This window comes from Narcine bancroftii, chromosome 3, assembly GCF_036971445.1.
Source record: "Narcine bancroftii isolate sNarBan1 chromosome 3, sNarBan1.hap1, whole genome shotgun sequence".
Lineage (NCBI taxonomy): Eukaryota > Metazoa > Chordata > Chondrichthyes > Torpediniformes > Narcinidae > Narcine > Narcine bancroftii.
The window spans coordinates 86,687,894-86,759,982 of record NC_091471.1 but is presented as its reverse complement, the minus strand read 5'-3'; positions in this window follow the sequence as shown (position 1 = coordinate 86,759,982).

Below are 72,089 nucleotides of genomic sequence, written 5' to 3'. Positions count from 1 at the left end.
TCTCAGTTTTCCACATTACCACTATACATTTCTTGCAGTCACTACTGCTATATTTATGTTTTTCTTGATATTTATCCAATTTCAATTTGATATCTTTTTCATATATATTCCCAAGTAAAAATATTCTTGGATCTTTTTGTATCTTTATCTTCATAATTTGTCCTAATAATACACTCACATTGTTCCAAAATCATTCAACTTTTTCACAGGACCATACTGAATGTAAAAAAAAATTCCTATTTCCTTGGTACATCAAAAACACGTATCCAGATAATTACAATTAAATCCATTTAATTTATGTGGAGTATAATATAATTGATGAAGAAAATTATCTTGAATGATTTGGTATCTAGTATTAACTATATTTGTAACACACTCTTGACACAATTTTGACCATATTTCTTCCTGAATTTGTATATTTAAATCTCACTCCCATTGTAATTTTGATTTATATAAATCCTTTTTTTTTCCTTTTAGTTTAAATGTATCTGTTATTATACCTTCAAACAGACTTTGTTCTGGGAGTCTCAGATCTGTTCATAATTTTTTAAAAATAAGATTTTAATTGATAATATGCAAAAATTGTATTATTTTGTACATTATATTTTTTAAAAGTTTTTAAAAATCCCAAAAAATAATCTTTTATCCTCTGTATACCTTTACTGTACCAATTATTAAATAAAGAGTTATTCAAAGTGAAAGGAATAAGTCGATTTTGTTTTAACAACATTTTAAGTAATTGATCATTTTAATTCATCTCTCCATATGAATCCCATTCGATAGTTTCAATGTATGTTTTAAAATTGGTACTTCCATTTTTCCTTTAAACAATTCACTATTCCATTTATACAAAATTTGTTCTGGGATAGTTTCTCCAATTTTATTTATTTCAATCTGAACCCAAGCTGTTTTCTCACCCACTTGATATCAGGAGGACAAAAATCTTAGTTGAGTTGCTTTATAATAATTTTTAAAATTTGGTAATCTTAGTCCTCCTGATCAAATTTCTATGGTAATTTTTTAAGACCAATTCTTGACATTTTACTATTCCAAATAAATTCTTGTATAGTTTTATTTAAACTCCAAAAAATATTTCTGGTACATGAAAGGGTAATGATTGAAATAAATATTGTATTCTTGGAAAAATATTCATCTTAATACAATTCACCCATCCTATTATTGATAAATATTTCCACCTTCTCAAATCTTCTTCTATCTTTTTAATAGTGCTGAATAATTTAACTTAAATAAATTATTTATATTTTTATCAATTTTTATTCCTAAATATTTAATTGCTTAATTTTGACACTTTAATTTTGTCAATCTTTTACATTGTGAATAGTCCATATCCACCATAGGCATCACCTCACTTTTATCCACATTAACTTTATAACCTGATACTAATCCATATTTTATTAATCTCATATTCAACTTATTCAATGGTATTTCTGGTCTTGTTAAATATACTATAACATCATCTGCAAACAAACTAATTTTATGCTCTTTATTACCTATCTCAAATACCTTAATTTCTTTATCAATTCGAATTATTTCTGCTAATGGCTCTAGTGCTAATGGAAATAAAATAAGGTGATAATGGACAACCTTGTCTAGGAGATCTTTCTAACACTAAAAGGTTTTGATATTTGTCTATTTGTAACTACTTTTGTTTTTGGCTGATCATACAATGCTTTTATCCAATTTATAAAAGTATTTGAATTCCTAAAAGCAGTAAGTGTTTACTTTAAAAGCAAAAGACCTGCCTATTACTAGATGGCAAGAAGTATTGCCAAAAGCCCTACACTCTATACGTTCTTTGTTGTGTACTGCCACTAACTTGACCCCACATGACCATATCTTTTCTTTCTCAAGGAAAGCCACAATGGCACAGTGCTGCCTAAATGGATGATGACACCGGGGCCTGTTCTCCTCTGGAAGCACTGCAAACCCCACAAAGCGGATCTGCTGGTGGATCAAGTGGAGTTGAGGCATGCGAACCCTCAGTACGCCTTCGTCACATTCCCAGATGCAAGAGAAGACTCGGTGGTCACCAGGGATGTTGCGCCGGCCGGATGTGTGAACAACGCGGAGGAAACACAGATGTCTACGGATCAATAAGGAGCGCAGCAGCAGTCACTAGAACAGTCATCCATCGAGTCATCCCAGAGGACTATACCACCCACCCTGGAAATCAGGACCCTGGGTATGCCCACCCTACAAAATATCATCATCCTAGACTTGATGGCAGGACCTAATCCCATACAAGAGGATCCCCAGCCCACATGGCCACATGACCAACCAGTACTTCCCACTCCCACACCTCTACCAAGAAAGGCCGAAAGGCAGACCGCACTCCCCACCCCTATACCACTACCGAGGAGGTCCAGAAGGCAACGGAAGCCACAAAAAATTTTGGATATGAACTTACAAACAAGGGAAGGAGGAAGGGGGGGAGGGGAAAAATAACAATGTTTTAAGGGGGGGTGAATGTGGTGATATGTAATTATCAGGGGTCATCCTGGTGACCTTGTACATAAAGCAGTCCAGAGCTACAGTATAGCCTTCCAGGTTCATCTTGCAGAGAGACAAGACCTCTTAGTGTACATATTAGTTTATTAAAGCTGTCTTATACTAGCACTGCTGTTGTGGTTATTGTCAGTACAGAGACTATATAAAGCACTAGTGAGACATCACTTAGAGCACTCCGTACAGTCTTTGGCGCCGTATTTGAGAAAAGATGTTCTGGTGCTGGAGAGGGTTCTGAATTTTTTTTCTTGGCAGCTCTTGGACTGCATACACTGGAGTACAGAAGGATGAGGGGATCTTCATAGAGATGTGGTGGTACACCGCCGGCCTACTGCAGGGGGCAACCTCTGTACCTGCAGGAGTGTAAGGGGACAGGACAACACTTGGCCGGCTGTCAATCAGTCGGCCTGAAGGGATCAAGACCCATCTGGTCAGGTGTCAGTCATCCTCCGGAATATAAGCCTGCACCAGCCTCCCGAAGCTCACTCAGAGTTACTGCAGCTACAGCTAGCCTGGCTCTGTGGAAGTACCTGATGGCAAGGGGCATCACGACCAGTCGCACGATGAGCTATAACCCGGGAGGCAATGGGCAAGTGGAACACAAAAACGGGGTGGTCTGGAAGGCAGTCCTCTTGGCTCTCAGGTCGAAAGTGTGGGCCATTGAGTACTGGCAGGACGCCCTGCCCAAGGTGCTCCATGCCATTCAGTCGCTGCTGTGCACGGCTACCAACGAGACCCCTCATGAACGCCTGTTCTCATTCCCCAGGAAGTTGGCGACTGGAATGTCCCTCCCAGCATGGCTCACGTCCCTGGGACCGGTGCTCCTGCATTAGCATTTATGGACACACAAGGCCGAAGCCCTGGTCAAGCAGGTCTTCCTCCTCCATGCAAACCACAACTACGCCTACGTTAGTTTCGGCAGTGGCAGGGAGGACACCGTCTCAACAAGGACCTGGCACCACTGTGGTGAATGTCTGCCAAGCTGCCTGTCTCTCCTCTGGCGAGCCTTGCTGTACTAACATTGGCTGTGCATTTTCTCTACTGTCAAGGACACTCCCCTTGGATATACTGTACATGCACCTATTGTCTTTCATTATTGTACCATGAGTTTCTGCTAATAAAAGCCATGATTATTGTTTGATCACATCGTCTTTGTCTACTTCATCAACTGGCACTTCAACCACGCCATCCTCCAGCCCAGGACGATGCTGAATGGGCATACATCCCCGTCCCCAGGCAGCTATGGGGCACACAGGACCTCCTTGACCACCAGAGGCCCGCTTCAGCCCTGGGAGATGAACCTGCCCCCCCCCACCCATCCAATATAACCCTCATACATAGACCTTGGCCCCCCCCCCCCGGCCACCCCTCCACACGTCACCACACCAGTCACACAGAACCCTGCTGCCAGCCCCCCCCCCCCCCACAACATCCCCTCTGACCAGTGACCAGGAGCCAGTCCTACGACCGTCACAGAGACCTCAGCGGCTGGTGGACCGTCTCAACCAGTAAATATTCTATGTGTATAGTGGGTACGATTCCTTGTTACTGCCCCCCCTAACCAGGACAATTTTAAAGAAGGGAGTGAATGTGGTGGTACACCACCGGCCTACTGCAGGGGGCAACCTCTGTACCTGCAAGAGTGTAAAGGGCTAGGACAACACCTGGCTGGCTGTCAATCAGTCGGCCTGAAGGGATCAAGCCCCACCCGGTTGGGTGTCAATCACTCTCTGGGATATAAGCCTGCGCCAGCCTCCCAAAGCTCACTCAGAGTTACTGCAGCTACAGCCAGCCTGGCTCTGTGGAAGTCTTTGTGGATTAAAGCCTGTTGTCAGTCTTTACCTTGTGTGTGCCTGATTCTGGCTAACAGCGCACCACAATAGGCATTTCGAATGTTGATAGGCCTAAATAGATGTGGCAAGGATGTTTCCCATGGTAGGGGATTCTAGGACAAGAGGGCATAACTTCAGGTTTAAAGGGTGACAATTTAAAACAGAAATTCGGAAAAAAATTCTTTGGTCAGAGGGTTGGGAGTTTCTGGAAGTTGTTGCCACAGGTGGCTGTGGAAGTATTAAAGCAAGATTGACAGGTATTTGATTAGTCAGGACATAATGCCGGGAGTGGGCTGAGTGGGTGGATGGATCATCTTATAATTAAAATGGCAGAGCAGGCTCAATGGGCCAATGGGTCTACCTCTGCTCCTATATTTTGTGATCTTGTGAATATTTATACCTCAAGTGACATTTGGAAATCATTACATTTATGACACGTTGTTGCTGCAAAATTTCCTATATTACATTAGTGATTTAATTTTAAAAAATGTATTTAATTAGTTCCATTATACCCAGAGAACACGAACAGTTTATGAATTCAAGTCAATTTTCTTGATCAATATATCTCTGTGGAATTCATACCAGTTTCAGCAATTACAGACCTTCAGTGTTACAGTGGAGATCTGCCAGGACAGATACAGAGTACACAAACATTAGAAAGATCATTGCAGGAAGAGGGAGGATCTCACATCAGCTCTTTTAATGAAAGGAGAATTTTTAAATCGCCATGGTTTAATACTGTGAGGATCTTTTTGAAAGACACCAAGCCAGTTGCAGTGGAATTTGCTGGGGGTGCTATGGCAGTACATGCCTGCATGTCAGCACTGCTTCATCAGCAATTCAAAGAGTAGTACACCACAGAAAATGGCTCCTCAGCGAACACATGCCTGACTACACTAATCCCATTTGCCTGCATGGATTTGTATTGTTCTCATTGTTATCTAGTGTCTTAGACGTAATGATTGAAACTGATTTCACCACCTCCTCTGGAAGTGAGTTCAAGATACCAACCATTAATTGTTCAAAAACCTACCCTTTTGATTCCCCTTAAAACTACTTCCTCTCACCTTTACCTCTTGTTTTTGACTATCTAACTCATCTAGTTCTCTTCTAATCTTATACCCTTATATAAAGTCACCCTTCAGCCTCCTCCTCCGCTCCAGTGAGAACAAACCTAGCCTATCCAATCTTTACACCCAAATTCATTGTGAACCTTCTCCCAGCGCATCACCTTACTCTATCAAGAACTAGCTTCTATATTTTATCATATTTCCTTATGGCGTGGAGAGAGGCCATTTTACCCATCAAGTCTATGCTGGCTCTTAGAGCAATCCCGTCAATCTCATTACTTAATTTGCATTCTCTTACACATGACCATTAACACCCTTCACCTCCCAAGATATTTACAGTATCAAGGCTTAAAAGTCTGAGAGGTACTCCATGAGGTTGAGAGGCAAAATGTCAACCCGTGTTTCAGTAGTACTTAGGGCTCAAGTAAGGAGGCACCTAGAAAGGGCACAAAACATTGCACGAAAAGTGTACCTCCTTCAACTGAGATCAAATACCGGTGCTTGATTAGGGAGGGAATCCTAGCAGTCGTAGGGTAGATGTCAAATATAGTGGGCCTCAGGGCAATAAAGATGGAGGCAGTGGGCAAGGTTGTGGTCTGGTTGGGAGTCAGACATTTGGGTTATTGATCATACTCTAAGTTACTTTAAGTTAAGGGCCAGGACTAAGCCCTGACGATGGTTCAGTGACCTGGATCGGAGCAAAGGATACTTTCAGTGACAAGAGCTGGGTCGAGCTGGTAATCCAAGCTGAGACCTGAGATCAGGATGGTAATGAGGATGGATTAGGTTTTTTGAATTGTTTTGAAGTGGTGGTCACAATTGGAGTTTGGGATCAGACTAGTGATCGATGTGTGACAACATTCACAGAAAAATTAACAGTAAAAGAAAGAATTTCAAGAATAGAGATGGCCCGATTAGGACGAAAAAATAGGGAGAATATTGAGAAACAAAGAAGACAACTTTGTAAAAATTACAATGCCTGTGTTATAAATCCCACAGTAGTAGATCACGCAAGAAAAAAAAAATCAAAGGATATTTCTCCTTTGCACTACAGTATTTACAATGCACACTATCAAAGAATCGAGAAATCAACGGTGAACTACTTCAAGGATAATTGCAGCCCCACCTAGTAAAGTATTACATGTGTAAGTGCTCATTGCATTATAAAATTAGAAAGATATCCTTGTTATCTAGTAGAGGCCTTATCTTTAAAATACATGTTGTGAAATGATGTGGCAACTTTCAAAGTATACAACTTTTATCGGCCAAGAAAAACATTGTTGCCAGGTGCAAGCGCAAAGCAGCCAAGTATTCAATGTAGTGACACTTGTTAGAGAGTGTACACTCCAGACCAAAGAAGCAGCTTAAATATTCACCTGATTGTTGTCACGTATATTTCACAAACATGTTGCTGATTAATCCGAGGAAATATATTTTTAAGGTTGGAAGCTAAATTTTTATTGAATTGTCATTATTTTACGTGTCGTGATAGAGTATGGAAATCATTCTCTAAAAATGACTGAGCGGGTACGGTATGCTCTGGGAGAATGGAACATTAAACGAGCACTGACCTGTGTGAGGTTTGATTATTATTATTCGAGCAATGGGAGTTGGTGAGTCAATATGAGAGACCCCATCTGCGCATATACAGCCATTCCTTTACAGTCCGGAGGGGAGAAGCCACTGAACTTAAATAAGTTAAACTGGACGAACCAATTACACAAACCTGTGACTGAAAATTATTTATTACATAACAAACATCTTTATCCGTAAACAAGAAAAAAAAGGGAGGGAGAGGTGGGCACGTTGACTCACCAACACCCATTGCTCGAATAATAATCATCAAACTTCGCACAGGTAAGTGCTCATTTAATGTTCCATTCTCCCAGAGCATACAGTACCTGCTCAGTCATTTTCAGAGAATGATCGTTTAATGCTCCATAAATTTTCACAATGTACATTGGTTTGCCAACGTGAGAATTTGTAGCTCAGTGGCTTAACCCCTTCGGGTGGTCAGACAGACCATAATCAGTTCAATGGGCCCCCCATCTGCAGCCTTTGTCAATCTGCTGCATGTAGGATGGAAGCCATGAAACTCTGCCCCTCTGAATTTAATGGCTTATTGTAAAACCTATTAAAGGTTCTCTCATTACTCCATCCCGCCTGGCAGAGGATATCTCATATAAGAATCTTGTCCCTATTGGCAATCGAGGTTGCCGCTGCTCTAGTTGACCCAAACTGAGAAATATCCACTCCAACCACTCTCATGACCTCCTGCAGCCATCTGGCCAATGTCTGGAACGTAGCATGCTGATGCGGTTTTTTATAACATAAAGTGGTATTTCTCATTTAGTCTAATATGTTTTATATATAAAACATATCTTTTTAAACAATCCAACACACATAACCATTCGTCTTCTCCGTATGTTTATAATGAAAATTTTGTCTCAATTCTCCCTTGCCTGTTATGCTTCAAAATGTCTGTAATTTGAATGCTTACACTGTCCTCCTCCCAACGGATATAGTCCATATGAATGCAATACAATGTTTGTACCCTTTGGGCCAATGTCAAGGCCATTAGCATTATCAGCTTATGGGACAGGCTGCACAAGTCCAAACTGGAAGTTGGTGACAATAGCCTTAGATAGATCAAAACAATCTTTACATCCCAAATTTCTTTAAATCTGGGTACTGGAGGATGCAAGTGAAACACTTTCATGAATCTTTTGATCAGAGGGTGGTACATTTTCTCATGCTTAGAGTCCTGGAGCATCAAGAATGCAGCCAGTACTGTGATGTTATTTCTTAAATTATATGTTATTTTTTCCAATGGAATATATTTATTCATTTCTATGTACCATTGCTGTATTCTCAAGTTGTCTTCTAATTTCCAGGTTGACATAATACATTTTTTTGCTACAGCTAAGGCTATCATAATAAATCTTTTTTGTGCTCCATCCAAATCGAGTCCAAGTTCTTTACTTCTTATATTCCTTAGAAGAAAGATCTCTAGGCTTTTTTGTATGTTTCTTTTTGTGATTTTATTTAATATCTGATTTAGATCTTCCCAAAACTTTTCCACTTTCTCACATTCCCAAATTGCATGTACTGTTGTTCACATTTCCTTACAGCGAAAACATCTATTTGATACTTTTGGGGCATGGTGATTCTGGCTAACAGCGCACCACAATAGCCTGTGCACATGGAACACAACAGAGAAGTCCTACCGCGGACCTCCACCACCTAAAATGACTGAATGAGAAGAAGACGAAATGAACTGACCCAGTGTGTAAAAGTAGATGACACAATTTTCTTGTTTATTTTCATTGTGTGATGACATTGTTTAATGGGTTTAATGTATTGAATATGTTGAACGTTTAGTGGGTGGGGAGGGGTGGGGGAAGGACGGAGGGAAGGGGGGGGTAAAGGGTAGAAAATGACACTGTATATTCAAGAGGGAAAGATTTATGTGTATTTTGGTCAATATGGTTCATAGTGTGAAAAATAAAAAAATTTTTTTAAAAGAATGCAGCCAGTACGCTCTTTGTTGTATTCACCGTGCACCAGTGCCAAGTCTCAATGGCTAACTTGTTACAGGAAGGAGATTTGAGGCCTCCCCTATTATTGAGGTAGGCCACTGCTGAAGTGTTATCCACCTCAGCAGTACATGAATGTCAGCTTCCCTAGGACAGAAAGACATCAGTGCTAAAAAGCCTGCCAGCATTTCCAAATAATTGATACGTGATTTTGAGGCCTCCCTGACCTCTCTGTCCATTCATCTGACTCCAGCAGAGACCTTTAGAATCGTGGATCCCCAACCTTCACCACTAGTGTCTGACCTGATTCTCCAGGCCCACCTTTCTGAGCCTGATCCTTGTGTAAGCCAGCGAGATATTGTCAATCCACCATACCATGTTGGATCTGGCCTCACTTGTTAGCCTCATGGGCCTGTCAAAATGTCCCCTAGCTGTCTTAAGAGCTGATATTTTGTCCCTTTCCAGGAACCTATAATTTAGCGGACCATATTGTACTGCTGGGAAATCTGCCACCAATTTCCCAATCAACCTGGCCACTTTTCTTATGGAGGGATAATACTCTGTCATGAGCCCTCTGCAGGCTATCCTAATCTCTGCCACTTTATCCTCTGCCAGGGTAACTTTCATGTCTTCTGTATCAATAATGAAACCAAGAAATTTTAACCTCTTAGTAGGCACCAGCACTGATTTCTTGGGATATATAAGAAATCGCACATGGCTTAATAATCTTGAGGTGGCTGCTACTGCCCTTTTTGTTTCCTCGAACGATCTACCCACAATAAGGGTATATCTACCATGTACCCCTCGTTCCTGAGCCTTGCAAACACCAGCTTCAATAACTTGATAAATGCCCTGGGCACCGAGCTCAGCCCATTCGGCAAAGCCTTATACTGCCATAACTCTCCCTTCCAGGTAAATTTCAAGAATTTCCTTTACTATGGCAGATCGCAACGGAATAGTATCGAGGCCATGTAATAGCCTTTAGGTAACATTGGTATCTCAGAATATGTTATCCATTTTAAAATGCCTGTACAAGACATATTTGTTAAGATCCAATAGATCCAGTATTACTCTAGTGCCGCCACTTCTTTTGGATCACGTGAAGATGTTTGATACAAACTCATCTTTTTCATGGCTATAACGTTCAACAATGTTTTTCTTTTTTAACACCATGATCTTGGTATGTATAACCTCCATCAGTTGCGGTCTGCATATATATGTATATAGACCTTTCCTCCTTATCAGAGGGGTTTTTTGTGAATCAATATCAATTTTATACCCCTTTACTGTCTGCCGAAAAGAAACATCACTGGTAATATTACACCATCTATCACAGAATAGCATTAATCGACCGTCAACTGTTAAAGCCTTGTAATTATCAAGTGCACTCAATTGTAATTGCATAGCATTCACTTCCTTGACCCGCCTTGTCTGCAGGCTGGTGCATTCTGGGCCTCTCACCGCGAAGCATTTTGAGAGGGAAAATTCTGCTGCTGCAGACCTGCTGGCTGTTGCCGCTTGGAGCAGGAAACCACCTCAGATAACCCGCTTAAATTCCCCCACATACCTGTGATAGGGGTGAAACATAACAGGTTCTCTTGACCATGCCAGGCCCTGTCTTCTGCTGCTCATTCAAATCTTTCACCTGTTTGCTGAGATCATCACCAAATAGAAATTTCGTTATAGCGTTAGATGGTCTGCACAAACGAGCATATCTTACATTTAGGTCGGGCTTAATCAACTCCTTCCTGAAGACATTCATTTCATAGTTTGCATTGGATAACAGCACCAGAGCATCTTGTTGGGTCTCCGATAAATCGTGTGAGAACATTTGTGCAAATGCAGTGATACCTTTAACCAGTGACCCCTGTAGTCTTTGCAATTTCATGTCTTTTGCCCTTGTGGGAACATTCAAATTGTCCCATATCATGGGGTTTAATTTAGGCACCTCCAACAGAGGGCAGTTAACAGGGCAGGGGTACTTCTTGATGGATTCTTCTAGTACCGCCTCCTGAAAAGCATTCGATACCATATATGTTATTGACCCCACAATATCATCCTCTAGTGGCTGGCCAATACCCTTTGGTACTGCAAACTCTGTGGCAATGGTCGGTATATGGCTCTCATCCTGACTGGCAGTGTATGGGGATTTGGGTGACTTGGTCTCCATTGCCGGCCCTTCATTATCGTCACATGCATAATCATAAATGTCCTCCCCTTGCTTTGATGGTGTAGGAAACTATCTCACCAAGGCCATCACCAGTTCCTCCAATTTGTCCAGACGACTTATAATTTTGTTGCTGATCGAAGGCTCTGCTCTCTGGCAGGTCTTTCTCTCAGACCCCGATCAAGCAGGAGCCTGTCATACAGAGACTATGCCCTTCCTCGGGCTTTTTCTGTGGCTGGCAGTTATTCTTGGCCATTGAGCAGGCAACTTCGCTATGCGACATGTTAAGCTTAAATCAATCGTACCTGCTCTTGTGCGGGGTACTCCCCTTCACTGCCGCTCGATGCACTGAGGTCCAATTCCCTCATGCAGCTCACCTCATGCAGCGGCTTTTTGAGACCCTGACTTCCACAACACCAGGCAAGTGCAGCCAGACTTGGACCCCACCTTCAGCAAAGGTAGATCTCTGTCGCCTGATCCCATCCCCAGCGGAGGTAAATCAGCATCGCTGCTCTTGTTTTCAGACTCCAACTTCAATGAAGCTAGGTCAGTGCAGCCAGCCTTGGGCCCCACCTTCTATAAGGTAGGCCACTGCTGCCTGATCCCACCCTCAACGGAGGTAGGTCGGCCTTGCTCCTCCTCAGTTGGGACACGGCAACCGGCAGGCCTGCTAGATTTTTGGCACTAACGAAGCACTATGGGGACTCTTCTTGGAGGCCTTCCTCCTTGGGCCTTTGCCACCCTGCCTCTGCCCCAGCCCCTCATCAGGACCCAGGAATCTCCTGCCGGTTGTCCGGACCTTTTCCGGTACACCTCCGCCTCCAAAGGGCTACATCGGGGCCTCCCCTCATTGGGACCCAGGAACCTCTCTCCAGTAGTCCCAGAATTTTTACCACTCACCTCCTTCTCTGGAGGGCTCATTCGGGGGTTTAATTCCATTTTTGTGGAACGCTCTCCTGCGATCTCCCTCAGGGCTCTGCTCCTGCAGGCCTTACTGTTTTAGTGCTTTTTTTGGGCTCACTCTACTGCGATCTTCCACTGATTCAGTGCTTTTTTTGCTCCCGTGCTAAAAACGCTTGCTGCTCCTCGCAAGTCAATGGATGTAATGGCTGTGCATGTACGGAAGGGATCTCACGGTGGTGAACCAACTTACATTGCAAAGAATAATGCATCATAGATCTCACAGTATTGTGCAGGATGGACATGGGTGCATAGCAAATAATGTTAATGGGCAGGCAACAGATGTTTGATGCCACTGTTGTGTTCATAAAAGTTTAAGAAACAGAATTAAGCTTTGAGTGCGTGGCTATGTTTCATTGGTGTAAAGTGGAAGTTAAAGGACATATCTGTACGTGAGCCTCTGATGGAGACCTGAGTTATGCAAGGCTTTTCACTCATCATGGATGATTTTGTTAATTTGTTTTATTTGGAGAGAGGGTGATCCCTGGGGCATTGTGACCAAGACAGATAGGTCTTGCATTCTCCTAATTATCCACCCACAAGACAAGGGCGTATCTAGAATAGTGGTTTGGGACCTGCTACAGAAAGATCCCAAACAGAGATTGGTTGTGATTTAGGTTCTACTTTATTTTCATGCTAACGTGCATATTCTGCTTGTAGTGAAGTGATCAGCGATTCTAACTGTTGTAAGTCACATCTTTGGAGATGCATATAAAATAAACATTTCCTTGGCATGACTGCAGCTCATTCACCTCAGGAACCTCATCAGTTACAGATCTCCCTTTTAAATGCCCTTCTGCAGTATGTGAAATACCACGCTCTGAATTGATTGCTGCAGCTGTCAGACAGAATGACATGATGTCTTATTTCTCTGTTTGCAAAACCCAGTCAGAAGGCCATTGCCAGATGTATTTGTTGGGTTTCCAAAATGAGGTCAAAACATGTCATAGAAGCGAGGAACACAAATGCCAGACAGCAAACAGTGCAGGATAAAGGGAACAGTGAGTTTAGATATGGACGATAGCAAATATTCTCTGACTTTCCACTGGTTATAGACAATATGGACCCTGATCACAATGTGACCAAACCTTCTCTACAAGGGGCTTAACCTGTGCATGTGGTAGGGGCTGTAGTGTAGGGGCTGTAGTGTATGGTTATGTGCCATATTCTTCAACAAGAAAGCAGGAGTGTGTGTGTGTGTGTGTGTGTGTGTGTGTGTGTGTGTGTGTGTGTGTGTGTGTGTGTGTGTGTGTGTGTGTGTGTGTGTGTGTGTGTGTGTGTGTGTGTGTGTGTGTGTGTGTGTTGGAATGGCGGCAAAAATGTAAATGAGTGTTTGGTTAATTGAATCTGAGTAATAAGATATGATTTACTGGGAATTGTTGTAGAGGAATGTATAAAAATAGTGGGAGATAGTTGCCAGGTAGGCTATTTTCTGCTTATGAGCAGGTTATTTTCTGTAATAACCAGTGAAGTTATTACATTTTTTCTGCGTTGGAAGCATAAGATTCTGCTGTGTTCTTTAATGCCTCAGTGATAAAACGTCATAACTTCACGTGAGACACAGAATTTGGAAGTAGTTGATAGGAATGTGGGAAGAATAAAATGAGAATAGTTTAGGATGAGTGAAAATGATGGTCAGCGTGGGCCAAAGAACCTGTTTCCATGCTGGAAATGTTATGACTCTAGTCTGTTGACTTCATTTGAAAGTGGAGGATTTGGATGGTGCTGTTTATAATTCAGGATATCCCCAAATACATCAGATTGACTGGAATATTTCTGAAGTATAGATACTTTGAAACTTTGGAAGCAAAGATGGTGGCCTGTGCCCAAGAGAGTGTGCCTGAGCTGACAGCAGCCTCAAGAATTGCAGTCTTTGGGGGGCAGCAGACCGGCACAGAGTACCAGAAACAGGGAGAAGTTCCCCACCCCACCCCTCCCCAACTCCCCTAGTTGTTAAGGAGAAGCATAGGTGATGACCATGCAGTGACCTGTGAGTGACCAGTGGCTGAAGGATCCACACAAGCTGTTGCCCAACTTGCGGACAAAGGACTCACGCATGCTGCGGGCTGTTGGAGACTGACTCATCGGAACCAGGATTCGAGATGGTGCTGAGGGCAAGAGAATTTCTGAAGGACCTTGGGTGCTGAAAGCTTTCTGATCATATCAGAGGTATGGATCTGAAGCTTGGGTTACTGATGGCTTGAATTGGAGTCTGTGGCTGCAGAGTGATGGTGGAGAATCCATGGACTCTTGTCGTCTCTGAAGGGACTCTCTTTTGCTTCCCTTTGTCTGCCTTATGGCAGATTAAATGAAATTTCATATAATATATTTTCTGTTTTACTATATGACAGTAAAAGAATCTTGAATTGCAACTTCCACACAATTGCTTCATTCAACAATATGAAGGGTGATGATGAATAGAGTCTGATATGGGGATACATTTTGAAGGTTAAATGTTGGGTACAATTCTTCATAATAGTTCCATGCACTTTTTAATTCTGGCCAAGTGAGGCGAAATAACTCAGTTCAACACCTTATTGAATCAATGGTCTGTTAAAACAATAGCACACCACTTCAGCACTAAGCCAATTTTTGTACTCAAGCCTCTTAAGTGAGACTTGAATCCAAAATCTCTGATTTGGAGGTGATAGTGCCATCATCTGAGCCAAGGTTAATGCAAAGAAGCTTTTGTATTGATCTTTGAGCTGCAGGTAACTCTTATGGTCCTTGGGGCTTTCACTGGTTTTGATGCAAAAGCATAACTGGCTAATTGAAATGTCACTTGAGAGGGACAGATATTCTTGGAGATTGGTTGTTTGGTGAAGTAAAGTTGCAAATGGACTTAGGGGAGAGATTTCTATCTCTCCTAATTGCACTTTGAAGTGAACTGGGATACACTGGTAGTGTCTTGTGCTGATGGCTGGCTTTGCCTCCTGGCTCTGCCCCCATGTGCTCACTTATAACCCTGGATTCCCGCCTAAACCCAGAACCCTTCTGAAGACTACTATGAGACCCTACCCCTAGTTATAAGCTAATAAATGTGTTTGTTCTACCTCCAGTCGTGAGAGCTTTTATTCATGCTACAATTTTATTAGCTTATTCCCTAACAATGGAAGTGCTACTCAATCCAGGTATGCAGCTGATAGACCCTCTGTCCCCCGACGGAGCTGAGGAGTTCACATACTGGCTAGACTGCTTCCAGGCCTACATGAAAGCGACCAGAAATGTCTTCCACACCAATGAGTTCAGGAGGTTCGCGCTCTTTTTGAGGGTAGGAACAAAAGTGTATACAGTCATCAGGGACTGCTCTACATATGATGCTGCTATCGAGGTGTTGAAGGATCAGTACCTGAAGTCACAAAGCGAAGTCCTAGCGAGGCATTGACTCACTCTACATCGGCAGTTGCCAGGAGTAGCCATCGATGACTACCTGCTGGATCTGTGAACACTTGCCAAGAAGTGCAGGTACAAAGCGGCTATGGGCTGTGTTCGTGAGGAAGGACAGATCCGGGACACTCTAGTCGTGAGGGTCCGTTTGAGGTCCATGAGTCAGGAAAGAAAGACCTGGCTGTCCACGTGAACTGGCCAAATCGCTGGAACAGGCCAAGCTCGAGAATGACGGCCTCGAAGCCAGCTAGCTTGCTCATCCAGGTGACCCCTTCCATTGACCGGCTGCTTCCGCTACCTCTGCCCTAATGGCTACCACTTCCCGGGCTAGGGATCGCTCCCATGCTAGGGTGTGCTTTCTCTGTGCAAGTGCCAGCATTCCTGATCTAGTTGCCTGGCAAAAGACTTCGTGTGTTCCAGCTATGGCAAAAAAGAGCATTGGATGAGGATTTGTCATGCAAGGGGAAGCCTTGGGAAGTCTGTGGCCTGCATCGCTTTGAGGAGATGCCTGGGGTTTTTCTCATATTAGGCCCAGTGGATCCCTCAATATGCTGATAAGGTTCACCCTCTCTTAAAAGCAACTAACTTCCCCCTCTCGGCTGAAGCCCAAATGACTTTTAACTACTTCTTTTATTGCGAAAGCCGCCATGCATGCGGTGGACAAGAATGTACCTTTCCAAGTGGAAAGCGACGCTTCAGATGGAGCTCTGGCCACTATCCTCAACCAGGCAGGTAGGCCAGTTGCATTCTTCTCTAGGACTTTACAAGGCCATGAGCTCCGGAATCCCTCTGTGGAAAAGGAGGCGCGGGCCATTGTAGAAACTGTGAGGGACTGGAGACACTACCTGGCAGGTAGGAAATCATTGATCAGCGCTCCTGATTGATCAGCGCTCGGTCGCATTCATGTTCAATAATGTCAAGAGGGGAAAAATCAAGAATGACAAGATTGCTAGGTGGAGGATTGAACTCTCCACCTACAATTATGACATTGCTTATCAGCCAGAAGCCCTTAATGACCCTCCAGATGCCTTATCCAGAGGAAGCTGTTCCTCTGCACACACCAGCAACTGTGGTTTCTGCCTAATGAGCTCTGCCATCCAGGGATTACCCACATGGCTCATTTTTTCAAGGCGCACATCTGCCCTATTCCATTGAAGATGTCAGGGAAATGATCAGGTCTTGCCAGGTCTGCGCGGAGTACAAGCCGAACTTCTACCACCTTGCAAAAGCTCACCTGATCAAGTTATCCAGGCCCTTCAAATGGCTCAATGTCGATTTTAAGGGACCTCTCCTCTCCACGAACAGGAACACTTTCTTCCTCTATCATTGATGAGTACTCCCGCTTCCCTTTTACCATTCCATGTCCAGACACGTCCACTTTGTCAGTCATAAAGGCCATGGATTCCATTTTTGTCCTGTTTGGGTAACCTGGCTATATTCATAGCGACTGGTGCTCATCCTTTATGAGTACCTGCTGGTGAGGGGCATCGCATCCAACAGGACTACTAGCTAAAATCCCCGGGCAGGTTGAAATGGAGAATGCCATGGTCTGGAAGGCTGTCAAACTGGACCTGAAGACAAAAGGCCTTCCAGACTCACACTGGCAGGAAGTCCATTTGGTTGCTAACAACAATACTCCTCACGAGCTCCTATTCAATTTTGAAAGAAGGTCAGCATCAGGAACTACACCCCCAACTTGGCTCATCACTCCTGGTCCAGTCCTTCTCAGGAAGCATGTGAGGAGAAACAAGACTGAGCCCCTGGTGGAAAGGGTGAAACTGCTCCACGCCAATCCCACATATGCCTATGTGGAGTACCTGGATGGCAGAGAGGACACCATTTCCTTCAGGGATCTGGCACTGGCTGGAGCAGAGGGTCCATTGCCTCAGGTGCCCTGTGAGCCACAGAGCTCATTCTCACTCCACCCAGTCAGGGCCTCAGGGGTCTGGTTCAGGAGGAAAGTGCACCCCCTCCACCACTGAGCCAGAAACCCAGCCCACCTCTCCTCCCTCACAAGGGGACCAGGAGACCCAAGGAGTCCAAGGCCCCCCAGTGCTGAGGCTCTCCACCAGGATCTCCAGCCCATTGTTTGCTTAAATTTGTAAATTTGTAAATAACTGTTTATTTTTCAAACATTTTTTTCTGAACGCATGTTCTCAACCTTCATTCACAGACCCTAAATTCTACAGGAAGGGGTGAATGCAGTGAACTGGGATTCACTGGTAGGATGTTGTGCTGATGGCTGGCTCCACCCCCATCTGGTCACATATAACCCTGGTTTCCCGCCTGAACCCAGAACCCTTCCGAAGACCACTGTGGAACCCTACCCATAGTTATAAGCTAATAAAAGCATTTGTGTTCCTTCCAGTTGTGAGAACTTTTATTCGCGCTATATTAAGCATTCAAGAAACATGTTCAGTGATAGGTGAGTTTGAGGGAGCCTAATTTTGAGAACAAGAGTCATAAAACAACCAGTGTGCTCCTTAGTGCTGCGTCCAAGTGATTTACTTCCTTATCCATTCAGTGGGAACTTCTAGTGATTGCTGCTTTGGCCTCTATGCACTGGAAGTTGTGTGCAAAACTGGACTGGATTGACCCAGGATTTCCAATTTGAAAAAGTAGTGGGCCTCAGAACTGATCCAGACAGGTTCCGTGAGTTAATACAGCATGTGTTAATAAATATGTGGTACACATCATTAAACTATCAGTGGATACAAAAGCAGGTCATACTGGCAGGAAAAATAGAAGAAGAAACATTTAGTGTAAACGGTAAGAGATTACAGTGCTCTAAGTTATAGAGGGATCCAGGCCCTATACATGATCTGAAAGTCTAGTATGCAGGGACTGCAAGAAATTAGGAAAGCTAACAGAGTGGCTGCATTAGTAAAAACACAATGCTGGAGAAACTCAGCAGGTCAAAGTGTCCTTTATATTCTTCTTTGGCTTGGCTTCGCGGACGAAGATTTATGGAGGGGGTAAAAGTCCACATCAGCTGCAGGCTCGTTTGTGGCTGACAAGTCCGATGCGGGACAGGCAGACACGGTTGCAGCGGCTGCAGGGGAAAATTGGTTGGTTGGGGTTGGGTGTTGGGTTTTTCCTCCTTTGCCTTTTGTCAGTGAGGTGGGCTCTGCGGTCTTCTTCAAAGGAGGTTGCTGCCCGCCAAACTGTGAGGCGCCAAGATGCACGGTTTGAGGCGATGTCAGCCCACTGGCGGTGGTCAATGTGGCAGGCACCAAGAGATTTCTTTAGGCAGTCCTTGTACCTTTTCTTTGGTGCACCTCTGTCACGGTGGCCAGTGGAGAGCTCGCCATATAACACGATCTTGGGAAGGCGATGGTCCTCCATTCTGGAGACATGACCCACCCAGCGCAGCTGGATCTCCAGCAGCGTGGACTCGATGCTGTCGACCTCTGCCATCTCGAGTACTTCGACGTTAGGGATGAAAGTGCTCCAATGGATGTTGAGGATGGAGCGGAGACAACGCTGGTGGAAGCGTTCTAGGAGCCGTAGGTGATGCCGGTAGAGGACCCATGATTCGGAGCCGAACAGGAGTGTGGGTATGACAACGGTCCTTTATATAGCAAAGATAAAAATACATAACCGACATTTCAGGCTTGAGCCTTTCATCAAGATTTGGAAAAATGTCGGCAGGCTCCTTTATGTAACAAATATTAAAATACATAACCATAGCATATGTAGCAGATATATTTGTGAGTAATTATTTACTGGAACTCCTTTTGACTAATGGCAATGGAAGGCAGAATTAGATGAATATTTGATAACCAAAGGCTGTGAAAGGGGCAGATGGGAAAGCAAAGCTGGGGCCCATATCTTATTGAATATTGAGGAATGCATGTGAGTGCAATTCCTGCTCCTAATCTATTTGTTCACTTGCAGTCTTGTTGGTGTACAACCCCTTGAGCTAGCTCTGTGATTTAGTAAGATAATGGCTGGTCCACTTATTGGTCTCAACTATATTTTTCTCCTGATTCCATCAACTTTATGTCTTTCTTTATCTTGAAAATAACTAAGAATGCATAGCTGTCTGGAATAAAGGATTTCAAATATTTACAATACTCTAGACTCTCCCAAAAAAGGAAAACATCCTCTTAGAATCAATCTTGAAAAGTTCCCTCAGGATCCTTCATGTTTCCACAAGATTCTTTCTCATTTTTCTAAACCCAATAGAGTATTGGCCCAATCTATCCAAATGCTAATCATCTGAAGAATCAATCTAATGAACTGTCTTTATCTTGCCTTCAAGGCAAATATAGTTTTCCTTACTTATGGAGACCAAAATGGTACATGATATCCTTTGAACCCTGGTGTAGCAAGATTTCTCTGTTCTTGTAGTCCTTCCTTCTTGAAATAAAGGACAACAGTTTTTTTTTTTGCTTCAATAAACAAATTGCTAGAGGAATTCAAATGGGTCAGGCAGAAAATGTGGAGGGAAATAGATAGACACCATTTCAGTAAGGCCTGCTTTGGAATAAAGAGATGAGAGGGAGGGCTGAGGCAGGAGCTATAAGCATATACAATTATCGGATACACAATTATTTGAATAACCAGAAACTGATTAGGGATAGTCAACATGGCTTTGTGCTTGGTAGGTCATGTATAACCAATCTTATATAGTTTTCTTGAGGAGGTTACCAGAAAAGTTGACGAAGGAAAGAGTGTGGATGTTGTCTACGTGGACTTCAGTAAAGCCTTTGACAAGGTCCCACATGGGTGGTTAGTCAGGAAGGTTCAGATGATAGGTATTCATGGTGGAGTAATGAACTGGATTCGATAATGGCTGGGTGGGTGAAACCACAGAGTAGTGGTGGATGATTGCTTCTCAGACTGAAGGCCTGTGTCTAGTGGTGTGCCTAAGCAATCAGTGCTGGGACCATTGTTGTTTGTCATCTATATCAATGATCTGGATCATAATGTGGCAAATTGGATCAGCAAGTTTGCAGATGACACTAAGATTGGAGGTGTTGTGGACAGTGAAGAAGGTTTTCAAAGCTTGCAGAGGGATTGGACCAGATGGAAAAATGGGCTGAAAAATGGAATTTAATGCAGACAAGTGTGAGGTGTTGCATTTTGGAAAGATAAACCAAGAAAGGACATACTCGGTAGGGCACTGAAGGGTGTGGTAGAACAGAGGGATCTGAGAATACAGATACCTAATTCCCTGAAAGTGGCATCACAGGTGGATAGGGTTATGAAGAGAGCTTTTGGCATATTGGCCTTCATAAATCAAAAGTATTGAGTATAGGAGTTGGGATGTTATGTTCAAGTTATATAAGACATTGGTGAGGTGAAATCTGAAGTATTGTGTGTAGTTTTGGGTCACCTAACTACAGGAAAGTTATCAATAAGATAGAAAGAGTGCAGAGAAGATTTACTAGGATGTTGCCCAGTCTTCAGGAACTGAGTTACAGGGAAAGGTTAAGCAGGTTAGGATTTTATTTCCTGGAGCATAGAAGAATGAGGGGAGATTTGGTGGAAGTATTTAAAATTAAGAGGGAGATAGACAGAGTAAATGTAGGTAGGCTTTTTCTACTGAGAGTAAGTGAGATACAAACTAGAGGACAAGGGTTAAGGGGGAAAGGTGAAAAGTTTTGGGGGAACTTCACACAGAGAGTGATGGAGGTGTGGAATGAGCTTCCAGCTGAAGTGGTGAAAGCAGGCTCAATTTTAAAATTTAAGAGGAATTTTGACAGGTACACGGATGGAAGAGGTATAGAGGGCTATGAACTGGGGGCAGGTCAGTGGGACTAGGTAAAAAAAAATGGTTCGGCACAGACTAGAAGGGCCTGTTTCTGTGCCGTAATGTTCTATGATTCTATGGTTTATAGGTGGATCCAGCTGTGGAGGTGTTGAAGGGCAGATGGTCTCGACTGCCCCAATTCATTTGCTTTACTATTTCCTGCTGCTTCTGCATGGTTTCAGACTTCCTTGTATAAAGACATGTGAATCTCTATGAAGACCAGTGTGCATATAAATCTCAAAATTAAATATTATTTTGTTTTTATATTTTTTCTCCCAATGTTGTGCACACTTTGGGCAGATACAGTTTGGTCATTTCAAAGACCGTTTATCAATGCGTAATTACATTTCAAGAATTGTTGTAAAGTTCACTTTAACAAGATTGTAACATTTTTCAGAACAATTACATTCAATTTTGTTACAATAGCAGGTTCGTGGACAGAGTTTCACTCAGATGCCACATTTGCTGCAAGTTCTATTGCAGGGGTGTCAAACTCAAATTCAGAGGGCCAAAATTAAAAACTTGGATTAAGTCATGGGCCAAACTAAATATTTATTGAAAATTTTCAACAACATCTGCATGTCTTCTCTTCTTTCAACATATGTAATATTAAACTTTTTCTTATTAAAATAAATGTTTAATAATAGTTTTGGTTAAACTCTTTCCAGAAGAAGCATTAACAAACGAGAAATAAAATATTCAATCAATAATATTTCTCTATAGCCTTTAAGCTTCTTTTAAATGTATTTTTTTCACAAGCCAACAAGTCAAAAAAATAACAACTTGCTTCAATGACAAATAATGATGAACATATAGTCTGCCTCCCACCTGTCTTGAAAGGTCCTGTTTTCTGTCTTTCGTTTGGCCATTTTTCGTAAGGGGTTTATTACATGTGAGTTGGGCGACAGGTCGCAGATGCTAATGAAAGTAAAGAGAGGTGGGGGCGATTAGCGGGCTGACGGACCGGCACCAACACATTTGCAAAGCATTCTGGGATTTGTAATATTAGCTGTGCATGCGCTATACTGGTGTGGCGGCCAGCGGGCCAGCTCTAATACATATTTGATATGATCTTGCTGGCCAAATATAATTATATCACAAGCCAAATTTGGCCCACGGGCCTGAGTTTGACATGTGTGGTCTATTGAATAATCAAATCTAAGCTCGTGTCTACTTATTCATATTCAACCTGAGAGATTCCACTATCAAACTTCAGCTGCTGGTGATGAGACTGCAATAAAACCAGGACTGTAATCAAAATTGAAATTCCAAGCTTTATTTCATTATTGGCATTATTATGCAAATGTCATTACCTCAGCATCTTTGGCTTGGCTTCGCGGACGAAGATTTATGGAGGGGTAAATGTCCACGTCAGCTGCAGGCTCAATTGTGGCTGACAAGTCCGATGCGGGACAGGCAGACACGGTTGCAGCGGTTGCAGGGGAAAATTGGTTGGTTGGGGTTGGGTGTTTGGTTTTTCCTCCTTTGCCTTTTGTCAGTGAGGTGGGCTCTGCGGTGTTCTTCAAAGGAGGTTGCTGCCCACCGAACTGTGAGGCGCCAAGATGCACGGTTTGAGGCGAGATCAGCCCACTGGCAGTGGTCATTGTGGCAGGCACCAAGAGATTTCTTTAGGCAGTCCTTGTACCTCTTCTTTGGTGCACCTCTGTCACGGTGGCCAGTGGAGAGCTCGCCATATAACACGATCTTGGGAAGGCGATGGTCCTCCGTTCTGGAGACGTGACCCACCCAGCGCAGCTGGATCTTCAGCAGCGTGGACTCGATGCTGTCGGCCTTTGCCAACTCGAGTACTTCGATGTTAGGGATGAAGTCGCTCCAATGAATTTTGAGGATGGAGCGGAGACAACGCTGGTGGAAGCGTTCTAGGAGCCGTAGGTGATGCCGGTAGAGGACCCATGATTCGGAGCCGAACAGGAGTGTGGGTATGACATCGGCTCTGTATACGCTAATCTTTGTGAGGTTTTTCAGTTCCGTGAACTACTCTTTGCAGACGATGCCGCTTTAGTTGCCCATTCAGAGCCAGCTCTTCAGCGCTTGACGTCCTGTTTTGCAGAAACTGCCAAAATGTTTGGCCTGGAAGTCAGCCTGAAGAAAACAGAGGTCCTCCATCAGCCAGCTCCCCACCATGACTACCAGCCCCCCCACATCTCCATCGGGCACACAAAACTCAAAACGGTCAACCAGTTTACCTATCTCAGCTGCACCATTTCATCAGATGCAAGGATCGACAACGAGATAGACAACAGACTCTCCAAGGCAAATAGCGCCTTTGGAAGACTACACAAAAGAGTCTGGAAAAACAACCAACTGAAATCCTCAGCATAAGGTAAGTTAAATTATGCTGTTGATGCAATAACATTGACACAAACCATGAGCAAACATCACATGCTGAGATTGAAATACTCTATACTCCAATTATTTAGTGCCGGAAATGTGTCAAATAAATATAGCAGTTAAAATACCACTAATAAAATATGGCCTTGAATTTATAAACATGGAACTGTTCTGACATCATCTTTAATTTCATTGGAAAGGCCACTAAAGTATTTTATTAGTTGGCAGTAAAACATTGTAAATGACTTTTCAGTTGGTGAAAATGATAAAATTAAAAAAAATTATGATTAAGCTTCACTTTGTTTTATGTTTTCAGATGTCTTTGGAATAAAAAGTTACAAATGCAAGATTAATTTCATATGTTTCACCTACAACTGGACTATGGGATGCAGGCAGTTTAGAATGAAGGAGTGCACCACAGTTTTTCAATGCATTTCAGAGAGAGAGTTCTAGAGTATGGTCATTAGTAAGAACATTTCTTTAATTAAAAATTAATTGCCTTGGCCATTAAATTAGGATAAGGTCACTGATACCTGAAATAAATTAATATTATTTCAGCAGGCTTTTAATTAGAATTTATTAACAGGTTAATAGTTTATAATAAAAATACATAATCACAGAGATGTAGAGCAAATGTGCCTGTTGTACATTTTCAAATTTGTACAACTTGAAGCTTTACCATTTTTTAAATAATCAGCTTTTATTTCTGGAAATAAAGTCCCAAGCTTCGTTTCATTATGTAAAGATCATTAGTCTAAGGAATGTTAAAAAATGCTACTAACTTTGTTCAAGTCAAAATCTCAATGGCTGGAACATTGATTTCAACATTAAGCCCCAGAACTTTTTGCACCTTATTTGAAGGGAGTGTCAGGAAATTGCATAAAATGAGGCAACGTCAGTTAGTATCTTTGGACCTCACTGAACAGTGATCACACAACATAATTATCCAATCAATGAGGTTTAAGGATTGCTATTTAGACTAAGAAATAATTGAAGGAGAAATAGAATCAAAATAGAGACAGAAAGAGAGATGAAAAACTTTGGTTTATAGATGGATATTAATGGATTAAGTGAATGGGCAAAGAGTTGGCAAATGGAGAACCATGCAAGAAAATGTGAAATTGATTTGGAAGGAAGAATACAAGAATTATATTATTTAAAGAGAAAATTGTTATAAAAAGCTGTAGTACAAAGGAATTTTGGGTCCCAGTGCATGACACAAAAAATTATTACCAAACACAGGAGGTAATATGAATGGATAATGGAAAGTGTGTCATTATTTCAAGTAGGCTAGAGTACAAGATAGGGAAGTCTACGTGTAACTGTAGAAATCCTGAGAGACACTACATCAAGGGTACTACAGTTCCTTATCCCTTTAGCCGTATTCCAAAAACCAAAAACCTTTGAAATCCGAACAATTTTTTGTTGCATGTACAGTATATTTTCAGTTGTTCTAGACCGAGCGAGGACAGAACACAGCTCGGTCGGGTGAGTGGGGAGAGAACAGCAGCGCGACTTGGGAGGGCGAGCGGGGAGAGAGTGAGGAGAGAATGCAGCCTGAAGAGCGTGGAGGCCCAGTGAGGGCAAGGAGAGTCAGAGCCTGCTGAGCCATCGGGGCCAGAGGGTGAAGGGACCCAGGTGCTGAGTTCCATGACCTAGGAGGAAGGAGGAGATAAGCGAGCCAGCGCCGAGGGGAAGATAGAGCCAGAGAGAGAGAAGCTGAGGGGATGCTGGGGAGCAGCCAAGCCCGAGCAGTGGCAAGAACCGGGCCAGAGGGAGGAGCAGGTGATGGGAAGCAGCCCAACGGCAGTTGAACTGGGCTGGAAGGAGGCAGGCAAGGGCGCAGCAGAGTCCGGCGGGGTGAGGCTCTTTTTGTTTTAATGCAGGATTAATGGCTGTCTTTGTTACCTATAATCCCCCACACAGCTGGAACTGCTCTGTGTTTCCCAGAGCAGTTCTGGCTGCATGGGGGTTATGGGTAACAAAGATGGCCATTGCTCAATGAGCTGGCTTCAATGTGGTGTATCTCCATAAAAAGGGCTTTTGTTTTGTGTGAATCTGTACCGCTGCCATTTTAATTCCATAATCAGGAATAATCTGAATACTGAGAAGTGTCCTGTCCCAAGAATTTTGGGTAAAAGCATAAGCACTTGTTCTTCAAATATGGTCCCCTGATTTAAGAAAATATATTATTTCATTGGAAATGGTTCATAGAAGTTTCACTAAAAATGATCCAGGATATAGAGGGGATATCTTATGAGGAAGGATTAAATAGGTTAGGACCCTACTCATTGAAGTTTAAAAGAATAAGAGGTGATTTTAATGGAACACTTCTTGTGAGAGTTCAAAACCACAGGGTATGGTATCAGAATAAGGGAGAACACATTTGAAACCTAAATGAGAAAGAATGTTTTCCTTCAAAGGATTGTGAATATTTTGAACTCATTGTCACAGAGAACTGTGGACAGGAGTCCTCATGGATATATAAAGCTGAGATAGATTTCTAATAATATTGGATCAGCCATGAATTGCAGAACAGAGCTGAATGGCCTACTCCAACCTCTACTTTCTACTGTAGTCGGGTGATAATTCAGATCAGATACTATTTATTGTCATATAATAACACAGAAATATAATATTACATGAAATTGCCTTCAATTAGCCACATAATTCCAAATTCCCTTGTGTAACTTGCATCAACTTCAGGACTGTGACATGAAATCCAAAGGTGCTGTTGCCCTATTTGTAGCATTTTCAAAGGATAAATCCTGACAATGAATTCCACATGGTGCTCTGTGGCACACCATCAGGCTGTAGTAATTGCTCAACACCTGAGCTAAAAAATTCATTCAAATGACTTAAGATGGAGCAGACCTAATGCAGGAGTAGCCCCTCCAGCCCCTTCATTTGAATGAAGAAGAATTTAAATGGAGGATAAAAGTTTTAATTTATCTATTTTTTTTATAATTTATATTTAAGTATTCTTAATGACTTTTACATCTTTAAGTGCGTGTAACTATTACTTTTTTTGTATTTTTGCTGGTCACTATCTACTTCTTGTTGAAAAGGCCTTGATTTTAAAGTTGTCATACTTGTTTTAATATTCCTCTCTTGACTTTAACCCTACCTATCTCTCACCTTCTCCTACTCCAGGTCCTTCAAAGATGTCTGTGCTTTTCCAATTCTGGCACAGTAGCCATCCCTTAATTTAGAAAATAGAACATAGAACATTACAGCACAGTACAGACCCTTCAGCCCACAATGTTGTGCTATTTATATTGACCAAAAAAGAGAAAAAAAAGAAATCCTGCCTACCTCATAATCCTCTATATTTCTTTCATCTATGTGTCTGTCTAAGAGTCTCATAAATGCCTGTCTTTGACAGTCAGATATAAGATTATCTCTCATTTAAATTCATGAGAAAACTGACCTAGAACATAATCTCTTTTCTGATGGCAAACCTGCCATCCCAGGAACAAGTCTAGTAAATTGATATTGCATGATCTCTAAGACATCTTCTTTAATTGAGCATCTGCCTATTTCTAACTGTTAAGCTATTACATTTGTGGCTTCTAAGTTTCTTGTTGTGGAATCCTTGCTAGGGCATTTAAATCCATCCCCAAAATACAAATGTGAGTTCAGTTTGAAATTAATTGATGATGGATTGATTTCTAAAGGTCAGGGAACTTGACAATAAAGAAGAGCAAAGAATCAATGTGTGCAAGGGGACACATAGAATACTTCAGGATAGGTCAGCAAGAGTCCTTTCTTCTCATTTGCTGGGAAAGTTGTTCATGTAATCATCTCATAGAATATCTTGATCACCATACAACATAATGATGGTAATGAAAATGATTCACAGGCAGTACAGAAATACAGACCTGATCTCCCCTGCTGACTGTGTGGGGACTGTACATTCCTTTTACAACCACATAGGGCTTTTCCAGGTATTACAGTTCTCTTGCACATCCCAAAAGTAGGTGGGTAGATTAATTAACCTCTATAAATTGCTCTTTGTATGCAAGTGAGTGTTAGAATCTGGAAATCATTGTAAGGGGAATGAAATGAGAGTAGAATTAATGTATAATTAGTGTAAATGATGCTTGATGGTGGAGAGGTTTGGGTAACCTGAAGTGCTATATGACTTTTGACTCTGAGCTCATTGGAATAATGATGCTATCAGAATTTATATCTCAGATCCATTCTAATATGGCACTACAAATTTAAAAACTTTTATTTATTTGATATTGGTTAAATTACTATTGTGAATATAGAAAGGCATGTTGATCTTGAAAATGTTTAATTATAATGTAAGGAACAGTCATGAACAATTCATATTTATGGAACAGCCTGCCACCTAGTGTAATGCACGCAGACCTCTCTGTGATTGCAAAGTGAAAATAAACAGATCTTATAACTCAACAGGAAATTTGGCCTGGAGAAAAGAGCAAATGGAGACAAAATAACCATAACTCATTTAATGGATGGTCTATACTTTTCACAGTAAACCAGGAAAGCCTGCAGATGCTGTGATTGTAGTAAAACTCAGAGACTTTGGAGGAACTCAGCTTGTCTCACAGCGGCCATAGGAGGCAAACATAACATATAACATAACATAACAATTACAGCACGGAAACAGGCCATTAGGCCCTTCTAGTCCGCACCAAGCCAAACACCCCTTTCTAGTCCCACCTCCCTGCAAAATGCCCATAACCCTCCATCTTCTTCTCATCCATATACCTGTCCAACCTTTTCTTAAATAATACAATTGACTCCACCGCCACTATTTCTCCCGGAAGCTCATTCCACATGGCTACCACTCTCTGAGTAAAGAAGTTCCCCCTCATGTTACCTCTAAACCTCTGCCCCTTAATTCTTAACTCATGTCCTCTTGTTTTAATCTTTCCTTCTCTTAACGGAAATAGTCTATCCACATCCACTCTGTCTATCCCTTTCATAATCTTAAATACTTCTATTAAATCCCCTCTCAACCTTCTACGCTCCAAAGAATAAAGACCTAATCTGTCCAATCTCTCCCTATACTCTTGATGCTTAAACCCAGGTAACATTCTGGTAAACCTTCTCTGCACTCTCTCCACTCTGTTTATATCCTTCCTATAATTAGGTGACCAGAACTGCACACAGAACTCCAAATTAGGCCACACCAACGTCTTATACAATCTCAACATCACCTCCCAACTCCTATATTCCAAGCAATAATTGATAAAGGCCAGCATACTAAAAGCCTTCTTCACCACCCTATTCACGTGAGTTTCTACCTTCAGGGAACGATGTACCGTTACTCCTAAATCTTTCTGCTCTTCTGTATTCATCAATGCTCTCCCATTTACCACGTATGTCCTATTCTGATTCTTCTTACCAAAATCGCCTTACTGAAGTCCATACAGACAACATCCACTGCGCTACCCTCATCCACATTCCTAGTCACCTCTTCAAAAAATTCATTCAGATTGGTCAAACATGACCTTCCTCCCACAAATCCATGTTGAGTGCTCCTGTTCAGACCCTGTCTATCCAGATGTTTATAAGTACTATCTCTAAGAATTTTCTCCATTAATTTACCTACCACAGACGTCAAACTTACAGGCCGATAGTTGCCAGGCTTCCTCCTTGAACCCTTTTTAAATAACGGAACCACATGCGCAATGCGCCAATCATCCGGCACTATCCCCATATCTAATGACATTTGGAAAATTACCGCCAAAGCCTCTGCTATTTCCTCCTTCACTTCTCTCAATGTCCTGGGGAAGATCCCGTCTGGTCCCGGAGACTTATCCACCTTTATATTCTTCAAAAGCACTAAAACTACACCTTTTGTAATCTCTATATTCCCCATATTTACCCAATTTGCTTTGTTTATCTCACATCTCCCAATATCTTTCTCCTTAGTGAATACCGAAGAAAAGAAACTGTTCAATATCTCCCCAATTTCTCTAGGCTCCACACACAGTTTTCCGCTCTGATTTTCTAAGGGACCAATTTTGTCTCTAGCTTTCCTTTTACCATTAACATATTTGTAGAACTCTTTTGGATTAGTTTTCACCCTGCTTGCCATAGTTTCCTCGTACCTTCTTTTAGCTTTCCTAATTCCTCTCTTAAGATTCCTCTTACATTCAATGTATCTTTCAAACATCTCCTTAACTCCATGCTTCTTATATCTAATGTACGCCTCCCTTTTTCTTCGAACCAAGTTTCCAATATTCCTTGAAAACCACGGCTCTCTCAAACCTTTTGCCCCTCCTTTTAACCTAACAGGAACATAAAGCTTTTGCACTCTCAAAATCTAATCTTTAAAAGACTTCCATCTCTCTACTACATCCTGCCCATAAAACAAATTTTTCCAATGCACACCCTGCAAGTCCTTTCGCATCTCCTCAAATCTAGCTTTTCCCCAATCAAAAACCTCAACCCTTGGCCCTGACTTCTCTCTTTCCATAATGACATTGAAGCTGATGGCATTATGATCACTGGACCCGAAGTGCTCGCCAACACTAACCTCCGTCACTTGACCCATCCCATTTGCCAACAGTAGATCTAACACTGCTCCTTCTCTGGTCGGCACCTCTACATATTGTTGTAAAAAACTATCTTGCACACATTTCACAAACTCTAACCCATCCAGTCCTTTCACAGAATGTGTTTCCCAATCTATATGTGGAAAATTAAAATCTCCCATAATTACAACCCTGTGCTTATCACAAATATCTACTATCTCCCTACAGATTTGCTCCTCTAGGTCTCGGTCCCCTCCGGGTGGTCTATAATACACCCCTACAAGTATAACCTCTCCTTTCCTACTCTTTAGATCCACCCAAATAGCCTCCGTGGATGTGCCCTCTAATCTATCCTTCCTAGGCACCGCTGTAATATCTTTCCTGACAAGCAATGCAACCCCACCTCCTCTTGCCCCTCCGACTCTATCACACCTAAAACAACGAAACCCAGGGATATTCAGTTGCCAATCACATCCCTCCTGCAACCATGTCTCACTAATCGCTACCACATCATACTTCCAAGTATCAATCCACACCTTCAGCTCATCCACCTTTTTTACAATACTCCTGGCATTAAAATATATGAATTTCAGAGATTTCCCAATTTTTAATCCTTGTTTTCCCTCATCTTTAATAACAACATTATTTACTTTTCCTGCCAATTGCCCTTCATCTTCTTCCAGAGCATTTCCCTTCTCTATCATCTGCCCATCCATATTCAAATACTTACTACAAACTTTCTTTGTTTGCATTCTAACCTTCTCCTTACTGCTCTGTACTATTTTGTTCCCTCCCCCCAACCATTCTAGTTTAAAGGATCCTGAGTAGCCCTAGCAAATACCTCTGCCAGGATTCTGGTCCCCCTGGGATTTAAGTGTAACCCGTCCTTAATGTACAGGTCACATCTCCCCCAAAAAAGGTCCCAGTTATCCAGAAACTTAAAACCCTGCCCCTTACTCCACCCCTTCAGCCACGTGTTAATCCTCCACCTCATTCTATTTCTATTCACACTGTCACGTGGCACAGGGAGTAATCCAGAGATTACCCCCTTTGCGGTCCTTCTTTTTAACTCCCTACCTAACTGCCTGTACTCACTTTTTAGGACCTCTTCTCTATTTCTCCCTATGTCATTGGTACCTACATATATTACTGATGTTTCGAGCTTGAGCCCTTCCTCAAGGTGAGACCTTGACAAAGTTATCAGGCTTGAAACATCAGTATATACAGTATCTTTACTTCCAATGGACGCTGCAAATTCCTCTGGCATTTCTGTGTATTTACTATGTTCTTTTCACATTCAGTATTGCTTCTTAATTTTTAAGCAATAAGCTGAAAGAAAGATCTTCAACTCTCAAATTATTTTTAAATTTTCTGAGCAAGTTATTGGCATGCCAATCTCTGGAAGATGTTGGAAGGTTTATAGGAACGTAGAAGCATAGAAATAGGCCTTTCATCCACTTGGATCTGCTCCGTAATTCACTCAATCAGGCTGATCACCCACTTCATATCCCTAAACCCCTTTAGCATTAATATATTTATTTTCCACTTTCCTGAATATATTTAACAGCATGGTGTAGAGGAATCTGTAATTTCATTACTCTGTAAGCCAAGAAATATTTCATTAACTCGGTTCTAAATGGTTCTAAATCATGTTGTGGTGAGGATCTGCTAGGAGTTTGCAAGATTCTGCCGTGTTTTGATGGTGTCATCATTAGATGCCGCAGAAGTCCAGAGAGAGTATTGCATTGCATGGTTCCCAGTGGGATCAGATTCACCCTAAGGCAGCCACTGACAACTTGCTTTAAAGCAAACTTTAAGTGTCTGTATTTAAAGGTACACTCTGCACTACAGAGAGAGCAGTAATACACACAGAGGCTGACATGGGAGAGTACAACTGGAAACATTTTAGTGGAAAGAACTGAGATCCTAGTTTCACTTGAAGTACATGTAAGTCCTCATCAGATAGTTAAGTGGGTCATGAGTAACATCAGCCAAAGTTACTGTAGGAAGAGCTTGGTTGGAGACAACTCCAGCAACTGCATCCAGATGTGAGATTTGAGAATCTTATTCGTTTGAATAATGCAGAAGTTACTTTTATCTTATTGCAAGCTATGTCAGAGAGAGAGGGAAGACTCATTCATCCAGAACAGGTGATCCTGCAGTGGAGGATAGAAATATTATTATGTTTTACCTGAACTCTATTGGCTGACTATCGGTTAACACTATAGGTGATCTACTATGAGATCCTACAATGGAGAGAGTAACATTTTCTGTAAGATAATCCTTGAGAAGCACCTCTCCATAAGCGAACCCTCATCGCCCATGCAGCCCTTCTGTCGCTGTTGTGTCAGGCTCCAGGCCAGTAAGCTTTTCTTCCTTCCTCTAGCATCATTTGCCTTCTTCTATTGGCTGGGTTGTGCAGTATGCAGTACACAAATGATGAAGTAATTTACTTTCTGGAAGTAACTGCACCTTACTCCTAGACTGATCCAAGCACTAAATCCCAATTTTACAAGAATTATTCACTTCCTTCTGCAATTTAATGATTCGGCAACTCAACTCTTATGGGAGAGTAAAAACACAAAGCTGGAGAAAATCAGCAGTGTCCTTTATATAGCAACGATAAAAATACATCACTGACACTTGGATTATTGGTGAGATATATCTCTGACATAATAAGATAAAAGTACTAAGACCATCCAAAAATTGGAGGAAAACACCAGATATTTTGTCTTGCCACTCTCCAGCCAGATGGCATTAACATTGACTTTTCTGGTTTCTGCTATCTTGCTCTCCTTTCCCCCTCCCTTCCCTTCCCCCTGTCAGGTCTCTACCCCCTTCCCTCTCTATGCAGCTAGCCATCCATCTTTGCCTTGCTTGCTGCTGTGCCCTCCCTCCCTTCTCCACCTATTATAGCATGGCCCCATTATAATGTAATCGTTGAGGTCCATAAAATGTCATCGCAAGAAAAGCATGGTCGCAGGGGTCGCACTAAATCAGGGTTCAAAAAAATCAGCATTTTCAAGAATATTGGTAATAATCATTTGCAGTTTATTTCTTTAAAAAGTGATTGAGTGTTCCTTGCTTGAACGTAGCAGGCCGCTGGCTGCAAGCAATATGTAGAATGCTTCTGAGTTGGAAGATTTTTATGTGGTCCACCTCCTGGGTTTCCAGCCAATGGAAACTGCCCATGAGGTGTTCAATGGCTTCAGACACTTTTGGCGGTGGGGGTGCAGGCTCTTCATTATCATCTTCTTGTAGTTTGAGAACTGGTACACTTACCTCCGCTGGTGCTATAGTTACGTTACGGATGATCTCGGCATCTGTCAGGTGCTTATATGTTGGGCATTCATCGTTGGCAGAGTGCCACTAGTGTAGCTCTTCTTTGCTCCATTCAGACAGCTTCTCTGCCTCATACACATCTTCCTCTGTGAAACTGTACAAATTTGGCTTGTCATCATCATCTTCCATATTCTCAAACTATGTTTAATTATTGGGTTATCAGTTAGTTTAAATAAAAAAGAAGGTAAAGAAGACCCTAGAATTGCCAACATGGAAGTATTCTTAACAAAATTAAGTTTCATTTCTACTCATGTATGGCGACCAACTTGATTATCAAATTGTAACAAAAGGATCAAGTTATGTATATTAACTACCCAGTAATAAAATCTAAAATTAGGAAATGCCAAACCACCGTTCCTTTTAGCTTTTTTTTCAAACTTTATTTAAAGGTAAAAAAACATAACATACAATCCAATAATCAAAAATTGATTTTACAAAATAAATCCCAAACCCTCCCTCCCACCCCTTCAGGCAACTCCCTTAAGGGGAGCCAAAAATATAAATAATATATTTAATAATTTTTTTTTATAAATGTTGAAAACGATTCAAAGTATATCTAAATGCATATATTTCCAATACGGAGACCATTTACTAACAAAAAGGGAATAATTATCATGTAAATTATAAGTAATTTTTTCCATAACAATACAAGCTTTCAATTCATCATACCAACAAGTATATTAATCTCTGTATTATCTTTCCAAGTACTCGCAACACATTTATGCGCTACTGATAACACCAAACGTACAAAAGCAATTTGAATTTTATCCAAACCTAATCCCCTCAATGAAATCAAATTATCTAACAAAAAAATTGTTGGATCTAATGGTAATTAAAATTATACAATTTTTCCAAAACTACTTTAATTCCTTGCCAAAATGTTTGAACTTTAACACAAGTCCAAACAGCATGTAGAAAAGTTCCAATACATTAATCACATCTAAAACATAACTCTGAATTACTAAACCCATATTTTTTCAATTTCTCCAGAGTCAAATATAATTGATGTAAAAAATTATAATTAACTATTCCATATCTTACATTTGTCAATTTTATTACATTGTCCTGACACATATCCGTCCAATCATCTTCAGGAAAAATAAACACTAAATCACTTTCCCATTTAAGTTTAGATTTTTCCCAGTCCGGTTTATCCATATTATCTTGTAACAAATTATACATAACTGAACTATAACCCTTCTTTGGTACAGAGGAAATCAAAGACTCAAATCTCAACAAAGTGGGTAAATTCATCTCTCTATCATAATTAATCCTTACCAAAGCTCTAAGTTGGTAATACACAAACAAAGAATTTACAGATATCTCAAATCTTTCTCTCAATTGATTAAAAGAAAGAAATTGTCCCTCTTCAAAACAATCCTGTATTGACTTTATACCCTTAAAATCCCAACTCTTTAAATAATTATTAAACATTGAAAAAGGAATAAGCTGATTATTATACAATGGAGTTAAATTTGATCATTTATCTTTTGATCCCAAAACCCTATTTTTTAAAATCCAGATCTTTAACAAATGTTTCAATACCAGCATATTATATCTCTGTACAAATTCAAATTCCAACGAAATATAAATTCATTTACCTTAACCTCAGAAATACATATCATTTCCACCTTAGCCCAGATAGGAGGATAATCTAAATCCATCAACCTGCTAATAAACTTCAACTGGGCAGCTTCATAATAATTTTGAAAATGTGGTAACTGAAGTCCACCTAATGCATATTTCCATGTAAGTTTATACAACGCCACTCGAGTTAATTTACCTTTCCATAAAAACTCCCACACTACCTTATTTAAATCCTGAAAAAAACCTTTTGAAAGTAAATAAGGTATTGACTGAAATAAATATTGAATTCGAGGAAAAATATTCATTTTAATACAATTGACCATTCCAATCAAAATTAGTGGAAGATCTTTCCACTTAATCAAACCTGCTTCATCCATTTTAATATAGGCACATAATTTAACTGATATAAGGACTGATAATTAATGTCTACAAACACACCTAAATATTTAATTTTATTTGTCCACTTTAATTTTATAATAATTTTAAATTCTGAATAATCTCCTATCCCAACTGGTAAAATTTCACTTTTATCCCAATTAACTTTATATCCTGACAATTCTCCAAATTTCGACAAACACTCTTGTAACTGCTTCAACAACCGTTCTGGTTCTGTCAAATATATCAATACATCATCTGCAAATAAATTAATCTTATATTCTTCATTCATTGCCTTCATCCCTCTAATTTCATCATTTTGCCTAATAGTCTGAGCTAATGGTTCAATAGCCAATGCAAATAAGGCAGGTGACAATGGGCAGCCCTGCCAAGTTGAACGAGTCAACCTAAATGGTAAAGAAATCTGACCATTTGTCACCACCCTAGCAGTCGTGTTTGTATATAAAGCTTTAACCCAACCAATAAAAAAGGGCCAAATTTAAATTTTTCTAACACCTTAAATAAAAAAATTCCATTCAACCCTATCAAAAGCCTTTTCTGCATCTAGTGCAACCACCATAGGATGGTTAGGCTGCTTTCGGTATGCATTGACCAAAGTAATTAATCGAAGAATATTATCAGATGCGTTTCTATTCTTAATAAATCCTGTTTGATCCGTATGTATCAACTTAGGTAAGTACTTAGCAAGTGTATTAGCTAGTGCCTTAGCTATAATTTTATAATCTACATTTAATAAAGAAATAGGTCTATATGAATGGATATCTATCTTTTTTTGGAATAACAGTTATTAAAGCATTTGAACAAGATTCCAACAACTTCTGTTCTTCAGTATCTTGTTTTAACACATCTCCAAATACACTAGATAAATCATCATATAAAATTTATAAAATTCCACAGGAAATCCATCGTCCCCTGGGGACTTTCCATTTGGCATTTCCTGTATAGCTTCCTTAATTTCACCTTTTAGCTTTTTGAAGTTGAATTTTATTTAAGTGAGGGTGTTTTTCTTGCTAATTATTAGAAGGTATAAGCAAATCAATTTAATCAAAAAACGATTTAGAAATGAAAATTGGTATAGATTGGAAAAGATACAAAAATTTAGGTTAAATGTTCATTTTAGTAGAATTAATACGGCCAATCATGGAAATAGATAAAGATGACCATCTTGATAGAATAAGTTAACATGATTAAATAAAGTAGAAAAAATTCCTTAAAATATGTTTATAATTCCTATTAATTGTAATAGCAAGATAAATAAATTGATCCTTATCATTATAAAACCTTGGTATAGGACCATTTAGAACTAAAAGTTCATTCTTATGCAGATTTAACTGATATCCTGAAAATTAGCTAAATTGAGATAGCAAAGATAAAATGCTTGGTAAAGAAACATCTAAATTAGGTACAAAAAGGAAAAGATTGTCTGCATATAAGGAAACCTTATGTTCAATGCCCTTGAAAATCCCTGCAAAATCTATACATTCACGAAGGGCTAATGGTTCTAATACCAAATCAAAAAGTAATGGACTTAAAGGACAGCATTGACAAGTACCCCAATGAAGATTCAAAGGTTTTGATTGATGTAGATTAGTAAGAATTGAAGCAGTAGGACATAAATACAATAATTTAACACATTTAATAAAATTGTCCAAAATTAAAATTTTCCAGGGTTGAGAAAGATAACCCTATTTCACCTGATCAAAAGCTTTCTCTGCATCTAAAGAAAGAACACATTCAGAGACAGGAATGGGGGATAAATATAAAATATTCAATAAGCAGTGTACATTAAAATAAGAATAATGATTTTTAATAACGACAGTTTGATCTTCAGTAATGATTGATGGTAAAATATTCTCCAATCTATGGGCCAATACTTTAGCCAAAATCATCATATCAACATTAAATAAAGAAATAAGTCTATCATTCAAGTGGATCAATCTCCTTTTTCAGAACAAGAAAAATGCACTTCTATTAAAAGATGATGGAAGATTCTCTTGTATAAATGAGTCATTAAGCACAGAGCTTAGTTGGGGAATGAGCAATTTAGAAAAAAAGATTTAAAAAATTCCACAGGGTGCCCATTAGGTCCTGGATATTTACCAGGATCTGATGTAAAGAAGGAATTGCAAAAAGTATTTCCTCTTGGGACATAGGTGCCACCAGACTTGTACATTTATTTTGAGAGAGCATAGGAAAATTTATACAGTTTACAAAGTCCATCATTAAGCCATTATCATTATTAGATTCAGAAGTATATAGTCTGGAATAAAATTCTTTAAAGGTATCATTAATTTTAGAATGATCTGTAGTGTCCATACCATCATCTATCCGAATCTTAGTAATTTGTCTCTTAGCAGCCATTCCTTTCAATTGGTTAGCCAAAAGCCTGTTGGCTTCCAAGGATGTTGCCTGGCCTGCTGAGTTCATCCAACTTTCAAAAGTTGTTCCACTTTTCTGCAGACTTCTTGTTTACCTCTGTCAACACAGAGTGATGGGAGAAATTGGTTCTCTTCAGACTACCAGTGAATTTTGACTGGATGTTACTGTTCAGAGGCAGCCTTTGTGGAAAGAGTTACTCTCATAACTACAAAATGCATTAACTTGCTGAATTATGTATAATTTATCATTGTTATATTTAAATAACCTCAACAACCAAAGCGGACTCTGAAAGTTCTGATAATAAAGTTTATCGTGAACAATAAATGTTTTCTGTGGCACCTTATGCAATTTACTTAAGAGTGTCACAGACTTTTATTTACATTCATCGTTAATTAAACTTTACTCTCCGAGAACTAACCTTTGAGTCTTGACTCATTTGTAACACCATTACAATCCGTTAAGATAGGAAAAGCAAGGATGCATCCATGTAGGGCAGGATTCCAAGGATGATGGTAAAGTGTTGGAAGAGATTCCACTATTGTAAATGCATGAATAATGTTCCAACAGGTGGGATTGAATCAATCCTTGAGTGATTTATATGGAGCTGAGGACTGAAGATGGATGTTGGAGGTGAATAGAATCTTTAGATAGAAACTTCAGTAGATTTTTTCCTCTTTGATTTTTCCATAGGGTTTGATACCCAGTCATACATCTCCAATGACCTTTTACATTTCTATCTCCCTCTGTTGATCTGAGATTTATTCTGATTTCTTCACTTTTTTTTACTTTGTCAACTCCTTTTCATAAATCCGATCCCATCTTTTTTGATAAGCATCCTATCAATTACATTAGGGTAAAAGTAAATTTCTTGCCAATTCATCTTATTGGCCCATAACAGCCTTCCTTTGAGGCCAGGCCTGTTTTCCCTGGAATTTAAAGAAGTGAGAGAGGCTTCATTCTTAGGATAACTGCTGGACATTGTTTTCCTGGAGTCTAGAACCAGAGATCATAGCAGACGGCCATTTAGTACTGAGATGAAGAGAAATTTGTGAATTTGAATTGTGTACCTCAGAGAACTCTCGATGTATTTTTTTATATATAGTATATTCAAGACAGAAATGGATTTCTGGAGGGAAATGGAGCTGATGCAGAAGATTGGCTTTCTTGAAGAAAGAGCAGACAGAATTGTGTGGATCTTCCTAATATTTCCTGTATTCATATTGCACTTCCTTTCTGCATGTATATTGCTTTTATTCAGCAGGCCCATGCAACCAGTGCAGCTCTTTACAGTTTTGGTTCTACTGTCCTTGGAAGGCTGAACTACCACTTCTTCTGCCAATTAACATGGAACTTGGATAGTAATCTTGAAATTGCTGCCCGTGATACTCTGTTGCGAAATTTCCTGCCAAGCCGCTGTTATCTCCTTTGTGGTCAAGGCATTTCTTTCCCAGAGTCAACACACCCATGTTTTTTCAATTAAATCTAAATTGCATATAAAACAGATTTACTTTAACTTACTTCTGTTTTTTACCAAACAATATCCAGTGTTCTGATTGTCTGTGTTTGTTTATATTACCAGAGAAATATATATTTCCTGCGTGTTATATGGCGAGCTCTCCACTGGCCACCGTGACAGAGGTGCACCAAAGAAGAGGTACAAGGATTGCCTAAATAAATCTCTTGGTGCCTGCCACATTGACCACTGCCAGTGGGCTGATATCGCCTCAAACTGTGCATCTTGGCGCCTCACAATTCGGCGGGCAGCAACCTCCTTTGAAGAGGACCGCAGAGCCCACCTCAGTGACAAAAGACAAAGGAGGAAAAACCCAACACCCAACCAACCAATTTTCCCTTGCAACCGCTGCAACCGTGTCTGCCTGTCCCGCATCGGACTTGTCAGCCACAAACGAGCCTGCAGCTGACGTGGACATTACACCTCCATAAATCTTCGTCCACGAAGCCAAGCCAAAGAAAGAAGAAAGAAAAGGTCCCACAGTTTACAACATGACCAAAGAAGCCAGAAATGTGACTTAATTGCTTTATAATTTTGAGTTTTAATTAACTTCATTCTAATTTATCTTTTCATGAAGCAGATACATTGAATTTCACAGAAATTGCTAATACTAGACATTGTTCTGCAACAAATATAGACTGAGTCATCATTAAATTTTTCAAAATTCTGCCTGTTTAATAGATTTTTTAAAAATAATGAAGTATTTTCTCTTAAATATTTAATTTCATTTTCTTATTCTTATAATTGTTTAGGCTACTTTATGCAAATGTTTTAATAAAGATACCTTATAAGACATTTTTTTTAGCAGAAAGCAAGCTCAAATAAGCTGGCGTATGTAAATTAAAAAAAATACAGATCAGATATTGTAATAGATTTTAAGGGAAAAATAAAGAGGCGTATGAAGCATGAACTTTTAATTTTGAAATTTGTACTTGCTGACTTTTTATGGGTCAACATAAGGCTCTGGCCAATGGCGATTTCCTGGAGAACTTGGTGATGGCTTAGAACAGTGGTTTTCAAACCTTTTTCTTTCCACTCACATACCACCTTAAGCAATCCCTATGCGGGGGGCGTGGCAAGATGGCGTAAGGAACAGACGTGCCTTCCAGTCCTCTCCTGACTCTTTGTTATTCTTTTGTCTATAAGTGCCCGTTAAAACTTTTTAAAAGTTTAGAAATAGTTAGAGGTGTTGAATCAGTTTCTAATGGTACAACTGCTGAAAAGAAGTTAAAAAAAATGTCAACAGATCGTTAAGAAACTGCATTTCCCGAGGTTATCTGAGCCTCCCTGTTTACAAGAAGCCAGGACTCAGCGTGGAATGGATCCAGGAAGAGAGGTACAAGATTCGGCAACGGAGCTCTGCTCTTTATCGGCAGGGCTCTTTAAAGATGGCGCCTGGCAGCCCTTGGAACAAAGGGCTTGCCAGGTGCGTACGCGTGAATCAATGCCCGCTGTGAGCACTGTCATTGAATCTTTGACAGCTAGTACAGCTGGGACGCTGCCAGCTGAAGACCCGACTCTGAAAAGACGCTTACCGATTGATGTAGCGGTGGCGCTGTGAAATGCACCACCAGTAATGAAGACTTCAACAGACATCGATGTAATGAAGGCATTTGATATAATATGGGTTAAGGATAACCCTGGCCATCAGCCTCCAGATACTGCTGAGGAGGTTGTGGCAGGGGTTTCCACACGCAGTCATACTGTAAGAAAAGCAGTTAAACTAAAGGAAGGAATAGAAGACCCTTTGGCTATACAGAAACAGCAAGATCCTACTGTGCTTGAATCTATTCCAGTAGATATGCTTATTAAGAATCTTGAATCTAAGTTATCCTCTACAATAAAAGAAATAGGTAAGGCTTTAGTTCAAGTTAATACAAAGCTTAATACTTTGGTGGACATTAATACTCAACAGATGGTTGATTATGGAGCTTTTAAGCTTGAAACGAGCGAAAGACTTGATGGTTGTGACCAAAGCATAGTCGAGGTACGAGACTAAATACAAGATGTAAGTAAAACAATTGAAATTTCACAAATTCAGAATAAAAATTTGGCGAAAAAGGTTGATTATTTGGAGAATCAATCTAGACGGAATAATATAAAAATTGTTGGTTTGCCAGAAGATATGGAAAGATCAGATCCAAGAAAATTCTTCACTGAATGGATTCCACAAGTGTTAGGACAAGATAAGTTTCCAGAAGGCTTAATATTAGAACATGCCCATAGAGTTTTGAGAAGAAAGCCTTTTCCAGGACAAAATCCAAGACCTGTTTTGGTTCGTTGTTTAAATTATTATGATAGAGAGACAATTTTGCGTGTGGCTATAAGAAATGCACAACAAAGAAGATCTCCCTTGATGGTTCAGAACAATCGTGTTTTTTTTAATCTGGATTTGAGTCAAGAAGTTATGTCTCAACGACGTGAATTTAATCCTGTGAAAGAAGTGTTGTGGAAAAAAGGATATAAAGCAACATTTAGATACCCTGCAGTATTGAAGATTTTTCAAGATGGCTATCAACCAAAATTTTTTGATAATGCTAAGGAAGCTATGGACTTTGCTCAATTATTGCCAATTACACAATTTCAGGAAAGACGTAGTCCACCACGGTCTCCAAGGAGAGTGGAGACGCAAGATGGGAACCGAATTCCAAGAAGAAATGGAAACATTGGTGGTTGGAGTGATAAAGTTGATTTTTTTTAAAAGATTTTTCTGAGAAGATTTCAGATAATGATGATAGTTTAATGTGAAATGGGAGTTGGGAGAGGGACCTGGGTGGGCATCATTTTCCAGAAGTCATCAGCTACGTGTGAGTTATCTCACACCCAATATTTTGTGGAAGTTACCGCATTGAGCGGTTGAGACAGGAGGAGGTGGGTGCAACCTCCTACCTGTTCTTTTATTTTAATCAATTTTTGGATTAAGGAGTGAAGTTTTTTTTTATTATTATCTTTAATTTTTTTTTCTCTTTTTTTTGTAGTTTTAGGAGGGGATAAGGGAAGGGGGTGTTTTTCTTTTTTTTCTTTTTTTCTCTTTTCTTTTTTTTCTCCTTCTCTTTTTCTATGTGTTATTGTAAGTAATGTCTAAACTTAAGTTGGCCTCTCTTAATGTTCAGGGTTTAAATAATCCTATTAAGTGTAAGAAAATACTTGCTTACTTAAAAAATTTAAAAGTTGTTGTGGCTTTTTTGCAGGAAACTCATTTAACAGATAAGGAACATTTGAAACTTAAACGTGAATGGGTTGGACAAGTTTTCTATTCTTCATTTAATTCAAAGGCGAAAGGAGTGACAATTCTGGTGCATATGAATTTACCATTTCTGTTACAGAATGAAGAGAAAAATGGAGGAAGATTATTAAATCTGAAATGTACAATTCTTAATGAGGCTTGGACTCTGCTTGATGTTTATGCTCCAAATGTTGAAGATACAGCTTTTATTGTAGATGTGTCTTTATTACTTGGACAAACAAATTCTAATGTGATGATTGGGGGAGATTTAAATGTGGTATTGGAGCCTTTATTGGACAAGTATCCAAGAGTAATTAAGAAATCTAAGATGGCAGTTCAAGTGACTAATATGATGAAAGATTTGAATTTAGTTGATATCTGGCAAAGACTTAATCCTACAGAGAAAGATTTTTCTTTTTATTCTTCACATCATAATTCCTTTTCAAGAATTGATTATTTCTTAATTTCAACACATTTGCAGGATAAGGTTATATCTGTGGATTATAAGGCAAGGTTGGTCTCAGATCATTCATTATTATAATTAGAATATCAGAGTTCACAAGATGTTCAGAGAACCCCAAGATGGAGATTTAACGCTATGTTATTACAAAAACCAGAATTTATTAGTTATTTAAAAAAAACAAATTGAGGATTTTATTAGTAATAATGTTAACTCTGTTTCTAGTCATTTTGTTTTATGGGACGCAATGAAAGCTTTTTTACGAGGTCAAATTATTAGCTATGCATCTAAAGTAAAGAAAGAGAGAATTAGAGAGATTGAAGATTTAGAGAAAAAGATAACTGTTAGTGAAAAAGAATTTCAAAAAAATGCTACTGAAATGCAAAAGAACCAGTTAACTAATTTAAAATTAAAGTATAATGAATTACAAACATATTGATTTGAATGTTTAATGAATCGAACTAAACATAAGTTTTATGAATGGGGCAAGAAAGCTCATAAAGTTTTATCATGGCAGTTAAAAAAAGAACAATTATCTAGGATTATACCAGTAATTAGAAAAAAATCAGGTATTACTTTTAGACAAAAAGAAATTAATGAGGAATTTTGTAATTTTTATAAAAAATTATATACGTCTGAGGGTAAAGATGTAAGTGAAGATGCAATAGATTCTTTTTTGAAAAATACTAATTTGCCACAGTTGAATCAAGAAGATAGACAAGAGTTGGATAAATCTTTTACAGAGAATAAAATTGAAATGGCTATAAGAGATATGCCAAATGGAAAGGCACCCGGTGAAGATGGGTTCTCTATAGAATTTTATAAAATTTTTTATGTTGATATATCTTCTATTTATAAGAATGTAATACAGCAAATTTACAAACCTTTTCAATTATCTGAATCTTGTTCTAATGCAATAATTACGGTTATACCAATATCCGTTATTACAGGTTTCTTCTTATCGACCAATATCGTTGTTAAATGTAGATTATAAAATTGTAGCTAAAGTTATGGCTAATAGATTGGCTCAATATTTACCTAAAATAATACATAAAGATCAAACAGGATTTATAAAAATCAGATATGCATCTGATAATATTTTGCGACTAATTACTTTGATAAATAAATTTAAATCTCAAATGAATTATCCAATAGTGGTCTCATTAGATGCAGAAAAGGCTTTTGATAGAGTGGAATGGACGTTTTTATTTAAAGTACTTGAGAAATTTTGTTTTGGTTCTTCGTTTATTGGATTGATAAAGGCTTTATATAATAGTCTGAAGGCTAGAGTTGCTACTAATGGACAGATTTCAGAATCTTTTGATTTAACAAGGTCTACTAGACAAGGATGTCCATTGTCACCTGCTTTATTTGGTATAGTTATTGAACCTTTGGCACAGTTAATATGTCAAAATGAAAATGTTAAGGGTATGAGAGTTTTGAATGAGGAATATAAGATTAATTTATTTGCAGGTGATGCTTTATTATACCTGGTGGACCCTGATATTTCTTTACCAGCAATTCAAGAATCTTTAGAAAATTATGGTCAATTATCTGGCTATAAGGTAAATTGGGCTAAAAGTGAAATTTTGTCAATTTGTAAAGATGATTATTCAATTTATAAAAATATTACGAAATTGAAGTGGACAAAACAAATTAAATATTTGTGAATTAATGTCAATACAGAATATCAAGATCTATATTCAATTAATTACCTTCCTTTAATAAAAAAGATTAAACTAGATTTGATTAGGTGGAAGGACTTACCTTTAGGTTTATTGGGGAGGATTAATACTATAAAAATGAATATTTTTCCTCGGATGTAATATTTATTTCAATCAATTCCTTATTTTTTAAAATAAAGCAGTTAGAGAATTTTTATGGAAGGGAAAATTTTCGAGGATAGCAATGAAAAAATTGATATGGGACTTTCAATTTGGAGGTTTGAGATTACCTAATTTTCAATATTATTATGAGGCAGCTCAATTTAAATTTCTTAGTGCATTAATGAATATGGAGGATCCGCCCAGTTGGGCAAAGATAGAACTGGCAGTTATTTTAGAAAAATCTCCACATGAATTTTTGTTTCGATGGAATAAAAATTTGTTACGAACTTATGATGTACCAATATTGAAACATTTATTGAATCTATGGACGAGTAAACTTGATAAAATGGGGCTTAAAAATAAATGGTCTGGGCGATTGCCATTATATAATAATCAACTTGTTCCTTTTATGGTCTCCAATATCACTTTGAAACAATGGGAAAGGAAAGGAATAAAAAACTTATCTGATTGTTTTTTTGAAGGAGATTTTTGTTCTTTTGAGGAATTACAAAGGAAATTTGGTATTAGTGGAAATTCTGTATTTGTGTACTATCAGTTAAGATAATTTGTAAAACAGATATGTGGTCGGCAAATGACTTTATTGCCCGAAACTAGCTTTGAGAAATATGTACTTTCAATACCAGAAAAGGGGTATATATCTGATTTGTATTGTATTTTACAAGAAAATGAAAGTAAGAAAGATTGGGATAAAGATAAGTTGAAATGGGAAAAAGATTTAGGTTTTACAATAGCTGAAGAAGCTTGGATGGAAATTTGTCAAAACAGTATTCGGAAATTGATTAATGCTAGATTAGCGATGATTAATTATAATTTTATACATCAATTATATTTAACACCAGAAAAATTAAAAAAATTTGGTCTTAGTAAGTCAGACTGTTGTTTTCGTTGTGACCAGACAGCTAGTACTTTTTTACATACTGTCTGGTCCTGTGACCGATTGCAACAGTTTTGGAAAGGTATTCAATCTATATTTAATAGATTATATAATATTTGTGTTGTATTAGATCCTGATATATTTTTATTAGGGAATATGCAATCATTAATTGATTCAGGATTAAATGATTATCAGATTTCTTTTATCTATTTAGCTTTAGCAGTGGCCAAGAAATGTATAGCGTCTACTTGGAAAGATAGAAATATACAAACTTTGGATAGGTGGTATTTAGAGATGAAGTCTTGTTTAATTATGGAAAGGATATCCTTTTCAATTCAAGATAAGATGTCTTTTTATAAGTTGAAGTGGACTCCATTTGTTAAGTATATGCAATTAAGTTTGATTTAAGTATGTTCCTAGATGTGATATTTTAGATCTGATAAATCTTTTTTTATTATTTTTATTTATCATATTTTTCTTTTTCTTTGTGTGTGTTTTTTTAATACATAATATTATTAATTTTACTAATTCTTCACTCTTTACTTTGGGGGAGGGGAAGGGTGGGTTTTTTTTTATATATAAATTTTTTAGTTCTTGTATATGTAGGGGGGGTTAGGTTATACAATATTATTACAATAATGTTGTATTGTAATTATATTATTTTATTTTATATCTTCTTTAAATGTAATTTTCCTTTTTATTCTTGTGATAAAATCTCTAAATAAAGTTTTGAAAAAAAAGCAATCCCTATGCAATAAATGCTGTGTGATTAGAAAGGGATTACTTAAGTGGAAAGAAAAAGGTTTGAAAACCACTGTTTTAATCGTACCTAATTGACTTGTTATGTGCACGGCTCCATAATGCCAAAGGAAATGGGTCAATGATAATTTTACTTAAGCAAAATATTTCTGCAACAATTGGGTCTAGAGCAGTGGTTCTTAACCTTCCCTTCCCACTCACATACCACCAGAAGCAATCTCTTACCAATCACAGAGCACTGATGGCCTAGGGATTACTTAAGGTGGAATGTGATTTTAGGGTGCATTTTGAAAATCACTGGCTTAGAATGTCACAAGTAGGCAGGCAATTTGATATGCACTCTTGCTGGAGGTAAGCATTGCTAGACAATTACATTATGAAAATATTATATTTTAGTTATCAGCTTAATTCTTAATATTATTCACATCTAGTTGTAAAAGAGCATGGACGGCTCCATTATTTGAGGTTTTGTAAATTGAATTTAACATGACACAAGTGAGCACTTCTGCCTCCATGCTGATAATAAAGAGAAATTAATCGACCATGGTGCTGAAAATGTTTGCATCAAGGCCACTCTTGAATAACTTCTATAGTGATGTGTGTGGCTGAGATGATTTGGCTGCCAAATTCTACGTGATTTTTTTCATCTTTGTGTTTCCTAAAAATAATGGGTTATGGAATTAACTTGAAAATTGCAGAGCATTTTTAATTGAAGTCAAACACCTTTCGCGGATTTGAGGAGATAATTCTATTTTAGCCAACGTAGTTTGCAGTGTTCTATTCCCCATCTCAAAGCATATACTCTGATGTTCCCTACCCATTTCCATGCAATATTGTTTTGTAAAATTTCCATAATCTCAAACATTATCCTTACATTAGATGGGACATGACTCATTGCCTGGTGCTGCCTCCAGCTGTGTGGATCCGGAATATAAATCATCAGGATTGGTTATTTCCTGGGTATTCAAAACTGGATTGCAATCAATTCATTGAGACTTGCCATGAGCTACCACATTTCTGATGCCCCCTCCCCTCACCATCTCCCAATCTTCACATAAACACTTGACCCACAAAGATCTCAAGAATTTCTTTTTCAATCTTTTTTATTGTTTATTTTAATATAATAAACACAGTACAATGAAGAAAAGGGAACAAAACTGAGAATATACTATCACATATATATCTCAAGATAAAATTTCAAACAGTAAAAACTCAGTTCCCCCTCCACACACAGAAATCCCACCTAACCTATTCTATTTTAAAAAAAAAGAAAACTAACCAAAAAAATAATCTGAGCAGCTTAACCCGAGGGTTACATATATTTTGTAGTGTTTGATTCACAGTATGAATCAAAAAACCAAGGTAAGACTATATCTCATCTGGAAGAGTGAGTACCTCTAATCACATTAAAAACATTTACATCAAATAAAAATAAAACATAAAAGGTTGCCATGTATCTTCAAATTTTATTGATGAATCAAATACATGATATCTAATTTTTTTCTAAACTTTAACAGGACATAATATGAGAGAACCATTAAAACACTGTTGGAGGATGAGAGTCTTTCCATTTGAATAAGTTAGCTCTTCTTGCCAACAATGTAGACATGGCCACAACTTGTTGCACAGGTACAGAAAAACTCCCTATGTCTGGTTCCATAACCTTAGAAAGAGCAGTTGTTGGATTGGATTGTAGCTCCACTTGAAATACTGTTGATAAGATATTAAAAGTTTCTTTCCAATAGCTTTCTAAGGGTTGTCAAGACCAAAACATTTGTGTTTCTGATATGTATCTGTCACAAGTAAGATTGAAGTATTGGAAAAGGTACAATCTATCTTATCTTTGGACATGTGAACACGATACACCACACTGAATTGGATTAATGAATGTTGGGCACATATTGAAGATGTATTCACCAGCTTAAGAATCTTGTCCCATAGATCCTCAGATAAGGGTCTTGCAAGTTCCAGTTCCTAAGCCTTTTTAATCTTATTGTTAAGTACTGGGCATAATTTCAATAATCTGTCATATATAATTCTAATAAATTCTTTCTGAGAAGGATTCAATTGAAAAATATTATCAATGAGGTCAGGTGGATATACAAATGGAATGTCCAGTAATATGGTATTTAAGAAATTTCTAATCTGTAAATATTTGGTAAGTTATATTTACTTGCCAGCTGTTCGAAAGACATTAAACAACCTTTCTCAAATAAATTTGGAAATAAATAATACCTTTAACTTTCCATATAGAGAAAAATTGATTAATTATTGATAGTGGAAAAAGTAATTATGAGATATAGCACGAGATAAAACAAAGTTTTTTTTTAAAATTGGAACCAGATTCACAATATATGTTAAAGTATTAGATTAGATATATCTTTATTGATCTTGGAAAAACTAAATGGAAGAGAGGTACCCAATAAAAAGGCCACTGAATATTGCTGCATAGATTTCAATTCTAAATCTGTCTATAGTGGACGATCCAATTTGTCAGAATAAAAAATCCAAAAAGATAGATAACAAATATGAACAGTTTGATAAAGGGCTCAAGCCCAAAATGTTGGTGATGTATCTTTACCTTTGCTACATAAAGGCACTGTTTGACCTGCTGAGTTTCTCCAGCATTAGTGTGTTTTTTTTTCAATATTAACAGCCCAGTAATAAAATCTAAAATTAGGTAGAGCTGTGCATCCATATTCTTTCAATTTTTGTAAATGAAATTTACTAATTCTAGTTTTTTGTTCTTCCAAATAAAGGAAGAAACTGGGATAAAAAAAGACTGGGATGAAAACAGGAATTGCATGAAATAGACCTAAAAACTTAGGTAATATTATCATTTTAACTGTATTAATATGACCTATTAAAGATAATGATTAAAAAAAGACTGTCTAGAAAAAGACAATCTCACATACTTGAATAGAAGAGAACAGTTTAGTTTATAAAAAGCTTTAAATTGTTTAGTAATTTTAACCCCTAAGTATATGAAATTATCTCTGACAATCTTTAATGGGTGTAGATAGGGACCTGTATATTAATCAGAAAAAGTTCACTTTTATGAAGGTTTAATTTGTATCCAGAGATAGTTATATTTAAAAAAAAACACAGATAACATAGCTGAGATGGATCTTTCAGGATCTGAAATATGAACTGATAGGTCATATGCAAACCTTCTGACAATCCCTTGAACCTCATGGTTATTGCCAGAGGTTCTAAAGCTAGATGAAATAGAAACGGGCAAGGGGACATCCCTGTCTAGCTCCCATAAACAGCCTAAATAAGGATTTGTTATCATGAGTACTATAAATTAATTTAATCCATGATACAAAGCCCATACCAAAATTAAATCTCCTTAATATTTCAAATAAATAGTTTCACTCCACTCTGTCAAAGGCTTTTTCAGCATCTAGAGAAACTATGCATTCTGAAATTATGTCCGAAGGGGAAGGAGAATAGATAATGTTCAAAAATCTGCAGATTTTAAAATATGAATAATGACTTTTAATAAATATAGTCTGATCTTGAGATATAACGGGGGAAGGAGATTTCCAACCTACCAGTCAAAATCTTAGAAAGAACCATAAAATTTACATTCAGCAAAGGAATTGACCTCTATAGGAAGTACATTAAGTCAAATCTTTACCTTTTTTTAGGCATCAATTTCATTGATGCTTCATAAAAAGTTGCCAATAAGGTCCCAGAAAAAAAACCTGAATTTTCAAATACTTTACATATTTGAAGGACAAGTAAATTAGTAAGTTATTTTTTAAAATTCCACCTTAAAGCCATCCGGACCTGGGGCCTTGCCAGATGAAAGAGAAAAAATAGGTTGGGAAACTTCCAGCTCAGAAATTGGAGCTTCCAACAAGTTTTGATCTTCTGGTAATATTTTGGGAATATTCAATCGTTGCAAGGATCTATCCATTGAAATGGAATTATCAGGAAATTCAGATTTGTAGAATTCCTGAAACTCTTTATTAATTTCAGCATGAAATCTTACTATCTTTGTAATTTGTCTTTTAGATGCCTCAGCCTTCAGGTGACTAGATAACAGCTTACCTGATTTCTCTCCATGTATATAAACTTGAGATTTAAGTTTAAGTAGCTGATTCTTAATAGGTTAAGTTAACAATAAATCATGGTGAGGTTGAAGTTGTACTCTTTCCATTTAAAGGTCCATACTAGGCATATAGATTAAAATTTGTCAATCTCTTTAATTCTGTTAATGAGTACTGTCAGTTCACTTTTAGTACATTTACCAAGTTCAGCAGAATAAGAAATTATTTATCCTCCAAAAAACTACCAGATTGAACATTTCTTCAGTAGAGTTAGTCTGAAAAAAGAAAGAGATCTGATCTTTAATAAAGCAAATGAATTTCTCATCCTAAAGCAGAGTGGAATTGAACCGCTATTGTTGAACTCTGAAAATGACACCGGAGATTTCAACAGAATGCTTTAAAAGCGCATGATCAGAAACAGCAATTGTGTCATATTCACATTACTCTATCAAAGGCACCAGTTGCATATCAATAAAAATATAATCTATTCTAGAGTATTTATGGTATACATGAGAAAAGAAAAAAAATTCCTTTTCCTTCGGGTGTAAATAAATCAACTAAACTATAATCCAGCAGGAAAGAGTTAATATATTTGAAAGGGTCTGAATGATGGAGGACCTGTCAATCAAAGTATTTAAGCAGCAGTTGAAATCTCCACCCAAAATAGCATGCATTCATTCAAATTAGAATTAAAAACCTTTTGAAAAAAAATCATGACTGGTACTAAGCATCTTTGTCTTTGGCTTGGCTTCGCAGACGAAGATTTATGGAGAGGTATATCCACGTCTGCTGCAGCCTCATTGGTGACTGACAAGTCCGATACGGGACAGGCAGGCACGGTTGCAGCGGTTGCAAGGGAAAATTGGTTGGTTGGGGTTGGGTGTTGGGTTTTTCCTCCTTTATATTTTGGGCTCTGCGGTCTTCTTCAAAGGAGGTTGCTGCCCGCTGAACTATGAGGCGCCAAGATGCACGGTTGGAGGCAATATCAGCCCACTGGCGGTGGTCAATGTGGCAGGCACCAAGAGATTTCTTTAAGCAGACCTTGTACCTCTTCTTTGGTGCACCTCTGTCTCGGTGGCCAGTGGAGAGCTCGCCATATAACACGATCTTTGGAAGGCGATTGTCCTCCATTCTGGAGACGTGACCCACCCAGCGCAGTTGGGTTTTCAGCAGCATGGATTCGATGCTTGCGGATTCTGTCAGCTCGAGTACTTCGATGTTGGTGATGAAGTCATTCCAATGAATGTTAAGGATGGAGTGGAGACAGTGCTCCATTCTAGGAGCCGTAGGTGACGCCGGTAGAGGACTCATGATTCGGAGCCGAACAACGGCTCTGTACATGCTGATCTTTGTGTGTTTCTTCAGGTGGTATACTGAGCATATCTATTAACTATTTCCACCTTTTTATTTCCCAGTGAATCAGTAACTATTAAAAAATCTTCCACCTCTGTCAGATATTGCATTAAAATGTACAAATAGAACCTTGGTATCACTAAAATCGAGACACCTCTTACTTTAGCTTGAGAAAGGGAGTGGAATTGCAAACCCTTCCAAAATTTATAAAAATGATATTCATCCTCTTTACGAATGTGCATCTCCTGCACAAAGATAATATTGGCCTGAAATCTTTAAAACATGTTAAATATCTTTTTGCATTTAATATGATGATTAAGGATGTTCAAATTCCAAGAAATACAATTATATGTATTTAGAGCCATACTGAAATTAATAAAATTAAAAATGAAACCTGGTCGAACATCTACAAACACACTCTAGAGGGAGCGATAGAGCACAGCATAAACCATAACAGAGAAACATGATAAGTTCCATCCACAACCACTTAAAGCTGCTCAAGAAATAAAAGGAACACTAACTAATTCCAACCCACCCCCAAACCCCAAAACTACTCAATAAGAGGGCAGCAAGATAAAGCTACTCATTCTTCAACCCCTATCTCCAGCTGGAAGTACTCCAAAGAGGAATTACAAAATGTTGTTTGTACCCACTCGTTATAGGCAAAACAAACTGAATTCCATCATACATCAAGATTATCTGTCTAGAAATTACAAGGCTGAAGAAGAAATGATTGCCATTTTACAAACCCAGTGCAATATGAACCATTAATTAACTAGTAAGAAAAATAACCAAAGGAAGGAAACACTCACACACACACACACACACACACACACACACACACACACACACACACACACACACACACACACACACACACACACACACACACACACACACATATATAAAGGGAGAAAAACCCTATTACTTCTTATTAAACATGAAATATAGAAAGAGGGAAAAAAAACAAAAAGAAAGGAATTAATTCAAAAATAACTTCAGTGTTGACATCTCATAAGCAGGAAACAGTTCATGTAGGTTGCTATGGAGTAGATGCACCTTCTTCCAGATATTTCCAAGCTTTTTCCAGAGTAGCAAACCATTTAGTTGGACTAATCTTAGAGGAAATCTTCATGTGCAGTGAAATGAAGAGAAAGGTGAAGTTGCTTTTGATAGAGTTTAGACCTGACTTGTTTAAATGTCATTCTTTCTGCCAAAATTTTGTGGGCATTATCTTCCACAGTACAAATAGAGAAATCACAAAATGTCAACATACCTGTCTGTGAGCTTCTCTGATTATGGCTTCCTTTGTTTGAAAATAGTAAAGGCTGAGGATTTTGACCTCAGAGCACGATGTGCCCAATCCAAAATTGGAGGTTTACTCAAAACTCCTTTGAAGAATTTAAGATCAGTGAAAATTGAATTTAAAAAATACATTAATTTACAGCATGGTAGAAGCTGATTACAGCTATTTAAATCTGTCCACCCCCCCCCCCCCCCCACATCACTCAATTACATCCAAATTAACCTACAACCCCATACATTTTAGAAGGTGGAAGAAAACCGGAGCACCCAGAAAACCCACACAGATACAGAGAGAACATACAAACTCTTTGCAGACAGTGCCATTCATCTTGCTGCAACTGGCATCAATTTCCCACCCACACCACTCCCTTCCCATCCTTGGAGCAGATGTTCTCTGTTTATACCCCTAAACCTGGAAATATGACATGAAATTTAAATTTAAAAAATTGAACATACAGCGTGGTAATAGGCTATTTTGGCCTTCAAGTCTGTGCTGCCCAATTTATACGCAATTAACCTACACTCCCGGTACTTTCCGAACGGTGGGAAGAAACTGGAGCCCTCTGGGGAAACCCCACACAGACACAGGGAGAACATACAAACTCCTTACATACAGTGCGGGATTTGAACCCTGGTCCCGATTGCTGGTGCTGTAAAGGCCTTGCACTAACCACTATGTCAACTGTGTCGTCCCTATCGGACCCATTTATTTAAAGAACATGAGGTTTTAGTTGAATTCACCGTCACAAGTTATCAAATGGATTGCCCAAGCACTTTGGCACATATCAACCACTTATTTTCTGGCTTGATAGCTAGTTCAGGTAATTGTTCTGACAATTTGATTTTAATAAAAGTTCCTCAAAATTTGGAGTAGGAGACGATTTACCATTCTGAGTGCTTCTTGTACTACCTTGAAACTATTAATGTTTAGCATGATTTACAAGTGACATGGGATAGCTGGGTACTTATAAATGATATTGGTAATTGAAATGATAAAAAATTTACCATATTATAATACACAAATGCAAAATTTTCCAGCTTTCATGTCCGGTGTTTGAATCCTGTACTATCTGTAAGGACTTGGGACGTTCTCCCAGTGTCTGCATGAGTTTCCTCCAAGTGTTCCAGTTTCCTCCCACTGTTTAAAATGTACTGGGGGTTGTAGGTTAATTGGATGTAATTGGGTGGAACAGGCTCATGAGGTGAAAGGGCCTGTTACTGAGCTCTATGTCTAAATCTAAATTTTAAAAAATTCAAATAATAAACCCATTGGTGTGGGGTCATTTTAATAACTGTGCCAGATTGATTTTTATCTAAGAAAAGCATTTGTGGATATTCAAATGTCAAGAGCATGGATCACCACTATGAGCGAATTAAAGAAAGACACAAGGAATTACAAAACTTGAGCTTTAGAAGCGTTCGATGTCTTCAAGTGCATCATTTGCAGCAATTCCTGTTCAATCAACTTTTGCTCAATCTGACTAAATACTGAGTTTACTGATCATGTTCCAGCTTCTGCCACAAGGGACAGCACAGTTGGTGTAGCAGTCAGCGCAACGCCTTTACAACACCAGCGATCAGGACCGGGGTTTGAATCCCGCGCTGTCTGTAAGCAAGTTATATGGTTTTCCTGTGTCTGCATGGGTTTTCCCTGGGGGCTCCGGTTTCCTTCCACCATCTGAAATGTACTGGGGGTGTATCTTAATTGGGTGTAAATTGGGTAGCATGGACACATGGGCCAAAATGGCTTGTTACTGTACTGTATGTATGTCTGAATATGCACAGTTCATTCTGCTTTTGGACAGGGAGTGAAATATTTGTAGAGGTCATTGCTAAAAAGCTTTTTTTTAATTTCCAAAGCACAACTCTAAATTAGATTTTACATTCATGATCCTGGATAAAGGGATCTGAATGTTCACTAAGATGTATATGGTCTTTGTTTAAAATCTTTGTTAAATCTTCATTTGCATGTGTGTTTCTTCTTTAAACACAAACCTTAGCCTCAGAGATGCTTTATGTCTTCTGTAACAGTGCCTTCTGGTGCACCAGTAATCTGCAATCAATTAAATTTGAATTGTATTCACATGCAGTCATTGCACACAATAAAACATAAAAGTTTAGAATGTTGGCCATAGGTTTGAAGAACTGTTGAACAGAAATAAAACACAGCAAAGTGGAAAATCGAAGAGATTATTGCATGAATACCATTTGTAAGCAGTCTGCTACAACAAATTCCTGTCATCCAGCTGAGATAATATAAGTTCATATATCATTCCACTTGCTAGAAATAACCTATTCAAAAATGTTTATTGTACATTAGCTTGTAGTTATAAGACTGAGCAATATTGAATGAGATGGGCTGTATAAGATGTTCTTAAATAATGAAGTTGAAGTATGTGCTTCTCCTAATTTAGTGTACTGCAGTGCATCATTTATAGTACTTTGTTACTAAGCCATGGGAAAGATTTGGATTAATGTTTCCAAGGTTGTGCAGTATATTGTCTTTGCAGTCTAAATTACTGCACATACTTTTTTCAGATCAACAGTGACACCAGGTCTTGAAGAATGAGGACAACATTAAAATATGGTTCTGCATCAGTAACATTCTAAGGAATCAAATCCAGAGGGGCAAATGCTAGGAATCTATTCCCCTTGAAGTTAAGCAACATAAGCATAGCCTTTGCTTGCACCCTTAAGTCTATTTTTTATTATTAGATAATTCAAGTTATTATATTCTTAAATCTTACATTTCTGATATTCTTATAATTTCCAAACCATCTAATCTTTTACACATGGCATAGTCTCCTTCATGGCAATTAGGTTTATAGTTGTTGAAACAGTCATCTGAGCTGAGTACTTATGACAGAATAATGCCAGCTGCCATTATTCACTTTGTGACTTAAGGAGAAAAATGGCTACATAAAAGGATGGATTTTTATAAATACGTGCTTCTCGCCTTCCAGGAACGCACATCTGCAAAAATATCTCAATTGGATAATTCCTGTAGTTAAAATATAGCAGTTACACAAATGAAAGTCAGAGTTCTGGAAATTTCAATCAGCACTTTTTAGGTCTCAGTGGCAATGCTGTGGTTCCACATTTTAGGAAGCATGTCAAAGCCGTGGAGAAGGTGAAATAAAGGTTGGCTGGGATGGCAGGATGGATAAAGGACTTAAGTAATAGATGCAGACTGAAGAAACTAAAATTAGAACAGAGAAGGTTAAAAGGTGGTTTGGTAAAACTTTTGAAAACATGGAGGTTTTGAAAGATTAAATAAAAAGAGTTTCCAGTGGTGGTAAGGTTGACAACCCGAAAGCATGGATTTAAGAGCATTGGCTGAAAAACTAAAAGAGACATAAGAATTTTACCTTTTACACTAAAAGTTGGGATTATTTGAAATGCATTTCCAATAAAGGAGGTGAAACCAGATATAATAATAATACTTTTAAAAATTATTTTATTTATAGTTTCTAAAATCAAACATGATAAATAAAAAAAATACAGTAACCATCAAAGATTCATATCAGTTAATTGATCACATGTCACATGTTTGACTGTAGCCATGCATCCCCCACCCTCCCAAAAGAAAGAACAGAAAAAAGGGAAAAGTAAATTAGAAAAAGACCAAAGGGAAACAAAACATTAAGGAGAAATGAAAAGAAGAAAATAAAGTTTTGTCAGGAGCTCACCACCTATCCCATCGGCTTTCATATTTAGCTTTCCTGGATCTGTGAGAGAGAGGTGCGGACAAATGATTCAGAGGCAAGGGGGGATATAGCTAAAGAGATGCATTTATATGCTACAAATATTGTTGCCAGATATTTTAAAATGACATTTTTTCCCTCAGATAATGTTATTTTCTCAAGGTGAACACAAATATGCATTTCTGCATTCCAGCAGGTCATTTCTAGATGGGAATCAGACTTCCAGGTAACCACTAGACATTTCCTGCACACTACCAATACGATCTTTACAAATTTTGAATGGAATTTGGACAGCCTCATTGTAGGACTTAGGTCTGCAATATTTCCCAGTAAAAACAATTCTGGGTTTTGTGGAAATTGAATTCCTGTAATTTCCTAGATCTACCCAGAAGGGTCTCACTTTAGTACATGAACAAGTTGAATGTAGAAAGGTTCTTATCTCTGAGCTGCACTTAAAATATTGATCTGATATTTCTGATTTTAACTTATTTAAATTTTGCGGCTTTTGGTATAAAGAATTATATTGCACCAGTCTATATCTTACATTTGGTATTTGTCATACTGTCTTGATATAAATTGGACCAGCTTTGTTCATCAGTTATTATTCAAAGTCTGATTCCCATCTCTGTCTGGATTTATATAGTCCTTGTTTAGGGGTTTCTGGTAAGAAATACATGGCTGGAATAAATTTCTTTATGTTCTCTTTTCAAATCAGAGTCTCCATGTCACTGCATTTCGGTAGGGCCATTACTGGACCTAATTTGTCCCATAAATAAAATCTTAATTGAAAATAACAGAGGAAAAACAAATTATAATTTAATTTTTAACTGGCCATGTGACATGAACTGCGCCTGCTCATACCAATCCTCAATACATCTGATCCCTCTCTGAGACCAGGTGTCCAGGTTCTTATTATTCATTATTGATGGTATTAACTTATTTTGAGCCAGGGGTGTTTTTGGAAATAACCCCACATTAAATCCAATCTGTTGATTTATTTTATGCCAAACAGTAATTGTATGTTATAATAGTGGGGGGGGGGGCATCTTTTACTCCAGATATCAATTTACCATCCTATTTATATATAAAATACCCCACTATCCTCTCCCCTACCTTATGGAAATCAATTTTTTCCCAGGAAAGTTCATCTCCTTCCTTAGAAAGAGAGGAGATAAACTTTGATGGGCTGTTCAATAATATTTTTTAAAGTCTGGGAGCTGTAATCCTCTCAGTGTAATCCCATGTTAATTTTTCAATGGAGACTCTAGCCACCTTACCATTCCAAAGAAACATTCTGATATATTTATTTAAATCTTGAAAAAAAAACCTATGGGGAAATAATATAGGCAAAGTTTGAAAAATATTGAAGTCTTGGCAACACATTCTTTTGTACACAGTTAACTCTGCCCACTAATGATATTGGCAAAGTCATCCACCTGTTCAGATCTTCTTCAATTTTCCTGAGCAAAGGAAGATAATTTATATAAATTCTGTAAGTTATTATCTATTATAATCCCTAGATATTTTATTCCATTTTGTGACCACTTAAGTTGAGTATTTATTTGATATTGACTATAATCTCCTCCCTTAAGTGGCAAAATTTCACTTTTTTTCCCAATTTATCTTATATCCAGAGATCTTTCCATAATCTTCCAGTTTAGAGTGCATTGTTTCCAGTGAAGTTGCTGGGTCTGTCAGGTATATCAAGACATCACCTGCAAATAGATTCATCCTGGTTTACCTCGAATCCCTAGACCTTGGCGAATATCCTCGCCAAACTTTCTATAGCAAAAATGAAGAGAGCCAGAGATAATGGACATCATTGCCTACTAGATCTTGTTCATGGGAATGCTCAAGAAATTTGTCCATTGGTTACAACCCTAATTTTGGGCTTGTAATATAATGCCCTGATCCAATTTATATACGTTTGCCCTAGCCCAAATCTTTCCAGCACTTTAAACAAAACGTCCCATTTCAGTCTGTCAAAAGGCTTTTCAGCATCCAGGGCCACATCAACACTTAGATCACCTCTTGATTGTGCCAATTGTATTATACTGAGGAGTCTGCTTATATTATCTGCAGACCTTCTCTTTTGCACAAAACCTGTTTGATCAATTTTTGTAAATTTTGACAAAAACTTCATCCATCTATTTGCCAAGGCTTTGGCAATTTTCTTATAGTTTGCATTCAAAAAGATGACAGTTTCATGGATCCCCACCTTTTTTAGGTATCACCGTAATTATTACCATTGAAAAAGATTTTGGAAGGGTATGTGTTTCAACTATTGTGGATAGTGAGGAAAGTTTTCAAATCTTGTAGAGAGATTTGTGTAAGTTAGAAGAGTGGGCTGAAAGTTGGCAAATGGAGTTTAATGCTGACAAGTGTGAGGTGCTGCATTTTGGTAGGACTAATCAAAAGAGGACAAACATGGTGAATGGTAGGACGTTAAAGAATGCAATTATACAGAGAGATCTAGGAATAAAAGTATACAGTTTCCTAAAAGTGGAATATCAGGTGGATAGAGTGTTGATGAAGGCTTTTGGAATGTTTGGCCTTTATAAATCAGAGCAGAGATGGTAAGAGTTGAGAGTCAATGTTAAAATTGTACAAGGCATTGGTGAGGCCAAATTTGGAATATTGTGTTCAGTTCTGGTCACCAAATTTTAGGAAGGATGTGAACAAAATAGAGAGAGTACAGAGATGATTCACCAGAATGATACCTGAGTTTCAATGCTTAAGTTATAGAGAAAGGTTAAACAAGTTGGAGCATAGAAGGCTGAGAGGGGATTTGATAGAGGTCTTTAAAATTTTGAGGGGGATGGATAGAGTAGATGTGGATAGACTTTTTCCATTGAAGATAGGGGAGTTTCAAACTAGAAGACGTGAGCTGAAAGTTAGGGGGCAAAAGTTTAGGTGCAACACAAGGGGAAGCTTCTTTACTCAGAGACTTGTATCTGTGTGGAATGCAATAAACCAGATAGAAGAAACACAAAACTTGCCAGATTGATGTAAGACAGCAATAATTACAGTAATACCAAAAATGGGGAAGGATCCATTAACACCAGCATCATATAGACCAATATCTCTACTTAACTCAGATTATAAGATAATAGCAAAATTATTAGCAAACAGATTGGCCGATTGTGGACCAAAAAGAGTAAAACAAGATCAAACTGGACTTATTAAGAAAAGACGAACAGCGGATAATGTCCGTAAACTTATTAATCTAATTCATGCAATTCAATGAAATAAGAAGCCAACAGTGGCTGTTGCTTGAGATGCAGAAAAAGCCTTTGACAGAGTAGAGTGGAACTACTTATTTAAAGTATTACAGAAGTTCAATCTACCAGAAAAATATATAAATTGGACTAAAGCATTGTACAATGGACCATTGGCGAAGGTAGCAGTAAATGGATATGTATCGAATCAATTTAAATTAAGTAGGTCAACTAGACAGGGATGTCCATTATCCCCCCTCATTGTTCGCCTTAGCAATAGAACCTTTGGCAGAACTGATAAGAATAGAAAATAAAATAAAAGGGATAAAAATAAAGGAGGAGTATAAAATCCGCTTATTTGCAGATGACATCATAGTATACCTAACAGAACCAGAGATATCAATAAAAGAATTACATAAGAAATTGAAGGAATAAGGAGAAATATCGGGGAATAAGATCAACGCAAATAAAAGTGAAGTGATGCCAATGAGTAACGCGGATTATACAGAATTTAAAAAAGAATCACCATTTAAATGGCAAGCACATGCAATCCGATACCTAGGGATCAGGTTAGATAATAACTTAAGCCACCCGTACAAACTAAATTATCAGCCACTAATAAAGAAATTGCAGGAAGACTTAGAACATTGGAAAGAATTACCGCTAACATTGATAGGGAGGGTAAACTGCATTAAAATGTACATGTTCCCAAGGATATAATACTTATTTCAAATGTTACCAATTCCCTTAACAGAAATTTTTTTAATGAACTAAAGAGAATAATAAGGAAATTCTTGTGGAAAGGGAGGAAACCGAGGATAGCATTAGATAAATTAACAGGGAGGTATAACCAAGGTGGTTTTCAGTTACCAAACTTTAGAAATTATTATAGAGCCGCACAATTAAGGTATTTATCAGATTTTTACCAGACAAGGGAAAAACCAGACTGGACTAAGATAGAACTAGATATAATAGGGGAGAAGGTACCAGAACATATATTTTATAAGTGGGATGAAAAGTTGGTGCAATATAAAAGCTCACCAGAACTGCATCATTTACTTAATACATGGAAGACGATCCACTTAGAAAAGTAAAAAATGAATTACCAAATACCAAAATTATTATTGACACAAAATCCACTAATCCCTTTTACAATAGATAACCTTTCCATATAACCATATAACCATATAACCACTTACAGCACAGAACAGGCCAGTTCGGCCCTACTAGTCCATGCCGTAGAAAATCCCCACCCTCCTAGTCCCATTGACCAGCACCCGGTCCATACCCCTCTAGTCCCCTCCTATCCATGTAACAATCCAGTCTTTCCTTAAATGTAACCAATGATCCCGCCTCGACCACGTCTGCCGGAAGTTCATTCCACATCCCCACCACCCTCTGCGTAAAGAAATTTCCCCTCATGTTCCCCTTATAATTTTCCCCCTTCAATCTTAAACCATGTCCTCTAGTTTGAATCTCCCCCTTTTTTAATTGAAAAAGCCTATCCACATTTACTCTCTGTCCCTTTTAAAATCTTAAACACCTCTATCAAGTCCCCTCTCAATCTTCTACGCTCCAGAGAAAAAAGCCCCAGTCTGCACAACCTTTCCCTGTAACTCAGACCCTGAAATCCTGTCAACATTCTCGTGAACCTTCTCTGCACTCTCTCTATCCTTTAGAGAATGGGAGAGATAAAGAATCAAAAGAATAGAAAATTGTTTTTTGGGAAATAATTTATTAGCATTTGAACAGTTGAAGTACAAATATGGAATAGCTCATGATACAATGTTTGCATATCATCAATTGAAAGCTTATTTAAAGGATAAATTGGGAAACAGATTGAGATTACCTGAAGGAAGCAGCTTTGAATATGTGATTACAGACACAATGATAATTAAAAGATTTATAACGAACATGTACATTAAGCTGCAAGATAAGGAAAATGATGAAATAAGCTATAAACCTAAACAGAAATGGGAAAAGAATTTAAACTTAAAGATAAAAAATGAAATATGAGAAAAGTAATGTTCTGGAACTATGAAGAATACAATAAACACAAGGTTACGCATGATACAGTATAATTGGTTACACAGGTTATATATCGTGCCTCAAAAGTTAAAAGAATGGAATCCAACATTATCAGATAGATGTTTTCGCTGTAAGAAGGAAATGGGAACAACAGTACATGCAATTTGGGCATGTATGAAAGTGAATACGTTTTGGGAAGATCTAAATCAGATATTAAATAAAATCACAAAAAAATAACATACCAAAAAATCCAGAGATCTTTCTTTTAAGTAACATAAGAAGTAAAGAATTAGGCCTCAAATTTGATAAAGTGCAAAAACGATTCATTATGATAGCCTTAGCAGTAGCAAAAAAATGTATAATGTCAACTTGGAAAATGTAAGAGAGACTGAGAATACAGCAATGGTACATGGAAATGAATAAATGTATTCCATTGGAAAAAATAACATATAATTTAAAAAATAAAGTCACATTGTTTGAACAAATTTGGGAACCATACATGGAACATAACAGAGAGAGCTTGCCTAGGATCTCCATCCCCTAAAATGATAAGATTCAGACTATATGACTAGATTCAGTGTGTAACAAATAGATGATGCATGTTTCTTGTTTATTTTCCTTTGTGTGAAGGTATTGTTTTATATTGTATTGTATATGTTGGATATTTATGGGTTTTGGAGGGAGGTGTGAAGAGGAGAGGGAGGGAAAGGGGGAAAAAAGGGAGAAAATTCCATTGTGTAAATTTAATGAGAAACATTTGTACATATTTTGGTTGATATGGTTCACAGTGTGAAAAATAAAACATTATTAAAAAAAAGACTAGAATCAGTGAGGATTAGTAAAAATATCTCCTCCACAATCTCCATCAATACTGGAGCACCACAGAGCTGCATTCTTAGTCCCCTGCTCTACTTAATTTACACCCATAGCTGTGTGGCTCTATGACAACAACACCATCTACAAAATTTCTGACAATACCCTGATTGTGGATTGTATAAAAGGGGAACGATGAGTCACCATACAGGAGATTGAAAACTTGGCTGAATGGAGTGCTAACAACAAATTCTGCTGGCCTATTGCATTCCAACACGGTTTGCCAGCTGCTCAGCAGCAGACAAGAGGAACCTTCAGAGGGTCATCAGTATGGCCCAGAAGATTACTGCCCTCTTTGAAGGATTTATTCAGCTCTTGCTACCTCAGTAGAGCAGACAAAATCCTGAAAGACCCTTACCACCCTGGTCATCATCTGTTCGACCTGCTGTTCTCTGGTAGATGTTTTAGGTCTATTAAATCATGGACAAACAGACTTAAAAACAATTTTTACCCCAGAGCTATCCATGAACTGAATACCGCCATACACTTAAAATTGTATTGTTTTATTGTGTTGTTTTTTAAATATTTCTGTTTGCTGTATGTGTGCACTGTCAGGATGTGCATTCAATTTCATTGTTCTTGTGCAATGACAATAAAGTTTATCATATCTTATCTTACCTCACACGCAATGTCACCAAAACCAAGGAGCTGATTGTGGAATTTAGAAGGGGAAAACCAGAGGTATACAATCCAGTAATGAATGGGAATCAGAGGTGGCATGAGTGAGCAAATTTAGATTCCTGGGAATCACTATTTCGGAGGACCTTTCGTAGATCCAACAATACTAATGTCACAATGAAGAAAGCACGTCAGCGCCTCTACTTTTTTAGAAGTTGGCAGAGGTTTGGTATGACATTGGAAACTTTGGCAAACATCTACAAATGTGTGGAGGAAAGTGTGCTGACCAGCTGCATCATGCCCTGGCATGGGAGCAGTAATATCTCTGAGTGGAAAATCCTGCAAAAGGTAGTGGACACAGCTCGGTACAACACAGGGAAAACTCTCCCCATCATTGAGAAAATCTACATGGAATGCTGTTGTCGAAGAGCAGCAGCAACCATCAATGATCCACACCATCCAGGATATTCTTTGTTCTCACTGATGCCATCAGGAAGAGATAGAGCTGCAACCAGGTTCAGGAACAGTTGCTACTCCTCCACCATCAGACTCCGAAACAACAAACTCAGAGGCTTATTGAAGGGCTCTTAATGTACACATTATTTATTATATAAGATTTATTTTCCGTATTACGCAGTTTGTTTGCACTTCCCTTGTTCACATCTCTCTCTTTTATATATGTGTCTTTTCATGAGTACAGTTTTTTTGCATTCTGCCTGGCATGCAGGGAAAAAAAATCTCAGGATTGTATATGATGCCATATACGCACTCTGACAATAAATCTGAACTTTGAACTTAGAACCATGTGTGAGAGGGAGAGAATGAGGGATGAACGGATAGAAAAAGAAAGGAAAGAAAGAAAGAAAAGGAGAGAGGAAGAATCTGAGGAAAGAGGAAGGAGGAGTGATAAAGGAAGGAAATAAAAATAGAATTAATTGACATTAGCATCCCTTCTTTTGCACTCCCTTCAGCTGAACGAAGCTAATTGAGTATATTGAACATAAATTCTATTGTAATGTAGGAAACACCATAAGTAATTTGTTCACAGACTTTTAAGCTCTGTTCTAGCTTGCTGGAGTTCAAGTATAACGAAGCCTAACCTATCACAAGGATGGATCATCATATTTGCATCCTCTAACAATGTGTCAGATGCCTGGGGATGACTAGTATGCACCACATTGACAGATCCTTATTGATTTCAGGTGTCCTGTATAATTTTGATCTAACAACTCATCCGAGCAGCACGACAAGCCTCGTAGATAGAAGCAGACAATGGTGGAAATACTTAGAAGCTCTGACAAAGGCTCTTCAACCTGAAATCTCCATCCCACAGATGCAGACAAACCAGCTAAGTATTTTTAATATTTTCTGTTTTTATTTTACAGGATCCACAATTTCTCATGTCTCTCTGTCTGTGGGTTCTTTGATTTTTTGAGCCTCGGTAGATTAAGCAACGACAAAGGCTTCTCTTTAGTTCAGCACAAATGTGTGTTGTAAACATTGTCAGTGTGATTTATGATGGTGCTTCCCCCTCTCTGCTCCGTTGTGTCTCACTTGTGACCTAAAATCTCTGCCTGCTCCTTCATCCTTTCCTAATGGAAGTGGAAAATGCAGAATGTCTGCTGGCCTGCTGGCATTTGATGGCACAGCACAAGAACTCTGCTAGTTACTTAAAAGATGGACTCCATGATTAGAATATCCCCATGGCCCTTCATATATTCATATCCATCCCATTAAATACTATTTTGACCTTCAAATAAAAAAGATGCAAATAATAGGGAGACTGAGGAGCTGACCTGGTAGAAGAATACAACATTATCACAGGGAGAGGAAGGGTAGATATGAAAATCATTCTCTCATGCTTAGTTTAGTGTGAGGTAGATGGATCAGAGGGGATCTGAGGGGGAATTATTTTCACATACAGATTAGCTAGAATCTGAAATGCATTGTGAAGGCAGTTGCTCTCACAACATTTAAGAAGCATCCACATAAGCATCTAATTACACTATCATCTACACAAACATCTACCAAGGCAAAGGAGGCTATGGGCCAAATGTGGGCAATTGGGATTAGGAAACATAATGGGCTGAAGGGCCCGCTTCTCTATTTTTGACTCAATGCTTCTGTGACAGGGAGAAACATTTACAATGTAAGAACATTGCATATCTCTTATTTCTTTGGAATAGCTGGGATAATGATGTATAAAGTAATATATCTGGGAAGAGTCTTGTTTTGCACACATTACTTGTACTCTTATCATTGAAGATATCCTTCTTATTGTCCATCTGCTTTGTTGCAATGGGCTGCATTGTAATTGTTAATGTCAAATACAATAGTAGCCAAATTTTAGAAGTTCATGCTAACAAAGTTGCAATGGTATTCCATTGTTGGACTGCATGATTAATACTCTTTTACAATGACCTTGGATGTTTTCCCAACCTAAGCTCTCCAAACTTCTCTGGATTCTGTTCAGTTCATTATCTAATCCAGGACAGTTGATCTTGGCACCTAGTACCTCCTTCTCTCATATATAAAATTTCCCATTGCCAAAATGTTCAAATTCAAGTTAAAGTTCAAGTTTATTTATCATCCAATTGTACCAGTACAACCTGAGAAAACAGCATTCTTCAGTCCACAGTGCAAAATAGTGCAATCACATATACAGACATATCACACATCCAGACAAGTACAGTACATATATACATATATTTTAAATAAATATTATTAATAATTAATATATAAAATATTATTAATAATTAATAGCATCTCAGAGAGCTGTTCTAGCTGACTCTGTGTAGGCACATCTCTGCAACTCAATCATCAATCCAGCTCCTTCTCTATTGCACTGCTAAGATTATTGGCCATGGCGGAGCATTGGGCCTGGATATGCTTTTAAAAGATAATTGCCTGTAAAAGCCTGTGGTACAACTTAAAGAGCTGCCTCCAATACTAAAATAATTATTGGAAAAGATACAATCCACATTGGTTTGAGTGGTGCCATAAGCATTTTTTGTAGCCAAATAAAACAGGCACAAGCCCCTTTGCAAATGGTATTGATCCAAATGCCTGCTTTAGAACGTAACTTAGAAAATGGTTCATACTGAATAATACAGATCCTGGATGTTGGACTTTGCCTTTCAAATGCATGTTCAAAAGATGCTTTCTGCTTTTTGGGTTAACCTAGCAACCATTTCCATGAGAAACTGAACCTGGTGTTCACTGTCCATGGCTCTCCTTAATGCAGGGCCATTTCATAGGAGGACATGGTCATAAGTCACCATGCCACATATGGTGACCTATGACCAGGTCCTCCATTGGAATGGCCACCCTATTAATGCCCCTGATATGTGTCTGGGGCAGTCATGGATCTAATGATGTCATCAGGTAGGCAGAAGCCACTGCCATGATTAGGAAGCCCCAATGTGGTGGTGATCTATGTTGTTGATGAACATTTTTAAACCAAAAATAGACTTTATTCACAAGAAATTATTTACAAAAGGAAATCCGCTAAAATTCTTTTTCCACAGTTTCATATCCATATATTTCCATCACTGTACATTGCTCAACATGTTCATTTATATTTAGACCATTACCACCACTGTGGTGTCTTGTCGTTACTGCCCCTCTGTTGTTTGAGGGGCTTCCCCTTGGTTTCAGTCCTTCAATGCCTGGTAATGGAAGGACTCTAGACTGTAGTCCTTCCCACAGTGCCCTTGCATTGGCTGAGACATGCCTTATTGTGACTCTCAGTATGTATTCCTGCAGCCTGGAATGTGCCAGTCAGCTGTATTCTAGCACCAATATCTCCTGCTGAAAGACCAACAGGTTTTGAGAAGACCAAAGTGAGTCTTTTACTGAATTGATAATTTTCCAGCAGCTCTGTCTGCTTCTCCAGGGACAGCCCAAAAATCAGAGAGTCCTCTTTCTAAAAACCATGACAAGGAACCTTGCATCCTTCTCCACACACTCTTAGCAAATCTGTATTCTGCAAAGAGATGGGAGACTGTCTCCACTTCACTGCAATCATCTTGGTGACTACACGCACTGTGGGTGATGTTCTGGCTGTACAGGAAGGATCTGATTGGGAGGGATCCTCTCTCACTGCCAGCGGGCTGAGTCCTAGTGGTTCTTCGTGAACATTGGTGATGAGTGATTCTGCCAGATGATTCCTCCTGTCCTCATTACCACCCAACCAGCCTTCACATCCAACACATCCTTCTCTGCCATTTCTGACACCTACTACATGATCCCAGTTCTAGATACATATTCTCCTCTCCAACAATTGAATATCCCTAAAATTTCTTCTAATGATCAACTTTTATTGGAAGCTCTAATACCAGAAATGGAAATTTTTAAAGCTATTTCCTCTCTCCAATCTGGCAAAGCTCCAGGCCCAGATGGTTATATTGTTGAGTTTTTTTAAATGCTTTGCTAACGTATTAATGCCTCGGTTGTGTAGGGTGTTTAATGATTTTGTATCTCTTGGAACTTTGCCATGGACATTTTATGAAGCATTAATTTTGTTAATTCCTAAGAAAGATAAGGATCCTTTAGTTTTATGCTTCCTGTAGACCAAGATTGATGTTGAATGTTGATTCCAAAATTGTTTCTAATATTTTATCTTTCAGATTGGAAAATATTTTTCCTCAGATAATTTCTATGGGCCAAACAAGATTTAGAAAGAATCGTTAATCACATTTTAATATCTGTAGGTTAATGAATATTATTTACTCTTCATCAACTAAAATTCCAGAATATATAATATAATTAGATGCAGAAGAGTCTTTGATAGAGTGCAATGGAAATATCTGTTTGAAATTTTGGAAAGATTGAATTTTGGTCCTGGTTTTTTTTTCATGGATGAATTTGATCTATCCTGCTCCTGTTGTTGCAGTAATTACTAATAATCAAAATCCTTTTTTTAATCAATTTCAAGGAACTAGACAGGGTTGTCCATTAAACCCTTTATTACTTAACCTAGCCTTGGAACCTTTAGCGATAGCACTTTGTGGCTCCAGTGATATTCAGGGTATTAACAAAGGAGATATAATTCAAAAGGTATCTTTATACGCAGATGATCTTTTAGTATATATTTCAGATCCTGAGAAATCTCTTCCTTCAATGCTGGCTTTGTTTTCCCAATTCGGTATTTTTTTTCAGGCTATAAATTGAATCTCCATAGAGTGAACTATTTCCAATGAATATGCATCTATTTATCTATCAGCATATATCTTTTTGAGTGATTAAAGAATGCTTTACATATCATGGGGTCAAAATCACTAAAAAATTTAAAGATATATACAAATTTAATTTTCTCCCTTTGACTGACTATGTGAAACAAACACTTTCTAGATGGTCTTCATTGGCCATAACTTTAATAGATTGTATTAATGCTATCAAGCTGATAATTTTACCCAAATATTTGTATATATTTTAATCAGTTACAGTTGTTTTGACAATATTGACTAAAATTTGCTCTTATATATGGAATAATAAGAATGCTAGTTTGAGTAAATTTCATTTGTGCAAATTAAAGAAAGATGGTGGTATGGCTTTACCTAATGTTAGATTTTATTATTGGGCAGTTAATATTTGATATATTATTTTCTGAGTATATTATTCTGACAAACCTGAACACCCTCAATGGTCAGATTTGGAATTGAAATCTGTACAGAGGTGGTCATTAGCTTCCTTATTGGGAGCTGCTCTTCCTTTTACAATTTCTAAGATTAGAAGATTCTAAGATTCTAAAAGTAGATATTCCTTTAACCCGATATTTAAACATACATTATGGATTTGGTTTCACTTTTGCAAATTTTTTGATTTAAATTTTTTTTTAGTTTATCTAGTACTATTTGTCTTAACTAGAAAAAGGTCTTTCCTTGTCAGTCCGTTATTAGCAGCAGTCCCTCTCCCTTCATCCTGCTTGTCTGATGTAACCTGGGTTGTACGTGAGTGGATTTTACCTCCCAATTCTAATTCTCGAAGCCAAGATAAGGCGTGCACCGCCTCAGACACAAGGTGCCCAATTAGTGGACTAGTTACGGACAGAACCAGTCCCCGTACAGTGGGTTGGGTGGAACAAACCAATCGGGTATGCATTCCGGCCGTGAATATCTCTTCGTCAGGGCTCATGTACCCACAGCCTCAAAAGCCCTGCATACAAGGCAGAGGCCAGGGCCTGTTGATGAATTACTGCTACTCCCTCCTCTGGGGTGCCCCAATTTTTCTGCAAATGTAAATCCCAATCTACTGGTGACGGGTATACTCGTAACAGAGCATCCCCTAGAGTGGCAAGTAAGTAATCCACCCCTCTCCTTCTACCACGTAGCTCAGCAGTGACCCAGATATCAGTAGTCAATGTTCCTAATCCCAACAATTCCTCAGGGGTTAAATATACATTACCCCCTCCTTGTTCCCAAACATGCAGGAGCCAGGCCGCCAGAGTTTCTCCTGTCTTTTGCCTAAATCGGTCTCCAATGGTGGCCAGCTCTTTTATAGAGTAGTCACATATCGTTGACTGCTCCCGACCCCTGTTCCCACTTTGGCCCACAGGGCCCTCTGCCTAGTGGATGGGAGGATGCCCAAGCCATCCCGTAGGGGGGGGGCCATTGAGAACAAGCAGGGGTTCGGGTACCTTCCCCTGAGTCCGCTTGGGAGGCCGGGACATCATCTATTCCTTCAATCTCTTCAGTTACATCATCCCCCCCTTCCGTCTTCGTTTGTTTGGAAAGTCCACTGCCTTACGGAGCGGGCATGAACAGCGGGTGGAGAGGGGAGTACGTCAGGCACATGCTGAGGAGTATCTGCATTATTACCATTGTCATCATTCCAGATATTCCCATCCTAATCATCAATTACATCAGGATCGTCACCATTCCTTATCATGGCACGAATACGATGTGGATTGGGTTCTATCCCTTGGTTTTCCTTATCTGCACAGAGCTGCTGCTGGAGTTTAATATTATGGCAAATCGTTTGGACATGCTTATCCTCCCATTCTCTGGCTTGGTCCTGACTGGTGCGAACAATCTCACTCATCATGGAACAACGTTGTCGCATGGCTTTTATCTTCTCCTCTAGTTGCTCTCTCTTGTGCTGGTATTCTACTTCTTGCTGAACAGATTCTGTTTCATGCTGAAGGGCGCAGCGTAAGGCTATGGTCAGCAGCCAAAAACCGTCCATCAGCATCCCCTTCTTAACAGGAAATTTACTTTCTTGAAGAAGAGTGGCAACCCGCTCTCCCAGAGGCGCACTTGATGGATCCAACCTCTCATCCCAACTAATGGGTGGTCCCAACAAAGACAGGATATTGGCCAACATGCCAAACCCATCATCTTTGGAAGTCCATCCCGGAATCAAGAACTGTTCAGGGCTCACCTCTTTCTTTCGGCGAAATATCTTGAGACCAATCCTTCCGACTACGCCAATTGTCCTGGGTAAACTTGTACCTCTCACTTTGTTCATTTTAGATTGCTCACAGTGTTTGAGCTACTGAAAGAAAACAGAGACACACGCCGAGAGCACTTCAGTTTATACAAATCTTTATTACTAAATCTAAAGCTGAATTCAAACTACAATATGCAAGCCTTTCCCAATTATACTTATCAACACCTGGACGGTCCCAACTGCCGAAGTGAGGCAACGACTGCACACTTGTAGTAGGTTGTCTGGGCGTCGGTAGCAGCTTCTCCACCTCCCCCGACCGGGACCATTGGTTGGAGTCTAGAAGTTCTTCTTCTTGCTGAGAGATGTTGCCACCTCTCGGAGAGTCTCAAACTTCAGCAGTGGGACCATGGCTTATATTACCCAAAAATTGTTTACTCATAGCTTATCTCTTTGAATAAATGATTTACTTATCTTCAAGGTCTCCTGACAGTCTGCGACCAACAAAAGACAACTGCATCTCTGGGCCTCATGGTGGAAATTAGATTATGTCGACTGATTCATATGCATCTCTGGGCCTCATGGTGTAAATTAGATTATGTCTTCTGATTCAATTGCATCCCTGGGCCCCATGGTGGAATTTAGATTATGTCTACTGATTCATATGCATCCTGGGCCTCATGGTGTAAATTAGATTATGTCTTCTGATTCAACTGCATCCCTGGGCCCATGGTGGAATTTAGATTTTGTCTTCTGATTCACATGCATACATTCTTGCATAAGCTGGTCTAAATCCTCCACTACACTCCCCAACCTTGACACCAGTCTCAGAAGCCTGCGCTTTGTGGCCCACGTGACGCCCCGGCGACGTCAGGGCCCCTGGCGCAGTTCTCAGCCAGGTCCAGGCTGGGAGAATAAGACCAGCCAGGCAGTCCTGACGTCGTTGCAAACCCGATTGGTTTTTTGCTCACTGAACTCAACCCGTCTGGTTGTGCGATCATTCAGTAGCAGAGTATCCGTCACTACATTGATGACCCTGACAGGTTCAAGCGCCATTGAA